The 72,089-nt window shown below is 38.2% G+C and overlaps 1 protein-coding gene across 1 annotated transcript; it reads right to left on the bottom strand.

Annotated features, from left to right (window-relative positions):
- Positions 1-50,296: 50,296 nt before the first annotated feature.
- Positions 50,297-59,433, bottom strand: LOC149185015 (leucine-rich repeat receptor protein kinase HPCA1-like). Its single transcript, XM_089415525.1, has 19 exons — positions 59,295-59,433; positions 59,060-59,180; positions 58,839-58,910; positions 58,395-58,469; positions 58,240-58,311; positions 58,013-58,156; positions 57,810-57,884; positions 57,632-57,703; positions 56,407-56,478; positions 56,249-56,317; positions 56,078-56,152; positions 55,914-55,985; positions 55,693-55,830; positions 54,966-55,459; positions 54,712-54,858; positions 54,466-54,608; positions 53,253-53,478; positions 52,905-53,143; positions 50,297-51,630 (listed from the first exon to the last, which is right to left on the bottom strand). The coding sequence occupies exons 1-19, from the start codon at positions 59,386-59,388 to the stop codon at positions 51,145-51,147; spliced, it is 2,886 nt and encodes a 961-aa protein (XP_089271651.1). The 5' UTR covers positions 59,389-59,433; the 3' UTR covers positions 50,297-51,144.
- Between the last annotated feature and the right edge of the window lie 12,656 nt (positions 59,434-72,089).

The following is a 72,089-nucleotide window of genomic DNA, read 5'->3' as shown; positions in this document are numbered from 1 at the left end:
TCATATATGCCTTCAGTGTTTAACTTAGAAGGAAATGGCAATTTCACAATGAAATTTTAATTTTGAGTGTGCCAAAATATGTTACAACACTATTTTACAATATCAAATATTTAATAAATAAAAGAAAGAAATAGGAGTAAATATTCATCAAATTACAGGCGTACACAAAGCTGAAAAGCTAAAATGTGAAAAATGAAATACTAAAAAGTATACACATAAGTGAAAAGCAAGATTCGATTATATTATGTGGTATTAGCTTTCAGTTCTTTATATTAACTCATGGACATGTTGCTTTAGTATTTTCAACTAAAGCTTTAGACCATATAAAAATGGTTGAGAACCGAAGTAGTTCTACGTTGTCACATTGTTGGAAAACAAGCTGCAACTTTGAAATCTTATACAGAGAGGTGGATATTTGAACTCTTATACAAAGGAGTGGGTATGGAAATGATTTACAGTTACAGGCTTAAGCAAACACCCAAAAAGATTCAATAAATACCTACAAGATTAACATCATCCCTTACATCATCCAAAATTCATATTGTATGGAAAGGATCAAATAAAAACTTTAAATAGGCCATGCCAGTAAAACACAATTTAACAAACACTCCTTTAGTAATGTTAAAAACCAACGAACTCAATGACCAACCCTCCAATCCCAGTTTGGGAGATTTTGAGAAAGTAGGCATCAATTCAGAGAGATAAGTGCATTTCTGCTGTCTCCCTCTCTGGATATGAAGACACGAAAGGAAAATGGTTAAAATAAGTTTCTCACTAGTTAGAACTTTTAATTTTTTTGTTAACTATGATTAGCTATTAACTGCCTATTAACCCTGAAACTATTATTAACTATTAACTGACTATTAATCTAATGGCTGACTATTGTTCGATCATCTAACATTAAATCTGAAGGTGCAGAGCGGTGCAAGATGGCACCTAGGGGAGGCTTTCTCAAAGGGAAGGCCTTACGACGTAATTATTAACTAGCAATTGCACTAGATGTTGTAAAGGAAATGTCGTAAGGCATAAATTCGAGAAGAATCGTGACATATAGAAAATCATTGAATATAAAAAATAGTAAAAAAAAATGTCATTCAAAGCTATAATATAAAGAGAAATCACTTAGATTATGCCAACTTTATAGATTTTATAACCTTTTCAACATAGATTGCCTCTCAATATTCAAAGATTCTCTTTCAAGTTCCAATAGAAAATATTTGATAAAAAAGATGCTCTTTTTCAATATTGAACTGTGTCACTTGATCAAAAGCTTACGATATTTTATCACTTTCTCTTAAGGTGATTGGATTTGTCTTTCCTTCATTGCTTAACTTCAACACACAAAATAATTGTCACTAAAAAACAACAATTTTAAACACTTTGACAAAAAATACACATTTTGCATACAAATATAATTTAAAAATACGTATTTCAAGAGAAATGACATGTTAAATAAATAAATGATTTTTATGAAATAATTGTAAAATAAGGTTTGAAAAATATTAAATTTTATGAATTTTATATCCAAAAATAATGAGATTTTATTTTATTTTTTTTGCCAAAAAAATGATTAAAATTTTAAGTAAAAAAATGTTAAAGAAAAAACATACAATTACTTTAAAAACATCAAAAATAAAATTAACCAAAAAAACATTAAAAATATATATAAATATAAATAAAAAGAGCATGAAAAAAATAAAAAATAAAAAGACATTAACATCTAAAAATATTAAAATAATTAAATTTAAATAAATTTAAAAAACAACATTGAAAAACTAAAAGTGAAACAACAAAACTTCAAAAAAAATGGTTGCCTTGGCCCTTAGTTGGCGGAGGCCGATTCTAGGAATTAGCCTCCACCAACAGGGGGCGGAGTGGCGACCTCAAGGGCCGACGAAGCGGGCATGCTCCGCTAGCCAGGGGCCCAAGGGCGGCCTCCAAGGTTAGCGGAGTAGGCATGCTCCGCTAGCCAGAGGCCCAGGGGCAGCCTCAAGGGCCGACGAAGTAGGACCCTGGCTGACGATGGCGATGGTCGATTCCCAGAATCAACCTCCACCAACCAAGGGCCAAGGGCGACCCCTTTTTTATTTTAACAGTTTTATTTTTACTTTTATAACCTTTCTTTTCTAATTTCTTATTTTGACAAAAAAAAAAAAAATCAATTTTAATTTAATATAATCCATTTTTTTTGCTTTTTTATTGTTTTTATTTTTATTTTTATTTTTCATTTTCAATTTTTTTTATTTTAATAATTTTGTTTAATTAATTTTTAATGTGTGTTTTTTTAAAATTCATTTTAATATATTTTTATTTGTTTTTAACTTGATATTTGTTATGATTTAAATATTTATTTATTTATTTTTAATTGCTTTTAATTTGTATTTCATTTATTTATTTATTTTTAATTATCCAATTTGTTTTATTTATTTGTTATTTATTTTATTTTGTGCCAAATTTTTAATTTTTTTTTCTTAAATTATGTTATTTTTAGAAATATTTTATTATTTTTTCATTTATTTTTTTATTTGATTTTATTTATTTATTTTAATTTTAATCTTTTATGAATTAATTTTATTCTTTATTATGCGTGATTTTTTTTTGTGTTTTTTATATATTTTTTATGTTTTATTTTTTCGAGTCATTTTTTTCATCAAGTGGTCCGAGTTCATCAAAGATTACATCAGGCTTCACCTATGGCCTGAGAAACTGCAACCCGTGGTCATCTAAGTCATCAAAATCCCTCGGGATCATAGCCGGCCTGGGCCACATCAGCGCTTAATATGACTGGATTTTTTCCCCAGAGTTTCGAATTGGTGACCTTCACATCACGAAGTCACTTAACAGTACACCCCATGGGATCGTAGCCAACTTGGGCCACACCAGTTCTTAACATGACTAGATTTCTACCCACGGATTTTCAAACCAGCTCTTAACATGACTAGATTTCTACCCACGGATTTTCAAACCAGTGACCTTCACATCACGAAGTCACTTAACAATACACCCCATCACAATATATTCTACTCCCCATTGGTTAAATCAAGTATCTTTTTTGGGTCATTTTTATTTTTTTTTATTTTAATATATTTTTTTATTTATTAGTTATTATTTTTTTTAACTTTTTCTTTTTGTTTTGTTTTAGATTTTGTTTTAATTTTTTTCAATCTTTTAATTTTTGTTTTGTATTGTATTTTTCATTTTTATTTCTTTATTATTTTGTTTTACTTTATTTTTTTTGTGCAAGATCCGTGTAACCCAACCCACTATCTGTCAATTTGATAGTTGATTTTAAAGTTTTTGTTATAATGGATCAATTATGCCCCACAGTGTGTCAATTTCATGGTTGATTTTTAAGTTTTCATTGCAATAGGTCGAGTTCACCTACATTGCATGTCAATTTGATGGTTGATTTTTAAATTTTCAATGCAATGTATCAAGTTGTCTTAGGCTAAGATTTTAAATTAGTTATACTTTTTGCATTTAAAAAACAAATTACTCTTGCTATAATGACTCTTTCATTCAGGTGTTCATTTTTAAAGTTATTTTTAGTCATATAATTTTTCCATAATGCCGTAGTTGAAATATATTGAGAACTTAAGGTTTTTTGTAGTCATGATATTTGGTTTTAATTCCATGGTTGAACAGTTGTCAAAATTTTAATGTTTTTCTGAGTCATGATATTTTATCTTCAATGTTATGGTTGAAAACAGTTATAAGTATTTTATATTTAAAGCCATGGCTAGAAATTTTTGGAATTTTAAGTCTTTTCAAAGATGTGATATTTTATCTTTAACATCATTCCTAAAAATTGTTGGAATTTTAAGGTTTTTTTGGAGTCATGATATTTTATCTTTTAGATCATTGCTAAAAAATGTTGAAAATGTACAAAAAAGAAAAGAAAAAAAAGACTTTATTCCAATTCAACACTTTTCATTTTTAAGTTGTTTTTTCATGTTTAAAAATTGGTTTTCATTGCCACTTTTAAAATATGATGAAGATTTACCTTGAAAAAAAAACATCATTCCAACATACACACTTTTCATTTTCGGGTTGTTTTTATGTTTTTAAGCTATAGTTCTCATTTTAAAGTTACAATTCTTGTGTCCATGTGGGATAGCTCAAGTGGCAGTGGCTGTGGAAATGAATTCTCACTGAACCAAAAGTCTTGGGTTCAAATCTTTGGCTACCCTCCCCCGTAGCGGGGTGAATAATAACCATATAAACATGAAAATTGGAAAGTCCTATCAAACTTACAAAAAAATCTACAATTCTCATAAATTAATTTGTTATAGTTCAATAATACTCAAATATATTCATTTTTTCAAAAATACATTCCATTTTTATTATATTCATTTTTTTAAGGAATGCATTCCATTTTTCATTCTATTCCCTTAACAATCTCTTTGCTTAGCTTTTAGTCCCTGCCTCCAGGCATGGACTATAGTAATTGGAAACTATTAGTTTAGCATTAGTTGAGCTGTTTTTAGAACTGGCTAATTAATTATAAACAAAGTTTTATAAACATATTGATTTATCATGTTATTTGGCCTCTTCCCTAGGACCAAACCTAATCCAAAGCTAAAATAACCTAATCCAAAGCTAAAAGATAGGTTATAATTGTTTTGTTTGTTTCATATTTCTAAACTTGTAAATACTATCTAAACTAATGTTGGCATTAGTCGAGGGCATTAAATGTTCACGAACATGCTGTATATACAAGAGTAGCAGGACATAGCAGATGAGGACATCACATGGCGGTTGCACAGCAGTATTTCTGCCATCTCGCCCTCTGTCAGTGGTCAGTGCATGTTTGTGGCGTGGTGTCAGGTTTACGGTGGGGTGGACATGCTTTCATTGCCTGTATTTCCATTACTACGGCAGATTCACAAGATTGCCCGTATTTCCATTACTACGGCAGATTCACAGGATTGCCCATATTTCCATTACTACGGCAGATTCACAGGATTGCCCGTATTTACTACGGCAGCTTCATAGGATCTGCATCACCTGATGAGCCTCCAGGATCTGCGTTACCTAATGAGCCTCCAGGATCTGTGTCACCTAATGAGCCTCCAATTCCTGGAAAACCATCTCAATATTCTGTAAAACAATCTCAGGTATTTTTATTTCCGTCCGGTATTTTGATTTAGCTTTGCAATTCTCCATAATCAATATTTGTATCTCTGTAATTCTCCATAATTAATTTGTATCCATGTAGCATTCACAACAATTTTAGGTTAATAAATTTCAGAGAATTACTACCATCATCACGGCCTCCATCAACAGTGTAATTGCCTGGAGATGAAAGAGGAGAATGCCAGTTGGAAGAATATGATCCCAAAACATCATATAAACCTTGTTCTCGGATAGCTGGCTCCTTGAGATTACCATTGTTGGAAACGTGCACACGTAGAGGCAGTGCCGAAGATGGCCTCCATTCTTGGTAAGACCTTATATGATAACTGCTGCTTCCCATTGAATCTCCACTCCCACCGTAGCCATCTTGTTCTCGCCTTCCAGTGATGTCCTTGTGCATATTCAAAGTTGTTGCAGCCTCATAACTGGAGGACCCTGTTCTCTTCAATATTTCAGACCTGCCCCAAATTTTGTCTCGATACTCCATGTCCATCTTGAATGGAGAGTCCCATTCGCTGCATCTTGAGTGCTCTCATGCTAAAACACCTTTTCCTGTAAAGCTATTATGAGATGACTGTGCCAAAGGAGAGATCCTCGATTGTGTAAACAATGGAGAACTAGGTTTAGAAAATCGATATCCATTGTGCCCTCGGCCTGCATATTCCATGAAATTCTAAGGAGCTGGTGGGTGACTGAAAGGGCTTTCAGGTCTTTCTTACAGCGTAGGCGATAATGGCAATGCCACAGACAACTCATTGGTCTTGCTGAAGGCAATACCTAGACATAACAATCATGAAGTTAAAGCGAATTTGACATGTTACACTATCCGTGCATGCAGCCAATGATTTATGTGCACATGTGTTATGCTCTAGAAAAACATGCAGCCAATAAATTATGTGCACAGGGTTATGCTTTGGAATTTTGAATCTATTTTACGTAAATGGAAAAAGGATTTAATATTTCCAATTTTATAAAATTTAATTTTCCAGGGCCTCTTTAGTATTTTCTTAACATTTAAGATAGTATAAATTTTTAACGAATCTAGCCCCGTAAGTGCATATTTCTCAATAAAGTGCAGTTCAATCATTCTCGAACTATGATTTGTGCAGTTGTTCTATTCTTCTCATTCCCATAAAGTCCAAAAGTATATGTTTATACAGTATTAGATATCTCACATCATGAAAAAAAACTAGTATTGTTATGCAAATCCATTCGCATTGCACTGTGCATGTATGCACGCCAAATTTTGTAACATGTATATAGAAATTATAGTCTATGAAAACAATTGCCCTTTTTAATGTCTTAAAATTAGATGCATTCCAACAGCTGCCAAATGTGAAGCTTGTTTTTCATATATAAATTCTGAGAACTTCATGACACCACCCTTACAAAGTAGATCTGGTGAGTCACCTATACCAGGGGATATGCATATCAGCTCAGTTGAAACACCACTTGTACCATTTCATGATCAGGTGCAAGGCATCAATTCTGAGAACATCATATCAGAATTTTTGTCTAATGTTCAGTTTGATGAAAATCATATTAAATTTTGGAATTTGAATTCAGGTTATAATTGTAGTTATTTTGATGACTGGTGTTCACCTCAAGGGGCTGATGATGTTAATACAGGATCTGCACTTAGCACTACTGATGTGGCCAATTTGGCTAATATAATTGGTATTTCTGAGGGCATCAACACTACTATTGTGGGAAATGTGGCAGGGCAAGCAACAATGGATATTCCTGAAGGCATTCTTCAGAATGATAGCTCATTGATTGAGAAGAATGTTTTGCAGCCCCAAACAAGCCAGGCGACCTTAAAATACGATAGCTCATTGATTGAGAAGAATTTTTTGCAGCCCCAAACAAGCCAGGCAACCTTAAAATCCAATTCAATTGAGGAACCAGGCATGGATTCTTTCCTTGCATCGCTTCAATTTCCAGAATCAACTGGACACGCTGATACCAGTGAAACCTATATTTCTTTGCCAGAAGAATGGAATTTTGATGATGAAATGTCCAAATTGGGTTTCTAAGTTAACCAATGCAAGCTGGAATTTTGATGATGAAATGTCCAAATTGGGTTTCTAAGTTAACCAATACAAGCTGGAATTTTGATGATGAAATGTCCAAATTGGGTTTCTAAGCTAACCAATGCGAGCTGGATGTAGCTCCATCAATGTAAAAGGCAACTTGATATGAAGTTTTGATAGTTAGGCAATGCTAATCTCATTATTCATTTTGTCTGTACCTTGATATATTCAAGTTGTTTTTTTTTTCCCTCATTCAGTGATTTATATGAAGATGTTATTTGTAACTTCTATTCTCTTCACATTCTGAAGTTATTTATGAGCCTTGAGGGATGAGCTTTTTATCATATTACCATTACATTCAAGCTTACTCCTTGTTACGTTATACCACTTGCTAAGACATGTGTCTAAATTTGGCAACCATGCAGTCCTCAACCACCAGGTCGCTGCACTTAAGGCAGGGACTAGCTGTCATGCAGCCCGTCTTGTTTTATTATACTTTCATATTAATCTTTTCATGATATAATCCTAATAATGTGACAATACCTTATTGCCTTGTGAGTCAATGTTCCTGCCTTGACATTTTTCATTTAATCATATCATTATAACACGATATACATGGTTTGATCAAATATTGTTCAAGGGTTATGACCAAGGACTTATGTGATTCATTTAATAGTTAAAGAAAATACATAAACTTTTATGTGAATCTCAACTGTAATATAAATTATTTTCTTTGAGAAAATTGCAATGCAATATTGTTTATTAATTTATTTTGTGGGAGAAATTGTGTGAATAACCCTACTATATGAACCTTTAGGGTCTATAATGCAATCATATTGCCCTAAGACACATCCCTAATGCAATCATAGGAGTGTTGATCCATCCCTTCATCATATCACAAATGGTGCCATGTGTTTGTGGATGTAGTGCAAGTATAAATATCAATTGTGCTCAAATTTCATATCATTATGTGGCAATGCTATTTTTCTATTTTTGTTATTAGGCATAAAGTGTTGTTAATTAAATGCTTATCATTTCTTGGTAAAATTTACTACAAGTTCTTACACGATTCCTCTTTTCACCGATTGATTGATTTTTTTCAAAAACACTCTCTATAGGTTTATAACATTAATATAATTTTCATTAAATTAAATTATTATAATGAAATAAAAAATTAATTTTGCCCGCAGGGGTTTGGTCTTGTGGCCAGCGGACAGTCTGCTAAGTCGTTCGTGCCGCTATGCAGGTCAAGAGTTCAAGTCTCGTCTTAACCTGAGGGTCGTTCTTGTGGGCTGGATGGTTCCTCCTAGTGGTTTATAGTGGCTTCCGGTGGGATTCAGCCCCATGTAACGTGAGTACAATACCACCACCGTCGCCGATTCCACTAGATATCCAAAAAAAAAAAAATCGAATTAGTATGAATTTAAAAAAAAACAAATTTATATATTATTTTAAATTAATTTTAAATTTAAATTTATTTAATATGGAAAAAAATTAAATTTATAAAAAAATAGAAATTGATATCTATTTAATGTTAGAGATAATTATTTCACTGTTTTTTAAGCATCATCGCAAAGTCGGAACCGCCTTAGCTTCTTCAGAGTTGAACAGTTGAACAGTGCCTCCCACCGAACACTGCCTTAACTTATTCAGAATTTAGAAGGCAATACCATCTGGAAAATTCAATAATCCAATGAGTGTAACCGACTCAAATTTTAATATCAATGTGGATGCTCAGCAAGAGTCAGATATCCCACTCTCTGTTTGAGGTTTCTTTGTTTAATTTAGCAGTGGTAGTTACGTTTTGATTTGTATTGTTTCTTTCAAGTGGTATCTGAGTTGGCCTTCAGCCAACTCCCTCACGGGAGGGCCTAGGGACCAGTAGAGTAGCTTGTAGTATGTTGGGTGGACTTATGGAGCGTGGGTTTGCTATATGAGTAAGGCTTGAAGTCTGGAGCATAGAGAACATTAGTGTCTTCACGAGGAGAGAAGCAATCACTGTATGCCAGGGAAAGATTCCACTCGTTCAAGGCTATTTGTCATTGTACACAACTTCCATATGTTGGGACAGCCACCCCTACTCAGTGATAGTAGAGGTAGTCCTGTTGTTCACTAATAAAGAGGACTGCGAGCCTATGTGGGTGTAGTCAAAAGAATTTGTTCGAGGTACTATCTGTAGAGAAACCATAATATAATATTGAGCTACCAGGAGAAAGAGTGTGATACTGCAAATTGCAAGGTGAAGTAGGTGTGTGGGACTGAGCAAACCAATGTTGAAAATTATGGCTAAAAATTGTGGAAATCGCGTGATTTTTTGGTAAGGCACTGAGCGCAGTATAGTAGCCATTGAAATTCATATTGAAGTGTTATATGTTAAGTGATCTGCATAATTAGTATTAAGAGAATCATGAATGAGAATCCACTTTTGTCCGGCTTTAATTTATTTAGGGGTTGCGTTGTGCTACCAAGTGTAGTACAAAGGAACTTTGAGTTGTAAGCTCATTGCAAAGTGAAGTTGGACCTAAAGGCATGTGGGTTGAAGAAAGTATGAAAATTATCCAGTGTCAATGCCTTTCCAAGAAGCTCGGAGGTGTATGTAACATTGCATGGAATAGATTCTCTATGGAGCGGTCACAACGAGAAAATTTCTTGTTGCATAAATTATAGAGGAGGTAAAGGTACACATTGTGATGAAGTTTAAATGGGCTTTATATGTTTTAGCAAGTAATTGTCACATAGGAATATTATTGACCTTTGTATTTGTTGTATCTCACTTGAGATTATTATAATGAAGCATTTGTATTGTAAAGGGGTGCATGATCGGTTGTACCCATCACCACAAAGGTGATTTCTTAGGTATGTTGTAAGCCTTGTTGAGTCAGATGGGCAGTGTTTATCCCTCTTAGGAAGAGAGAGGATGTGATATCAAGTTGTGGAATTGACCACTAGATAGATACAGATGGTATACTTGTACCTATGCTTGATTTGTAATTGTTCAGTTAGGAATGTAGTGTTTATTCCTCTTCGGTAGAGAGAGGATGTGACATAACGACTGTGGAATTAACCATGAGGTGGATATGAGGGTGGTAGGTGTACTCGTATATAAGCTTGATGTGTAATTGAGGAAGTTAAAATGTGAGATGAAATCAAAATTTAAGGGATCAAGTCAGGAATAGTTTAACATGATTGATGAACCATGTAGGTGAAAAGGATTCCTAGAGAACTGGTGAGTACAGTGGATGGTACCCATGTACCTCGGTAGATGGATTTCTTTTTATATGGACATCAGTAATCAATTGTATGTAGGTACAAGAGAGAGAAGAAGAATGCCGATTGTGAAGAAAGCCCAAAGAGAAGATAATAATAACTCAAGGCAATGCTTTTGGGAGTTATGCAAAGTTTTTTTTTTGGTGAAATAATTGAAGGGGAGAATGTTAGAGATAATTGCTTCACCATTCTTTATGTGCCATCACAGAGCCAGCACCGCCTTAACTTCTTCAGAGTTGAATAGTCAACAGTGTCTCCCACCGAACACCTCGCCTTAACTTATTCAAAATTGAAAAGGCAACACCATCTAGAAAATTCAATAATCTAATGAATATAACCGACTCAAATTTTAATATAAATATGGATGCTCAACAAGAATCGGACATCCCACTCTCTATTTAAGAGTTCTTTGTTTAATTTAGCAGTAGTAGTTATATTTTGGTCTGTATTGTGTATTTCATTTCATTCATTTAAGTTTTCATTTCATTCATTTAAGTTTTGGGATTTCAGTTGTTTACTGGTTATTTTTAACCAAAATTTGGGGTTTCATTTGTTTAGTTTTTATAATTCTACTGTTTCAGGGTTTTTTAGGCAGTTAAATCCATTTAGATACAAAAATTTATTTTAAACAACAAAAATTCACTTTCTTACTTGAAATTATATTGCTTTATGAAAACACTATTTCAACTATAAATTAGACTATACTTAATTTTAAATATTAAAATATTAACATATAAGTATATTTTTTTATTATTTTTTTACTGATACTATGGATGTTGAGGAGCTTGATTTTACCGAGGACCCTTACCCCGACCGTGTCATTTTCGGAAACCCTAATCTCACTTCACCGCATCTAGCTCATCCCTCCCGTCCGCTCTTGCTCCGTCAATAAGTGGTTTCCTTTCCCAGGCACTGTACAGCTCCTCTATTTATCGGGTCGCTTTCTATCGAATCTCCTACTCTGGACTACCCCCCGTTATCTCCTAGTACTCTCCATATTCTAACAGCTAACACTCCTCCCTCGCCCTCATTTGACCCTAATCCGCCGGCAGACCATCTCCATCCGTCCATCTCGACCTTTTTCTCTACGCCGTCTGAAGATATTCGAGCATCTGAGGCTCCAAACCCTCCCTTTTCTGCGCACTCTCCGTCGGGATGCTTTGAGACCCCTGTAGTAAAATTCAAGCTTGCAAACCATACCTCTCTGGAAGGTTCACCTGATCCGTTGGCGGATCATCCATCTGCCCCTCGTACTGGGAAGCGGAAGACAAAGTGTGTGAAGGCGACTACAAAGGACATCATCATCCAGTTTGGCAAGACCTCTACTATTGGGGAAGCTTCATATATGGAAAACATTGTACTAGTTGGACACGTTCAAGGTAGAGCATATTCAGCCGTTAGACTAACCTAATGGGTCCGTGAGATTTGGGGAGGTATGCTAAAGGAACTTCCCGAGGTGCAGGTCTTACCCAGAGGTTGGTTTTCCCTACATTTCGCAAAAGAAAACTACACAGACCTGGTCCTTGCAAGGTACTGGCACATTGAGATGGCTCTGGTTCTCCTCAAGAGATGGAGTCCCCTCTTCGACCCAGAGAGGGAGCAAATAGTGCCAGGGCCACTCTAGGTTCGCTTGCCAGGGCTTCCATTGTAGTACTGGTGCGAGGAGGTTTTCATCAGAATTGGAAATTCCCTAGGCACCTACTTGGATCATGATTGAACTTTTTTGCAATATAAGAACAAAACCCTAGCCCGCATTCTGGTTCATTTGGATACTCGCGAGGGATTGGAAGAGAAAATCACTCTACAATGGGGGAAATACACCAGGGTACAGATCCTAGACTATGAAGGAGTTCCCTTCCGTTGTAGGAGATGTCACAGAGTGGGACACATTTTTAAAGACTTCCCACTCATCAAGAAACCAAAGGACCCTCCGAAGGCACCTCCTACCTCTACAAGGATTGATTCACCGACTCTGAACTGCTCACCTATTCTGAGTCCTATCCCTCCGGTCAGCAATGTCTCTCCGAAGTCAGTGGATGCAGTACATAGATTGCCTTTGCCCCCCCTCACTAGAGCACGGGCCGCAGCTGAAGCCACAAAAGTATCGAGCATTCCTCTGACCTATCTAACTCCTTCAATTGCTTATTGCTCATCTTTTGTTTCATCCTCCATTATCACTTCTGTGGCTCACTACTCTTTGACTACACCACCTTCCATTGCCACCACCGCGCCATCTTTGCACTCTCTATCCACCTCTTCCACCTCTCCATCATCCAACTAGAATTCATCATCTCACCATTATAACCTTCGATCCCGTACTCTATCTGGTGGAACCCCATCACACTTTGCTGGTTTGGGACTCACCCAACCTAGTTCGGTCATTCTTTCATCTCGGGGGAGGAAATCTGACCTCTCCAAAGCCATCAAGCGGGCAGGGGCAGAGGTCGCCTCTGGCAGACAATCCACTTTAGATGGGGTTCTTAGAGCATTAAACACCTTGGGTAGGGTTCCCCCATGAAGTGTCTCTCATTCAATTGCAGAGGCATGGCTAGTGCCTCCAAGAAACTAGCCTTGCGCAGACTTTTGATGTAGAGCCTTCTGACATTATCTTGCTCCAAGAAACCCTAGGAGAGGCCGATCTCATCACCTGCTCACTAAATTCTATATCTCCTGGATGGAATTTTATGGCATTGGATGTTGTGGGTCGATCAAGGGGTCTTGCCATTGGATACAATCCCCGCAATATTAGGGTTTTAGCATCCTGGGGTGGCCATGGTTTCATTGGCTTAGACATTTTTTCTGCGGAGCTTAGTATTAACCTAAGGGTTATTAACATTTAAGGTCCCTGCCATCAGAGGGAAAATTTCGGCAACACCTGCTTGATCTTTCGATTTTTTCCTCTGATCACATCATCCTGAGAGGAGATTTCAATTTCTCTTTTGGTTTTGGTGAATCTTGGGGGTCAATGGCACAAGTGGACTCTATTACTGGATACATGACCAACCTTCTAGAGCAGCACAATTTGGTGGATGTTCCCATGAATAAGCCTCTTCCTACTTGGCGAAACAGAAGGGTGGGTGAAGCTGCACTTACTAGAAGATTAGATCAGTTTCTGATGAAGGTCCCACTTATGCAGCAATTGCATCACTACAAACTATGGGTTGGCTCAGGGGGCATCTCAGATCACTCCCCCATTTATCTGGAGGTGTTTGGTCCTCATCCAAAACCAAAAGCCCCATTTAAATTTAACCATGTCTAGCTACAGGACCCTGAGTACATTAACATGGTCTCAGAATACTGGGTTGCCAACCCGATTGATAGATTTGATTCCTTGACTAAGGGTTTCTGTCACAACCTGACTCAGCTAAAGCATCTATCCATAAAATGGGCAAAATAGAAACATAAGAGGGAGGAATCTCTATTAACACATATTGAATCTGAGCTGAGCACATTTCTTGATGATAGAAACTGGGGTTTTGTTTCAGTAGACGACAAAACTCACTTGATTGAGCTAGAAAACCAAAAGGCTAGGATCTTGAAGGAGAGAGAGGAATCTTGGCGTCTCAGAAGCAGAGTTATATGGTTAAAAGCAGGTGATGACAACACAAGATTCTTTCAAAATTATGCAAAAGGTAGAAAGGTATCAAACGCCATATGGAACTTACCTCTACCTAATGGGGGAGTAGCTGGTACTTTTAACAAAATCTCCCATCTTGGCACTTCACATTTCATGAATCTCTTCAAAAACCCCCCAGGGTCAAATCTGGCTGATATCATAAATGTGGCTAGACATTTTTCCAAATTTGTAAATGATGATGAGGCTAAGGACTTAACTGCTCCTGTTACTATAGGCAAACTGGAAGGAACATTGAAATGGTTCAAAAAGGACAAGAGTCCTGGACTGGACCGGTGGACCATAGAATTCTATCTCGCATTCTATGAACTTTTAGGGAATGATCTGTTGAAAATTGTGGAAGAATGTAGAATGTCTGGATCTCTATATAATGTTGTTAATTCGACCTTTATAGCCCTCATTCCTAAATCCGATACACCTTCCTCTTTCAATGACTACAGGCCTATTTCATTATGCAATTGTTTGTACAAAATCATCTCCAAGGTTATTGCTAATCGTCTTCACCCCATTTTATCCTGACATATTGCCCCTCAACAATTCGCCTTCCTTGAGCACCGCCAGATACATGAAGCCATTGGCTCGGACCATAAGGCCATCCACTCAATCTGGACAAAACACCTAAAGGGCATTATCCTAAAGATCAATTTGGAAAAAGCCTTTGACCATGTCAGCTGGCTCTACATTAAGATGCTTCTCATTCACCTGGGTTTCCCCCATGACTTCATCACTTGGATTATGGCCTGTATTACCTCCCCTACCTACAGTGTTCTCATCAATGGATCAACCTCCCATTTCTTTCATGCTGAGAGGGGGCTTAGACAAGGTTGCCCTCTCTCCCCCCTTCTCTTCCTGATTGTCATGGATGGGCTTAGTCATTTGCTAGCTTCTGCCAAAAGAGATGGTAGCCTTCGGGGCCTTAAGATAACTGACTCCTGTTTTCTTACTCACCTTCTATTTTTGGATGATGTTCTCATTTTCCTGGATGGGAGCATTCAGGACTCTCTCACTTTTTCCAAAATTTTGTCCCTCTTCTCCTCGGCTACTGGTATGCAGGCAAATCATGCAAAATCTTCCATTACCTTAGCTCACTTCCATCCAAGAGTCACAATTCGTTCAACAACATTTCCCTTATTGTATCATACCCCTGGACAGGGGTTTCAAATACTTGGGTTTCTGGATAAAGCCTTTTAGTCAGAAAATTGCAGATTGGGTTTGGTTTGTCACCAAACTAGAAAAAATGCTTTCAATCTGGAGCCATAGATACTTATCCAAGGTAGGTAGATTAGTACTTATCAAATCAGTCCTTGAGGCCACCCCTGTATTTTGGATGGCACTTGCATGGATTCCCAAGAACATTCTGGCACGATTACAACAACTTTGCAACAGATATCTTTGGAATGGCCACCAAGACAAAAAGATATTTGCCTGGGTCAACTGGAATAAGATAGCCCTGCCTAAAAAATGGGGAGGTTGGGGCCTAAAAGACCTTCCCCTATTTGCACAAGCCCTAGCTGCAAAAATGTGCTGGACTCTTCTGACTGGACAGAATCTATGGACTTCAATCTCATATCATAAGTACATTTGGCCATGGCAAATCATGAATTGGGTCCGTTTGCCGCGCTGGCCTAAAACTGGTATTTCATCCATATGGAAGGCTCTCCTACACTCCCTGCCTAGCATCAAAGACAACCTCGTTTGGAGAATAAATGATGGATCAAAGGCTCAAATTGGATTGGATCCCTCGGCTGGAGGTGGTGGTAGATTTCAGCTGTCGCGAGATCTCATTCATCATCTACATTCTCATGAGATCAAGGTTATAGCACATATAGTGGACCCGCAGAACACCAATATTTTCTCTCAATGATGGAAATCTACCTAGCAGCTTGATATTCCCCCTCCTTCGCAACAGGAATGGCAAGAATACATTAATTCATTATGTGAATCTCATATCAGGATTAAAGATGGACACGATGAACTTGTCTGGTGTCTAGCTGAGAATGGCATATATTCTCCAAAGACTGTATACCTCAACCTGATATCTCACAAACAACAAAAGCAGACTTTTTTTTGGTGGAAGAGTATATGGAAATTAACATCGCCACCAAGAACCAGGCTATTTTTTTGGTGCATTCTCAAAGATAAAGTCCCCACTAGAGAGTCTCTCACCCATTGATCCTTTCATGGCCGTCATTGGTGTGTTTTATGCATGAATTCTTCTGAATCGACTCTACATTTATTTCTTAAATGCACTTCCCTAATCAATCTTTGGCAAAATATATCCACATCCATTCATTTCTTCGAGCATTGGGAGGTTGAAGATATTGGTCGAGCATGGGAAAGCTGGTGCAGTCAACATCAGGGTACTAAATTACAATGTCTCCCCCTTATCATCCACTGGCATATATGTTTGGCTTGGAATCGTGCTATATTTGATAACAGACCTGTTTGCTGGCCACACATCACAGCCCGCATTATATCTGCATACAACGAGCTTCCTGAGCCTCATCATCCTCGACCCCAGAGGCCACATGATCCAGCACCTATAGACAAAAATTTCCCTTGGGCTTACTTTGATGGTGTTGTTCAACACCATGGATGTGGTGATGGTTTTATTCTTTATCTAAATGATCAGCATTATTACAAAGTAAAGATGGGACTCGGCGAAGGAACAAACAATTTTGCAGAGCTCATTACTCTCTGACATATTCTGCATTTTGCATTGGGTCATAATTGCATGAATCTAAACATATATGGTGACTCAAAGATCATAATAAATTGGTTCAATAATATTACTATTTGTCACTCTCACACACTCAGTAATATTTTGGAGGAAGTGATTTTGTTCAAGGCATAGTTTAACATTATCTCATGCAATCACATTTACAGGGAACATAACAACTGTGTTGACGGGCTTTCCAAGGAGGCCACGGCACTTCCCCGAGGAGAATGGATGATCCAGGAACAGCGAGGTCCAAATGAATATCGCTACTTCCATCGGCCTTATATTGATCAGATCTACTACAGGGCAGAGAGCCCTTGATTACTGTCTTTTTTGCAATTTTTTGATGTACATGCTTCAAACTCTGTATATATTTTTACAGGCTGTATATTTAAGTGTATTTAAGCAGATACTCTCAGCAAAGACATTGCCCTGTGTGGCATATGTGGAATCTACCATAGATGACACTTTTTTCTCCATAGCAAAAAATTATTGAACACCCTGTGTGGTGATGAAAGCACAAAATAGCACAAAGTTTTTCACAAACTGAAAATTTTTTACAGTGCCATTAGTGGCAAGAAGGATACAACATATGCTATAGCATCTACAACATGTAATTTTTCAAAATTAATGAAAGATTACAATTTTTCTAGTGGAAAAAAAAAGGTATATTTTTTTACTATTATTAAAGTTTTGATTATACTTTTAGTACAGTTTAAATTTTTGAGATTGCCTAATTTTAAATATTTAATAAAATTTAAATTATAAATTTAATTATATTAAGACTTTTTTATATCGAAAATTAGTTTATTTTAAAACAATTATTTACTAAAATAAATATCTATTTTTCTTATTTATAACCAAATAAAATATATTTAAAATCAAAACCAAAATGTGATGTCAATAAATGAAAAGTTCAAATAAATATCATACATAAATCCATTTAAATTCATCCTATTATAGTCGATTGATTAGGCATTGGTAATTTTACGCCTCTGATTTCTTCATAGATTAATATCATTACTTCATAAATCCATATCATCTGGAGTCCCAATCCCCTATTTCCCCAGTTAAACCAATCAAAAATGACTCCAATCCACTGTTACCCTAGTTAAACCAATCAAAAAATTTGCAGAGTATCCCCTGTTTCCCAGTAAACTAATCAAAATTTATGGAGTCAGAGGTTGCAATATTAAATTAGTATACATTCATCCTAATTAAAGTCGGTAGTAGAATTGGGGTTGGTGTTTTTTCACCCCTCTCATCACTTCACAAATCTAAACTCTTTTTGAGTCACAAATGACAATCCCCTATTTTCCATCAGTTTAACAAATTGAAATTATGCATGGTCCTAAATATAATTGATCTGCATTGAGTGGTTTCATTCAATTGATATGCATTGAGTGGTTTCATTCATGTCGGGAGAGGAGCTAGTTGATGGCGTGATTGTTACACAGTATTTTGTCACCGACCTCGCATTCCCTAATCCCAGACAATGCCATTCCATGTTATTGACATCTGCTTTGTGTCATGTTGCAAAACATGTGTCAGTGTCTTCCTTGTCATATCAGGAAGAATACCTCAGTTCATTACTCCTGGAGTAGACCCTTTTTAACCTCTGTTTTTCGGTCGTCGCGGGTCATCAGTTATTCCACCCGCGAAGATGGCCAATATTGAATTAAGCCTAGCGACGTCATCGCCCTGCCCCTGTGTTTCACTCACAACGAGCTACTTTTGGCGAGTTTGTTTTTAACAAATTGTCGAAGCTTCTAAGTGGTGGTCCTAGGGTTGGTTTTTGGATCAGAGGAGCTCAGATCTCTTCTTTGGGATGGTTGTTCCACCCTTTGTGCAACCTCCCAAAGGGATAAGCTCTTTCTCCCATATTTAATGGAGGCTCCTCCTCCTATAAATACCTCCTTCATAGCTAAGATTTTCCAGTGAGAGAGTTTGAGTAGAGTTTGGAAGTAGCTTCTAATGTAACTTAGCCTGGGATAGTTTTGTGTGGATTTGGCTTGATTATATGAGTGTTCTAGCATCATAATTTTTCCTTTTAGGTAGGAGAGAGAGTTATTCATCCTCTTGGGAGACAATTCATGAGTGAATGCTTGTGGAGACATGCTAACAGGACCCTTCAAGGAGACCTACAACATCAAGGCATGGTTGTAAGTTTTACTTCAGTTCATATTAATACAAATCAACGATTTATTTCCTATATCTTATGTCAAAATTGCATATTGATAGCTTGAAGTTCCTTGACCCTTTAAGTGGATCGGTTTTGTTGTATTCTATTATGTTTGTTGTTGTTCTCTATATGTTGTTTTAGGTACAAAAGTGATTAGAAGAGAGCTGGAGCAACACAACGAGAACTTCATCAAACGAGGATTTGAAGGTAGGCCTTCATGACATTAACTATCTAAGGGAATTTGCTTTGATATTGTTCTTGCTATGACTAGACCCACTCTAGGGCTAGAGGGGTTTCCTTTGTCTGGAGAGGGAACTTACCTGCATCACAAGTTGGCAACCATATTGGGGATCTGTGTCTTTTGTCTCTTGATTTGATTTTTCTTTGCTTGTTTATTGTCTCCTTTACTTTTTGGGTAGAATTCTCCATATTGTGGGTTGTTTGACTACTCCTGGTAGTCTTCCCTCTATCATAAGTGATAGGTCTGGCCTTTCCTCAGCTGAATTTTTAAATTTTTCCTTTGATTTGGGGTCGTTGCCTTTTATTTTATGACAATCGTGACGATAGTTGCGTCTACTCTATTTAATTAGTTGCACTTTCTATTGTTTGGCATGATTAAATTGCCTCACAATCGCGATGGGCTTTGAGTTACGCTCAGCATTGTTTCTTGGCGTACTTCTACGATGACATCGCAAGTTGCGAGTTAAGGGGGTGTGGCTTTTCATTGTCGGCACAGGTTGTAAGTTTCACGCTCACAAAGATTCCTATAGGTTTTCATTTTGAAGTTCTGTTTGTTGATTAGCCAGTGTGTCCTATCCTTCTGAGCTTGTCTTCTGCCTATTTATTGTGTGTCAAATTGTTGTTTGCTGGAATATTTGACTCTTGGTTTCATTCCCTTGAGATTTCTCCTTTTGAACTGTGTGACCTATTCACCTTAGGGTTTCTTGAAGCATTAGCTTTTTCTTGGGTTTCCTATTCGTTTGGACCTTTAAGCTATGTTTGAAGCGATCCCTTGCTTTATTTGAGGCTTTTCCTTATTGACTGTCTTTTCATCTTCCTGATTGGTATGTGACGATTGGTTATCAAAACTTTCAAGTCTTGTTTGTTTGGTTTCCTTCCATCACTTTGGCATAGATCACATTGCTTCCCGATTAGTTAGAAAGCTTTCAAGTTTTTGCAAAAAGAAACATATTCTTTGTTTTAAGTCTTTGATTAGTTTCTGAGTGGAATGTTTCTCTTTACTTATTGAATGATTTCATTTGAAAAGGACTTAAAACTAGCATTGTTTTGAGTTTTGCATTTGGTTGCTTGTCATCTATTCAAAAAATCAAAATATCGCATTCATTTTGCATTAGGAAATGAGAACAATCTTTTGCATTAGTAGATTCTTGACATTTAGAAGTTGAAAAGCAAAGGGTGTATTTTTCATTTTCTTAATTAGATTGCTTGCAAGTTAGTGAAAGATAGAAGCATTTCTCTTTCCTCTTTATTAGTTTTCTTGCAAAATAACGAAAAGTACCATCTTGCATTTGCTTGCTTATTGCTTTGATTGCTTTGAAGTGAACCTCTCACTTTTCTTTAGTTAGTTATTCATTGAAAAGAAATGGTTTCTTTACTCATTTAGTTGCATTCTAGGAGTTTTTGAAGATACAATCGGAAGGGCCTTGAAACTGAGATCTAATTCAAGAGAAACTGCTAAAATTTATCGAATTAATTTAAAAACGCATTGGAACTTAACGCTCATATATCTAGAGGTCTAGGCTAGAGACATGTTCCGACGTCTTTAAACCTAGTGGTTGTTGTTTTCACTAAGGTTGGGTGATTCCTCCTTTTGATTCGATAAGTGCTAGTACAAACTTGTGTTCCCTGTACCGTCACGTATATGATGGGAGACCCCACTAGGTTGCAATCCTGTTATCCATAGGAAACCGAGTCTGCCGCCTTACGACTCGTAACGCACTGAAAACAACATTCGGGAAGATTAGCTGCCATACGGGAAGTCCTTGGTCATTTCTCTTTGATTTTACAAACAAGGTGTATATGCAGTTTTACGATTTGTCTGGTAAACCTTTTGCCTAGAGTTCCAGAGCAGTCATTTTATCTTTTTAACTCATTAAACTTAAAAGAACGTTCAATCACTTGTCCTTTCGAGCTCGTTTCGAATCGAAAGTGATAGAGTCACCTTTCGTCCTTTTCTCGACTCTTAAAACATGAAAAGGAAAAGTTTTGTTTTGGTGTTCTAAAATTAACTTCCCACGAAATATTCCTGGTAAAAGTTATCTTCCTTAGTAATTCTTTAGAGTTGATTCCAATGGCAACATTTCCGAAGTCCACCCATCAAGGGTTCCCCTCAAAAGGGAATCCTGGTCCTTTTCCTTCTTTTGAAAACGCTGGTGCTCCTTATATGGCAATGTTCTCCCTCGCTGGGTTAACCATTAGTTTACCTGTCTGGTTATTTTCGACCTCAGTGATCCCGAGTGTCCCAACTCCTACCCCACCGTCTCCTTCATTTGAATCACGTCACAATGATTCTAAGGTTGACCCCTCGCCTTCTTCCCCTATTTCTTCACCTTCCTCTTCTACTTCGCCTGGTGAAAGTTTCAAATCTAGTAACCAGGAGGCTACGAAGAAGAAGAAGAAGACAAAGAAGATGAAGTCGGTTAAGAAAGAGGCCGACCGTGTGGCTGTTACTCCAAATGCACCTCCTATAGGCAAACCTTCTGTTCCTCCACGAAAGGTTAGATTCCCTTGCAAGATGTATAAGGGCGACCATCTCCTCCAAGACTGTCCTGGCATTCCCAGAGTCTTAGAGGTATGGTCTCAAAATCTGGATCGACAATCCCCATCGACCTATGGAGATCATGTCGATGCTACACTCTTGGCTAGTGATGGTATGAAGAAAGGGAAGATTAGATACCCTTGTAGACTATGTGAAGGAGAGCATCTTCTTCACCTTTTTCCTCTTATGGATAAACTTCCAAAGTTTTAGAAAACCTTACAGCTCCTCAACCCCAACTCCATGTTGGTTATCAAAGGCTTTCTTCTAAACCTCTCCCGGCTGGTAAAGAGACTGACTTGGGTTCATCTCTTGCCTATCCTGCTCTTCCTGAGCGAGACTCTTTTGTGTTTGTTCCCGACCAACCATTGGTCAAAAAGAGTGTCGACTTGGCTTTGCCACTAGTTTCTCACTCTGTTTCGGAAGAGCGTAGCGATCTTACTTCTCATGTTCTTCTTGTCTCCTCAGATTCTGATGAATCAAAGAGTTACCCTCCCGTCCCAGTTATTCAGGAGAGTCCTTATTCTATTCCTGCAGAGCATGTGGGAAATCATATGACACCCCCACCAAGTAGTTTTGTCATCTCTTTCGATTGGGGTCCATTGACTTCTTTCTGCCTCCCATCTTATGTGCATTTCCATATCACAGTACAAGCCTATAATATGGTAGTACCTGGCACTATATTAGATGAAGGTGTGTCTATTAGCATCATCTCTTCTACTACTTGGTAAGCTTTGGGCTCCCCACAGCTTGTGCCTACCACCTAGAATTTGTTGGCTTTCAATGGAGGAACCAGTCAACCCTTAGGGATCCTTCCGCAGTTCCCTATTACTTTGGGAGGAAAGACCATCTATATAGACGTGATTGTAGTCCAAGGTCCATTAGATTTCAATCTCCTCCTTGGATGTGACTATGTGTATGTCATGGGAGCTCTTGTTTCTTAACTTTTCTGTGTGGTTTGTTTTCCGCACGAAGGAAGAATTGTGACTATTAATCAACAGTCATTCATTGGTCACCAAGAATCTCCTTTGCAACCATCGTACGCTATCGGCTTTTGTTTTCAAGCAGTACCTTCCCTACCACAGGTCAATTATGTGGCTACCCGTTCTGTCTCCGCATCTGCTGATGATTACACAAATGGGATTGTACATTATCTACTGGGGGAATTGTAACTTGATCTGTCTATGGTATGAAATGACATGTATTCCTCCCAGAGTGTGGTTCTTCCATCTAGTGAGGAGCTCTTGGGAGCCATGTTCTCGTATGATCCATGAACAGATGTGATGAGGATAGTTATTGATCTTGTGTCAACCTCATTAAAAAACGAAACAAGAGATGAGGAGAGTTCCTTGTCTTGTGTCAACCTCATTAAAAAATGAAACAAGGGGTGATGAAGACAGTTCTTTTCTTGTGTCAACCTCATTAAGAAAATGAAACCAAGGATATGAGGATAATTCCTGGTCTTATGTCAACCTCATTAAAACTTAAAACAAAGGCTATGAAATCTGATTCGAGCCTTTCACTAGATCTCGTCAACGAACCTTCATTCCATCCACCTAATAGCCGCAAGTAATCTACTTAGGTGAATGTAATGAAGCTTGGGGGGCATGCACCTAGTGGTAAAGTTAAGTTTCTCTGTAGGTTATGTGAAGGGAATCACCCCATTCACCTTTGTCCCTATCTGGACGAAGCCAAAAAGGTGTTGGATAACCGTCCTACTTCACCACAACGACTTCCATCTGGTTACAGGAGACTCTCCCTTTCATCATGTTGGGGGCATGTAAACCAATCTCAAGCATAGTTCTTCATTTCAAGCTTGTGTAAAAATGAAACTGAATCCAAGCATAGTTTTTCGTTTCAAGCTTGTGTAAACATGAAACTGAATTCAAGCATAGTTTTTTATGGTTCAAGCTTGTGTAAAAATGAACCCATCTCCATTTTAACCCTCGTGATTGCCATTCTATCAGCCTCTTCCATCATATGAGCCTTGGTTTTTCTCCTTCCATCGTCACTATCTACTTGGCCGATCATATGCTTTCACTTGGTTGTTTTACCCTTTTTGAGGAACAGTTGCAATGAGTGGTCTTATTAGCCAACCTCTTCACATAAATCAACATGTTTTGAGAAGTTCCAACATTACTGGAATGAGTTGCTATCCTAGACACCACTCGTTCCTCAAAGTGGAGTCCTCTTTAAGCTCTTTTTCGACTCTCGAAATATGAAAAGATTGTCGAGTGCTTGTCCTTTTTAGCTCGTTAACGGATTGGAAATGACATCTACCCAGTATAAGTTGGTCAATAGGTTCCCTTAGGTATTGTTTTCTACCTTTTCGGATTCGAGGGACAAATTTATGAAAAGGGACCTTTGGAGTTTTCTTTCCGTGTCTTTCTCAAAATCTCTAAGTATGAAAAGACTCTGATTTTTTCCTATGTCAGACTCGTTAAACCCTGACGACATTGGACTTGTCATCATGCCGAGACCGAGCTTCTCCTTCCTAGGGCTCGTTAAATTTACTAGGTCGGATTTGTCTGAAGGACAAACTTATATTACAAGCATATGCTATCCCCTTCAAGCTTGTGTTTCAAAAATAATTGGGGTACTCACCAGAAATGGTGGGGGGAAATTTGGAAGTATTTTGTCGGTTGTATTAATTATTACGGCAGCTTGTTGCTCTTGAACATCAACACTCTTTCTGCTTCATTTCGGGTTGGGATATCCTCACTTTATCGTTGGCCTTCCGAGTTTTGGGTTATCCATTTTGCCTCATTCCATCTGATCCTTGCTGCATCATCATGACCTTTGATCCCTTGGTACTAAAATGATACCAAACTCCGGAGTCGTGTCACCGATATGTTCAAGAGCTCAATCCTTCTGCAGTTTGTATCCTTACACACCTTCCTCAGATTCTCTGTCTCATCCACATTCATATTGTTCCTTTGTATCACATCGATGATGTGGGAAACATTATGGCCCTCCTTCGACTGATGGCTTCCTATCAACTTCAGCTCATTATCCGGGAAGATGATCTAGAGACTCCTTTCTGGTACCTTGGAGCTTGCATGCTTTAATGGTAAGTTCTTCGCATTTGACGATGGGCCTTCATTATTGGCCTTCGATCGGGTGATTTCACGGGTGTTCGTCTTCAAATAATTCTTCACACTTCGTGGATTGTACTAGCAGTACTTTGAGAATCATTAACATTACTAGTGGTCTCTCCTGCGCTTCTTAATGGTTTACATCATTGATTGGTAATCAAACAATTTTCTAGTATGCTCGACTTCAGCACATCTATTTGCATATTAGAATTTGTACCTTGATCAGGAATGGGATTCAAGACCCTGGGCTTAGATTACACAAGTCCAGGTTGCACAGATTGGTTCATGATTGTATACATGACTCTTTTGATTATATGGCTGCAACCATACCTGAGTCTTTTATATGGTGCTTTTGATTGGATGGCTACGTCCATACCACAGATCATTTATGTTTATCTTCTGGATGGTTGCACCCATGCCTTATGCACACATATTTCCTTTCACTATGTACTTATGTATCAGAGATATCAGTTGTACTTGCGTTTGCAGGTTCTCCTCAATGGTGTTTTGTTTCAGTTATGGATTCGTAAAGAATTTCACCCCTCCCACTCTCTCTACCTTTATGCTTTAGGGGGCATCTATTACACAGTATTTTGTCACCAACCTCACATTCCCTAATCTCGGACACTGTCGGTCCGTGTTATTGACATTTTCTTTGTGTCATGTTCCAAAATATTTGTCAGTGTCTTCCTTGTCATATTAGGAAGAATACCTCAATTCATTACTCCTGTAGTAGACCCTTTTTAACCTTTCTTTTTGGGTTGTTGCAGGTCATCAGTTATTCCACCCGCGAAGATGGCCAAGACTAAACTAAGCCTGGCAACGTCATTGCCATGTCCCTATGTTTCACTCGCGACGAGCTACTTTTGGCGAGTTTGTTTTTAACAAATTGTGAAAGCTTCAAAGTGGTGGTCCTAGGGTTGGTTGTTGGATCAAATGAGCTCGGCTCTCTCCTTTGGGATGGTTATTCCACCCTTTGTGCAACCTCCCAAAGGGATGAGCTCTTTCTCCCATCTTTTATGGAGGCTTCTCCTCCTATAAATACCTCCTTCATAGTTGAGATCTGCTAGTGAGAGAGTTTGAGTAGAGTTTTTAAGTAGCTTCTAATGTAACTTAGCCTAGGATAGTTTTGTGTGGATTTGGCTTGATTGTATGAGTGTTCTAGCATCATAATTTTTCCTTTTGGGTAGGAGAGAGAGTTATTCATCCTCTTGGGAGACAATTCATGAGTGAATGCTTTCAGAGACATGCTGACAAGACACTTCAAGGAGACCTACGACGTCAAGGCATGGTTGTAATTTTTACTTCAGTTCATATTAATACAAATCAACGGTTTATTTCCTATATCTTCTGTCAAAATTGCATATTGATAACTTGAAGTTCCTTGACCCTTTAAGTGGATCGATTATGTTGTATTCTATTATGTTTGTTGATGTTCTTTGTATGTTGTTTCAAGTACAAAAGTGATTAGAAGAGAGCTGGAGCAACACAACAAGAGTTTCATTAAATGAGGATTTGAAGGTAGGCCTTCATGACATTAACTATCTAAGGGAATTTTCTTTGATATTGTTCTTGTTGTGACTAGACCCACTCTAGGTCTAGAGGGGTTGCCTCTGCCCGCAGGGGGAACTTACCTGCATCACAGTGACTGTTTATCGCTCTCATTTATCTGAGATTAAGTTTAGAGCTTGTTTTTTACTCTACAAATTAGCTTATATGACACTACTACACTTTTATACCTTGCCATAGCCTCCTGAGCCAATCTCGTTATCCCTGGAGAAATTGTTGGTGGCCATTTTCAGTGTTTGAAGCGAGAAAACTCTGATATTTTTGAGTTTGGGAGAATCTCCACTATGTTGACTGCTTGCTACATCCGAAGAAGCTGAAGAAAAGCTAACAGAAATTAGTTTTTGTTTCCAACACCAATTTACATATGTAAAAAGCAGAAGCAAATTCTCAGATTCTCCAAGAATAGGATCTCATATCGAATGGGTTTGATAATTCAATGGACTTTGCTGCTTTCTTCCTTTGCCATAACGTGTAAATTCCTACGATGATGATGGCATAGATCAACAATGCTATTCCAATTATTGCCCATGTATTTAGAGACCTCGACCCTTCTGAAATCAAACAACCAACAAAATTGTTCATACATACGTACACTACACTTTAAAAGATGCCATATTTGTCGAAAACCTAAACTAAGAGTAAAGTTATAGTTCCTCACCTCTTAAAAATATGTAAAATGATGGTATGAAATAATAAGTTCCAAATTCCTCAGGCAGTTTGTTTCTTTGATTGCTTAAAGAAAAACCAAAATTTATGATTTCTTATGGCTCAAAAGACTTCCTTCCAGATGGTGGAAAAAGTCGGACTACTATATTCATATACATGTTGGCATCAAACCGCATGCAACAGAGATATAATAACCCCTTTGTTAAGTTTAATTGCGTCCATAGAGATTTCTCTAGCTTTTGAAATCTGTTAATATTCGTCAAAGTTGAAAAGGAGGGAGCTCTTAAGACAGTGGTGCCGACATATGGTATTGCACACTAACAACTCTGAGGATCAACTTTCTCTGAAACTTCAAAACAATTGGTATCATTTCCACAATGCGCCATATCAGTGTGGTAGGAGGTATCTGGAGCATCGTCATGAGGGAGGCATATGGGGATTTTTGATATGAATGTTTGGGAATCACAAACTGGGTTAACTTCAAGTCTGCATTTTGAAAAGAAAACACAGATAGTTACATTAATGAAATTGATGGTGTACAACGAGTGTAGTTGTTCATTTTTTGAAGGTCCAAGAGGAGACTGAGAGGTGCTCTACAATCTGATCTAGGGTTTGAGTTAGGGTTTGGCGCTAGTAACCATGGCGAGTCATGGAGGAGGGAGTTCTGCTCCCTCCTACAGTCAAATAGCCATGAATAGAAACAAGGAAACTAATCTACATTGTTTCAAGAAACCAACAGTGGTGATAACTGAGGATACTAACACAGGAAATATCAAACCTCACGAACAAAGAGTAAATCATGAGGAAGATAGCAAGGAGAAGAGGAAAGAGGGCAGCAATTAGAAAGATGAACCTTTGAGGGTGATAGGGATCTGCAAACCTAAGTCAACCATCACTCCTCAGGTTGTTTTAAGTGACTCAATGCTACAGGTGCACAGAGATCACATGGCGGAACACGCGATCATATGCAAATTTATGGGGATTTGGCCGACGAAGAAGGCCTTACATGCATGGGTAAGGAATCACTGGAAATCGAAGGGGGAAATAAACCTTCACCTTGGATCCAAGGGTTTCTTTACGGTGGTGTTCATGAGCTTAGAAGATAAAGACAAAGTGTTCGAGGGAGGACCCTATTTTTACGCTGCTATAGGCCTTTACATGTGACCATGGGTGATGAACTTTGTCCCATAACGAGAAACATTCACTTCAGTACTAGTATGGATAAGACTATACTCCCTTCCTTTAGATTATTGGCTGTCGGAGTCTCTAAAGGTTATCGGCAATAAACTAGGGCATTTTATAAAGACATCAGATGTGAAATTAAGAGGCAAATACACTTGCTTAGATCGGATCTGTGTGGAAATGGACCTATCTTGGGCACTCCCAAACGAGATCATTTTAGAAGTTTAAGATAAAGAATGGGTGTAGGCGGTGGACTATGAGCATGTCCCATTTTGGTGCCATAAGTGCCATGAACACGGGCACCTATACAGAGACTGCCCATTAAACAAACTGGAAAGCAACATAAAAACCACCACAAGCAAAGATCCTGAGGGTTTCACTAAGGTGGGGGATAAGGGGAAAGGATGAAAGTGGCACCAAAATAAAATCAATGAGGACGGACAACTGAGCCACAATAGTTTCAAAATCTTAGAAGAAGAAATTGGAAACAATGGTGAAAACTAGAAATTGGAGACTAAAACCAATGAGAAGGATAGGGATACTAGCATGGAGGACATACCAGAGAAAAACCAGCAACAGGATGATCTACTGAGCATTGTGGAGCTCAGCAGGGACCATGAGATGACACCAAGTGAGGCGGGAACGGAGGATCGTGAACTACAGGAGATTCTTGAGAAGGAAAACTTGGATCTAGAAAAGTTTCTGGAGTAGGGTATTACCAAAGGAGTTGACTCCCTGCCAAAAGAGGAGTTTGAAAAGGTTCAACAACTCTTCCTATGGAGATACCAATCGAAGAGTTTTGGAGCCAAAAGAAACCATGACAGCCAGGAAAACAGAGGGATGAAGACAATGGAGGAAACACTCGGGCAGTTCCAAGAACCCGGGCAGGAAAAGAGGAAGGAAAAGATAGAATGAGCTATTGAAAGAATGTGGAAAACTCATTATCAACTCAGGTAAGATGAAAGATCTCACTAGTTACTCTTTTACAAACCTTTCTTAATGAAGTTTACAACCTGGAATATTAGGGGCCTAGGAAGTAAAAGGAAATAAAGAAATCTCGGTAGTAGAATAAAAGAAGAAAAACCAGACATGGTTTTCATTCAGGAAACAAAGTGCTTGATGGATAAAATCGGAGAAATACGTAGCAAATTCTTAAGCAGGTATGAATATCTAGAGGTTAAGGTAGACAACTCGGCAGGAGGGATTCTTACGCTTTGGGATCCTCAAAAACTTGCACGTCCAGGAACTATCTTTTGCTGGTAATACAACCTGTGGGTGATTAGGAGATTTACATGATTACAAATGTCTATGGTCCTCAAAAACTAGAAGACAAACTCAAGCTTCTCACTTCCCTTGAGGAGCTAAGAGAGAAATATCCTGATATGCCCTAGATTCTGGCAGGGGATTTCAATATGATCAAATCTCTTACAGATAAAAAAGGTGGCACCAGAACACTAGGCAGAGACTCCATTGCCTTCCATAGCTTCATAAATAACATGAGATTAGTGGATGCTGAGACAATAAATGGAACTTTCACCTAGAACAACAAGAGAGGAGGGGCTTCTCAAGTTGCCTCTAAACTAGATAGATTCATGATCTTAGAGGACCTATTTCTCACAGGCCCTGACATGTCAACTTTCATCCTTCCCTTTGGAGGCTCAGACCACTGGCCTATATAGCTTGAAGCCACTTTCATGGGTACACCAAGGAACAGACCTTTCAGGTTTGAAAATGTCTATCTCTATCACCCCGACTTCACCAGAAATATTGATAAATTGTGGATGGAAGAGTTGCCCTTTCAAGGCACTGAAATGTTCATGCTACAACAAAGACTTAAACACATCAAATTCAAACTCAAATATTGGAACAAAAATGGTTTGGTAACATTTTCAAAGCCAAAAAAGAAGTTGAACAGAAACTATAGGGGATTAATCAACTCATGATCATAGATGGCTTTACCGAGGAAAGGAAAACTCAAGCTGATTCTCTTCAGAAGGAATGGGATGATAGGTGCAGGCAAGAGGAGACTTTCTGGAGACAGAAATCGAGAGTATAGTGGATTAGAGAAGGGGAAAGAAACACAAAGTTTTTTCATAAGTCAACTTTGAGTCACAAGTCACATAACAGAATTTTAAAACTCAGAGATTCTCAAGGGAAAGAGCTCGTCACCCACAAAAAAATGGAATCTGTCCTAGTACAACACTTCCTTAGCATTGCAAAGGAGCCTCTCTTAGACAAGTCACAGTTCATTAACAAATTCACAAGGTACATTCCCAAGCTTGTAACAAGGGAAGACAATCATAATCTCAAAAGGCTAGTATCTGAAGATGAGGTCAGTGAAGTTATCAACGAGATGTAAAATGGGAAAGCTCCTGATCCAGATGATTTCAATGTGGACTTTTTCAAAGCATGCTGGAAAACAGTCAAACAAGACATCCTTGATGCAGTGGAAGACTCAAGAAGATCCAAATTGGTCTTGAAGGCTCTTAATGCCTCTTTCATAGCTTTGATTCCAAAGTAGGAAAAAGCCATCACACCAGACAAATTTAGACCCATAGCTTTATGTAATGTGGTGTACAAAATTATTTCCAAAGTGATCGCTAACAGACTCAAGCCCCTTCTTCTAGCTCTTATTTTAGAGGAGCAAACTAGTTATGTGGAAGGAAGACATATTCTCAACAATATCATATAAGCTCATGAGATGGTACACTCTCTGAAGAGAAACAAGCAAGCTGGTATGATCATACAGCTTAACCTAGCGAAAGCTTATGACAAGCTAAGTTGGTCTTACATCAGGGCAGTGCTGAAAGCTTATGGTTTTGACCACAATTGGATCAGATGGGTTATGGCCCTTGCATCCACGGCTAGTTTTTCAATCCTGCTTAATGGCTCACCCTCAAGAACCTTCATGCCTTCTAGGGGACTAAGACAAGGCGGTCCGCTCTCCCCCTTCCTCTTTGTGCTCATGATGGAAGGGCTAGGTAGAGTGATAAAAATGGCAAGTGTTGAGGGAAGAATATAGGGTTTGAAACTCACCACAGGTGGAGCGGCTTCAACTCACCAACAATTTGTGGATGACACTATGATGCAGGGCATTCCCACGGTCAAGGAAGCCAAATATTTTAAACAAATCTTGAATGACTTTGCTATGGCCACTGGTACAGAGGTAAGCCTTGACAAATCAAAAGTTTTCTTTTTTAACACTAACATTTCTATTCAGAGAAACCTTACCAGAATTCTAGGGTTCCAAAGGGGTCAGTTACCCTCTAAGTACCTTGGAATGCCCCTTATAGACAAACCTCTAAGCAGGGCAGTGTGGGAGCCGGTCATTAACAAACTTCAGGATAAGGTCAAGAAATGGACATGCAGATCTTTGAATTTAGCAGGGCGCCTTATGCTCACAAAAGTTGTCCTGCATGCCATACCCATTTTCATGATGTCAGCTCCTCCTGTTCCTAAAGGAATCTTACAACACATCAGGAACATTCAAAGAGATTTTCTTCGGGGCAAAGGGGAAGAGAAAAAGAAATGGGCTTTGGTAGCTTAGGATAAGCTATGCAAACCTAAGGCCCATGGAGGTTTGGGGCTTCATGACCCCGAAACCCTCAGTAGAGTTTTGGGTGCAAAGCTATGGTGGAGGTGGCTCAAGGAATCAGCAATCCCATGGGCCAAGCTTTGGAAACATATATATGCAAATAATTGGCAGGAGAGGGATCATATTCGAATGTCTAGGCTTATCAAGGGCTCCCACATTTGGAATATTGCTTGGGAAAATAGAGGCATTGTCCAACAGCACAGCTTCTGGGAGATCCGAGATGGGAACCCGGCAAGATTCTGGGAGGATAACTGGCAGCAAGAACCAAACCTGTTTAGGGAAGAACTAACCGATTTCAAGAATGACACTGACAACAAAGGTTTATGCATGGTAAGTGACTTCTAGGATTAGATAAGGAACAATGGCAAATGGAGAACATGGAAAGATCTAGGCTACAAGGAAGAGAGCCCTTTGAAAGCTCAGGGAAACTCTCTTGCTATGGACTTGGAACAAAGGAAGATTTTTGTTTCATCCTCGTCTGACCAACTAAGATGGGGAAGAAACACAGAAGGTAACTTGAACCTCAAAGAAGCCAAACAAATAGCCCTAGGGTTGTATTATCAAAACCTTGATAAGCCATGGAAGGACCTTTGGCAGCACCCGCATTGGATGAAAATAAAGTTGTTCATGTGGTTGGTTCAACAAAAGAAAATTCTTACTTGGGAAAATCTTCTGAAGAAAGGTTTTTTTGGCCCATATAAATGCTATCTGTGTGGTACACAAGAGGAGATGATGCAACACTTACTCAACCTTTTACCTTTCACCTCAACCTTGTGGAATTGGGTGGCCTCAGTCTTCAGGAAAACTTACAGGGATGGCCTCAGTATTACCAACACTTCGAGGAATTGGAGAAGAAACTTCTCAGGCAATGAGATCATCAACAACGCTTGGACTCTAGTTCCAGGCTTCTTAATCTGGGACGTCTGGAAAGAACGCAATGGCAGGATTTTCAAGAGCAAAATTAGCCCAACCCAGAACACTATTGCACAGATATTAAGACAACTCAAAGACACTATTGGTGCCATGTTAAGGAGACCTCCTTAGAACCTGACTCTACCCCAGGACACTCGTATACTGCTGCAATTGGGTCTCCATTCACTAGTTCCCCAAAGCATACACAAGGATGTGAGCCAGATAAATGTTGGTAAAGACTTTGGCAACCTCCTCCTCATGGTTTCTTGAAAATTAACATAGATGGAGCCTCTAAAGGTAACCCGGGATGGATGGTTTTTGTGGGGTCATCAGAGATGAGCAGGAGTGCATAAAGGACATATTTCATAGTCATTTGGGAACTACCACAAATAACATGGCGAAGCTCATGGCCTCAAAGCAGTGCCTAGAAATACTAATCGAGTCAAATTCTCATAATCCCATCATTGAAGCAGACTCAGAATTGGTTATTAATGCAGCCAAGAAGATCTATAATGGAAAAGCACTTGGAAAAGTATCAAAACGTTGGCGACTTTTGCAGGTCTTTTAGCACATTTATTCCCACCTACAAACCCTGAAAATGGCCAGCTTTGTTCATGTGCGAAGAAAAGCCAATATGCTAGTTGATCGTCTGGTGAATGAAGGAGTGTTTTGCAAAGAAAGTTACAACAGGTATGCATGGGATTCGACACCCTTAGGGAAATTGCGTGAGGATTGTCAAAGACAGGTAGACAAAGACATGGAAAACTTCTGAACTATTAGGACTGAACAAGAAGGAAGACTAGTGGAAGCAAGAGAAAGCGGAAGTGTAAGTCATTCTTAACCATTGATTTCCAAAAAAAAAGAGGAAAAAAAGGGAGAAGAAAATTGCTTAAAACAAAGCTTTCCACAGGGGAGAGGCACTTGGTAAACAGCAGGCCTCTTAGGAGGTCGTTGGCCACGGATCTTGACAGCCTTTGTAATCGAATGGCCATCGGGTGGAAAAGTAATCGAAGGTTAACCACCAAAGCGGACCCGATGTTTTTTAGATTAGTGGTTTACAATCCACATCGGGTCCGAAAAGGAAAGTAAAGACCATGGAGGTTTCTGTTCCGATATCTCGAAGGACCGTCAGATCAACAAGGGCTTATTCGTGTGGTTTTCGCGTTCTACAAGTGATCGGAGCTTAAGTTCCAAATAGGACCCGAACATTCATAAACTAATGGCTCACAATCCTTATCGGGTCCGTGAACCGGGTAAAAGGGGTGCATGTTGCCGAGACGATGGTGTTCGTGAACTTCAAATCTCACAGGATCATGGATGGTGACTTTTTTTGTAAGCCTCAGGTTGAGGGTCTCAGGTTTATTTCGGGTTGTGTAGTTGGTTGCCCTTCATAATATTAGGGGCTAATATTGGCAAGTGGGCTAATTTATAATATAAAATGATTTTACCTTTGATATCTAAAAAATTTATAGAGACTATATACAAAATCATTAGAAATTTGAATATGTTTACAAGGATACCATCAAACATTTTACATATTGCTACTGAAATTCACTAAAGTTTCTAAACTTTAAGATAAATTTATGTCCTTAAAATTTTCCTTGTTAATAACTAAATTAAAATAAACTTAAATATTTTTAATGTTTAAAATAAAATAAACTAGCACAACCACATTAATATTTTTAATGTGATTAATAAAAAAATCTAGAAACCTGAAATTGATAATAATTATTAAAATATTATTAAAATTATAATTTGAAGAGTTGTACAAGGTTCATGGACTAACTCGATTGTTAAAATAATTAAAATTGAAGTAAGATGTGTACCATTTAAAAAACCCTTTCTTACAATCCTTCATATTCTTACAAGTTAAGGTATCGATCCTTCATTTTCTTGATTCAAATTACTAAAGGGTTTGCTTTGACTCAACCCTTCGCGCAAATCCGGTGCCCACCACTGATATCACGGAACGAATATCGACCGCTCAATTTATGCCACATGTAAAGATCGCAAAGCAAGAGACGAAATGGCCACAAGGTCCCATCGAAGCTCACACGGAAACTCTTATTTCCACTTCTATAGCATTATTAATGCGCCTTGACATGCGTCGATATAACACGTCGTTATTTTTTTTCTAGTCATCACCGCAGGCGTGTTATATCTGGCTATCGAGAGCACATGTCAGGGCGCATTAATAATGCTATAGAGGTGGAAATAAGAGTTTCCAAGTGCACACCATCTAGAGCCAAGTGGGACAAGTTTTGGAAATTTTCACATAATGGTGTTTTTACTACACTGTCGGGTATGGTCTGCGGTTTGGTCAGTTCTGAATATGGCGTTTTTACCACACGACCCCATCGTATGGTCGGTGCTCGCGGTTTATTAAAATCTGATTCGCTGACATTAAAAATAAATTTATTAAAATTCAATTTAATTTAACAAATTCTCTAACACATTATATATAATTTAATTTAATTTAACCGATTCTTTAACACATTATACTGATTGATAAATATTTAGACGAAACATAAATTAGGAATCTTTATATGAAACATAAGCTAAGAATCAATTTAAGTCATCACTTAAAAAAATAAAAATAAATAAATAAATCTTTATCTACTAGAATTAAAATAAAAAACTTTACACTCATAAATTTAATTATTATAAAATAAAAACACATATATTAATTTCTTTATTTCAATTATTCCAAAATTAATAAAAATATTTAAAAATAAATTTTCAAAACTTCATAATCTTAATTTCCATCTATCCACTACGTCGAATGACCCTCGAAATTTCCGTCATCATTCAAAACTTCTATCCTCACGCTATAAAACTCCATATACTTTGTCCAAGAATGGAAAATAAAAACGAAAATACTTAAGATGGAATAAGTTTTCAGAATGAAAAAGCATGATTGTTTAAGAATGAATAAGTTAATTTTATGATGACGTTTCTATTCTATTTTATTTTATTCCGATTGAATGATTTAATAAGTTAAAATTTTCAATTAAATTAGAATGTGTAATAATAAGTTATAATTTTCAATTAAATTAGAATGTGTGATAATAGTTTAGGTCCAATTAGACTTTGTAATCATAGTTTCACATTTTTAGGTCTAATTAATTTGGAGCAAAATTCTACAAACAAAATTGATGGATGTCAAAAATGATGAAAAATATGTATATATTGATCCATGATAGCTATTTAGGTTTATACATGATGATGATTAAAGAATGGAGAAATGAAAATGAAAAAAATGTATGTCTTTGTTGATATGATAGTATTTTTTTTATTTTTTTGGGATACTTTTTCATTATTATAGTTGAAATTAGAATATATAAGTATCGATAAATTAAATTTTTCGTTCCTAGTTTTGAAATTAAATTATATAATTATTAATAATTTTTACAGGATTATATAATTATTAATAATTTTTTATTAGGTAAATGATAATTTTTAATAAAAAAAGTGAAAAGGATGGAGCGCGTCGGATTAGGGTAATTGCCTAGGGTTTATTGCATAATCTTGCAGGTTGTAGCCTGTACCATAGCCGTTTCACTGCCTCTCGCCGGTGCCGTTTAACCGTTTCCACACCCGTCGCCATCCGCTACTGACCGCTGGCTGTAATGGAGGAGAATATGGAGACAGATCTTGTGGATTACTCCGCGGACCCTTTTCCGGATCGGGTTATTTTCGATAACCCTAATTTCTCTTTGTCGGCTTCTGATCCTTTCCCGATATCAGACTATACCTCGCATGCTGTCTCGCCTATTGTTACTTTGCCCGATTATAATGCTGCTCCCTCTATGTAAGGCCTCCGGGAGATGAGTGCGACGGGCACCGGCGAGTCGTGCACGAGATCGGGCGCACGGGCGCGCGGAGGAAATGTGCGACGAGGTGCAACAATACATACGACGGAATGCGACGTTATGTGCGACATTATGCAAAACACTTATGTGACTAAGTGTTGAGCGTGCTACTTATATGCGATGTTAAACATGTATGCAAGCCGACTTGTAAGCTTGGGGCGCATGGATAGTGGTTTTGGGGGTCGGCCAAGGGGCTGCACACCCCTTGTAAACCCACGTAGTATGTGTATATATGTGAGAGCTTTGAGAGCTCATTCCAACAATCAACTTCACATATCTTCTACGCATAAGATCAAGAGACAAGTGAATAGTGCGCAGAAATAAGAGGAGCTGCGCATATCTCATGCGCTCCTCTTGAGGGTGCACTTGAAGGTGTTCTTGAGGTGATCTTGAGTCGGTCGAAGAGTGGGCAAGGTGTGCCCGAGGTGCGGTGGATGTGCAGATTTGTGCAGGACTTGGTGAAGAGGATTTAAGTGGCTCGGGTGAGCACTTCTCTTTGTGCAAGGGTGCACATGTATTGTAAAAGGCAGGGTTGCCTCTCGATTGTAATATTTGGCTAAGTGTGAGATTTGGTTTGGCCAAGACACACTTGTATTGTAAAACTGATATTCTTAATATATTGTCGGGCAGACTCACATTACGGGGAGTTGCCCCTCCCCTTTATACTTGTTGCAATTGTTGTTGTTCTTGGTATAATTGCATGATGATAATGAATGAGTATGGGCTTCATTAAGTATAAAGGATAATTGCATTTTACTTGGTTGCGAAACACAAGCTAAGTATGTTAATGTGAAAGTAGGCGTAGTCCACGAATGTTAGTATTGGTGAAAAGAAAGCGTTCGGTGATGCTTCACCTTGCTACAAGCGGTTGGAAGACTACCGCAGGTGTAGGGGCGTGACAGTTGGTATCAGAACTCGGTTGGAGCCGGTGAGCAGGGTTGCTCGTGACAGTGGAAGCAGGTTTAGCAGAAGTGAAGCTTAGCGCTTGGACCAAGCTGAACGACAAGGCATGGCAAGTTTGGAAGAAGGTGAAGGGAAGCTCTTGCTTACCTTGTACAGGTTGAAGCGGTTGAAAGAAGAGAATCCCCGAATTCGAGATAAGCTTGAAGTCTTGGAAAAGAATGTTGAAGACGAGCTTCTTCAACTTGGTTGGACAATGGAGCAAGATGAAGTTGCAGATTGTGCTATCAAGGAAGAGGAAGCCGTGATGATTGAAGATGTTGCAGACATGACCATGATGGAGGATGAACTTGAGATTGATCAAGTTGGACCAGGATCGTGCAGTTTGCAGAGATGGATAGATGAGGAGGAGCCTCATGAAGATGTAAGTACTATTGATACTTGTGTTTCATTTGAGCATTTGGTAGATGGACCGTATGCAGGGAAGGGCAAAGCCAGTTTGCCGATGCTAGGGAGGATCTTACCATGGATGTCTATGATGAGACCTTGTATGGAGAAGCAAGGATTGTTGATTGTTGCAGGACTTGTTGGGGTTGTTTGTGACCTTATGGTAGAAGGTGCAAAGGCCCTTGACAAGGGAGGAACATGATGATCGTTGTGGATGAATGGATCATGCTTTAGCCACATGAAGAATTGGCTAAGTGCCCGGCATGACTCATGGACAGGTTGAGGAGGGCACACACTTGTGATGATGCTTGGGTGGACTTCTCATGGCCGAGACCAAGAGATAGTCTTGGTGGACACTTTGGTGGAGGAGCTATGATGGAGGGACTCATGAAATGATGATGGTTGGGTGACCGAGTTCACTAGACTGAAGATTGCAGACTTGGATGAGGATGACCGATTGTTGTGATGAGTCTACTTGGTTGGGCTACATGGACAACTTAGTCATGGACATCAGGTTGAGACATGGAGCATGGCAGTCTTATGCAGGGACATTATGTGGGAGCACTTGTAGAGATGTCACTTATGGGCATCCAGTGAGGAGTGCCAAGGCAGGGATGTTGTGCAGATGGATTTGCTAGTGTGACATGGAGATGTTTCACTTATGAGCCGATGGAGAGGTTGTGCACTTATGTACAACAAGGCCATGGACTTGGATGGATTTGTGAGCTGATTATGGAGCTCATGATGGCATGAGATTGTTGTGACTTTTAGGGACATCATATATGGTGGACTTAGAGGATTTGATGCATTGAGGAGCTGAGGTCAGAGACTTTGACGCAGTATGGGATGCATACTTTCAAAGTCCATGTATGGGCATGGCTTGGAAGAGTGACTTGATGTGGAGGATTGATATGAGACACTTTGGAGTGATAGAGTTACGATGATGATGATGCCTTGACTTGGGCATGGGTTGAGCCGAGACTCAACTACTTTCTACACATGGGAGCTGATTGATCTATGATCATGGGCAGCACATGGATAGATGAGACAAGTGCATACTTGTTTCGATGGCAGACTTGAGGGATGGCACATTGTAGATGTGATGAAGGGTTGCTTCATGGACCTAAATGTGGCACATCGAGAGTCAATGAGATAGTCTCTTCATATGGAGGAGACACACTTATGGATGATGATGTTGGGATAGATGTGGCTGATTTCATGTAGCACATTGACACCAAACATCATGGACAGCATGTTGCAGATGAGGTGGATGGAGTTCCATGGACCTGAGCATGGATTATGGAGATAGATTCTTGATGAGTCAAGAATGTGGCCGGATGTTTTGAGGAACAACCGATGATGACATGAGGATGTGCATTCTTGTGGTTTGGATGTATGGTTGGATTAGCTACCCAACTAGTTCGAGTCACGAGGGGTACCAATGTGCAGAGATATGTTGGCATCGTGTTGGAGTATCATGGCAGAGGTTCACATGGGAACACATGATGAGGTCGACACGAGATGTTGCAGTGGAGATTGTGGCAGAGGGGTCGATGATCATGGATCGAGATGATATCTGATGGAGAACATACCGTGGAGGTGCATGCCTTGGTATGGTGAGCTTGGTGGCAGTTGGTCACTAAGCCGGGACATAGTGGAGATGAGTCTCTACATATGTTGCAAGGATGTTTGCCTTGCGAAGAGGAGTTAACATCACGGATGATGATGATCTTGGTGGATGGCTACCGGGATGGTATGTTGTCGAGGACAACAACGATTTCAGGTGGAGGAGGATGTAAGGCCTTCGGGAGATGAGTGCGACGGGCACCGGAGAGTCGTGCACGAGATCGGGCGTGCGGGCGGGCGCACGGGCGCGCGGAGGAAATGTGCAACGGGGTGCGACAATACATACGACGGAATGCGACGTTATGTGCGATGTTATGCAAAACACTTATGCGACTAAGTGTTGAGCGTGCTACTTATATGCGATGTTAAACATGTATGCAAGCCGACTTGTAAATGAAGCTTGGGGCGCATGGATAGTGGTTTTGGGGGTCGGCCAAGGGGCTGCACACCCCTTGTAAACCCACGTAGTATGTGTATATATGTGAGAGCTTTGAGAGCTCATTCCAACAATCAACTTCACATCTCTTCAACGCATAAGATCAAGAGACAAGTGAATAGTGCGCAGAAATAAGAGGAGCTGCGCATATCTCATGCGCTCTTCTTGAGGGTGCACTTGAAGGTGTTCTTGAGGTGATCTTGAGTCGGTCGAAGAGCGGGCAAGGTGTGCCCGAGGTGCGGTGGATGTGCAGATTTGTGCAGGACTTGGTGAAGAGGATTTAAGTGGCTCGGGTGAGCACTTCTCTTTGTGCAAGGGTGCACATCTATTTGTAAAAGGCAGGGTTGCCTCTCGGTTGTAATATTTGGCTAAGTGTGAGACTTGGTTTGGCCAAGACACACTTGTATTGTAAAACTGATATTCTTAATATATTGTCGGGAAGACTCACATTACGAGGAGTATAAAGGATAATGAATGAGTATGGGCTTCATTAAGTATAAAGGATAATTGCATTTTACTTGGTTGCGAAACAGAAGCTAAGTATGTTAATGTGAAAGTAGGCGTAGTCCATGAATGTTAGTATTGGTGAAAAGAAAGCGTTCGGTGGTGCCGCACCTTGCTACAAGCAGTTGGAAGACTACCGCAGGTGTAGGGGCGTGACACTCTACCTCTGAGCTGCCCCCTGTGGACTCTCCATGCCTTGAAGCTCCTCCCCTATCTCTGGGCACTCTGCACATTCTATCCACCTACACGCCTCATTTCTTTCTCGTTTGATCCTCATCCGCCCATCTCCACTGTTCTCCCGACGCCCCCAGTAAATGCTCCCATGGTTGGCCCTAATATCCCCCCTGTGCTTGGGCTGCGGCCTTCTGGTTGTTTCGAAACCCCGGCGGTAAACATCAAACCTATCAAGAACATCTCTCCTGAGGGTGTCCAAAATCCATTTGTTGACCACCCTTTGACCCCCCGTACCAAGAAGAGGAAAACAAAGTGCATAAAGGCGACTATTAAGGATATTACTATTAGGTTTGGCGAGACCTCGACCATCGGGGAAGTTGCGGTCATGGCACGCACGGTCTTGGTCGGACATGTGCGAGGGCGTGCTTACTCTGCAAACAGGTTGACGCAATGGGTCAAGGAAATTTGGGGTGCCCTACTGAAAGAATTACCGGATGTTCATGTTTTGCCCCGAGGATGGTTCTCTCTCCATTTTGCAAAGGAAGTCTACACAGATCTGGTACTGGCATATTGAGATGGCTCTGGTTCTTCTCAAGAGGTGGAGCCCCCTCTTCGACCCGGAGCGCGAACAGATTGGGGCAGGACCCTTATGGGTTAGACTGCCAGGGCTACCACTGCAGTACTGGAGTGAGGATGTTCTCATCAGAATTGGAAATGCTCTGGGCACCTACTTAGATCATGATCGAACCTTCGTGGAATCGAACCCTTGCTCGTGTGCTGGTACACTTGGACACACATGAAGGACTATAGGAGAAGATTACTCTTCAGTGGGGGAAATACTGCAGGATTCAGATTTTGGATTATGAAGGCGTCCCGTTTCATTGCAGACGGTGTCATCAGGTGGGACACCTCTACAAAGAGTGCCCGCTCAACAAAAAACCAGAGGACTCCCCCAAGACTACTCCAATTCCATCCAGAGGAGCTTCTCCGGTTATATCTCGTCCACCTCCGGGGTCTTCGCCTGCCGCCCATGCTACTCCACAAAAGTCTGGGACGGAGGGACACGGCACTCTCTCTCCGCCGATGACTAGAGCTCGTGCTACTGCTGAAGCCGCACACGCCTCGGGTATCTCTCTAAACCCTTCCTCCATAGGTCTTGTTAACACTTCATCTATGGTTGTATCATCTGCTCAGATCTCTATGGCTCATTGTAAATTGTCGACCCCCCCCCCCCATCGTCGCTACTGCTCCTGTTCCCCTTCCCCCCTCTTCATCCTCCACCTCGCCGACTTCCTCTAGGACCTCTATCTCCCACCCATATTTTCTTCGCCCTCGTTCCCATCCCATGGATACGCCTAGCCATCAGGCCGGGTTAGGGCTAGCTACTCCGAGCCCTGGACCTCTGACTTCTAGAGGTAGAAACACTGATCTATCTAACGCTATTCTGCGTACGGGGGCAGAGGTCGCCTCCGGTCGTCAATCCACTCTTGATGGGGTCCTTAGAGCAAATTATACCCCGAGAAGCGTTCCCCCATGAAATGCTTATCTTTCAATTGCAGGGGCATAGCTAGTGCCCCCAAGAAACTAGCCTTACAGAGACTTTTTGAGGTTGAGCCGTCAGATATCATTTTGCTTCAAGAGACCCTAGGATAGGCCGAGAATATCACCCACTCTCTGCAAGCTCTGGCCCCGAGTTGGAAGTTCATGGCTCTTGATGCAGTTGGAAGATCCGGGGGGCTGGCTATCGGATACAACCCTAGAACCATCAGGGTTGATGCATCCTGGGGGGGAACTGGCTTCATGGGTATAGATGTCTTCTCTGCAGAGCTCGGCAAAACCCTCCGTGTTGTGAATGTTTATGGCCCATGCCACCAGAGAGAAACTTTCTGGGCTCACCTCCTAAACCTCTCTTTACTGACCCCTGACCACATTATTTTGGGCGGGGATTTAAATTTTTCTTTGGGCTTCAGTGAATCCTGGGGATCTTCGGCTCAAGTAGATACCATTACTGGATATATGACAAACATCTTGGAACAGACCAATTTTATGGATGTCCCCATGCAAAAGCCTCTGCCCACCTGGAGGAACAGGAGAGTGGGTGCAGCGGCATTGGCCCGCAGACTTGACAGATTCTTGATGAAGGGTCCGCTCTTCCAACAACTTCATCATTATAAGCAATGGGTCGGTTCGGGGGGTATATCTGATCACTCCCCTATTTATCTGGAAATTCTTGGCCCTCATTAGAAGCGAAAGCTCCCTTCAAATTCAATCACACATGGTTGCAAGACCCGGACTTCATAAAATTGGTTACTGAATTCTGGGTTGCAAACCCCATCGACAGAGAGGCATCCCTGGCAAAAGGCTTCTGCAAAAACCTCTCCATGCTGAAGCATCAGACTATCAATTGGGCAAAGGATAAGCTTAGCAGGGAAAACGCTAAGCTCAACCTCATTGAAGCTGAACTATGCACTTTATTGGATGATCGGAATTTGGGGTTCATCACAGGAGAAGAAAAGGCACGCTTGATCGAGTTGGAGAACCAAAAGGATCATATACTCAAATTAAGGGAAGAATCACAAATATTGAGAAGCAGAGCCATTTGGCTTAAAGCTGGCGATGAAAACTCTAAATTTTTTCAAAATTATGCAAAAGGAAGAAAAGTCACAAATACCATCTGGAATCTCCCTCTCCCGGAGGGAGGTAATGCGGACACCTTCAACAAGCTCTCTCAGTGCGGAACTTCTCATTTCAGGAGCATTTACAGGAACCCACCTGGCACAAATCTAGTTGAGATCATAAATGTGGCAAATCATTTCCCCAGATATGTAAATGAGGAAGATTCAGATGACCTCATTGCACCTGTCACCTCAGGGGAATTGGAAAGCACCTTAAAATGGTTCAAGAAAGATAAAAGCCCAGGCCCAGATGGTTGGACAATCGAATTCTATCTAGCTTTCTATGAACTATTGGGACAAGACCTGCTGAGGGTGGTGGAGGAGAGCAGATCATCTAGTTGTCTATATCATGCTATAAACTCTACTTTTATCGACCTCATTCCTAAGTCTGACACCCCATCCTCCTTTAATGACTATCGTCCCATATCACTGTGCAACTGCCTTTACAAGATCATCTCCAAGATTATTGCAAATCGCCTCAGACCCATCCTATCTAAAAATATTGCTCCCCAGCAATTTGCTTTTCATGAAGATCGACAGATCCATGAAGCTATAGGTTCCGCTCAAGAATCCATCCACTCTATTTGGTCCAAACATCTCAAAAGCATCATCCTCAAGATCGACCTGTCAAAAGCATTTGACCGGGTCAGCTAGCTTTATATCAAAATGCTCCTCATTCACCTGGGTTTCCCTCTTATTCTCATCAACTGGATCATGGCATGCATCACCACCCCTACTTTCAGTGTCCTCATCAATGGATCGGCTTCCCATTTCTTTCAATATGAAAGGGGTCTCAGACAGGGCTGCCCCCTATCCCCTCTATTATTTCTTATTGTCATGGAAGGCCTTAGTAGACTGATTATGACAGCGAAGAGAGACAGATCCCTCTGTGGCCTCAAGATCACTGATGACTGTTACCTCACTCATCTGTTATTTGTGGACGATGTTCTTATCATGCTGGATGGCAGCATCAGAGACTCCCAGGCTTTCTCCCGGATCCTTCATCTTTTCTCAACTGCTACTGGCATGCTTGTAAACCAGCAAAGATCCACTGTCACTTTCGCCCGCACAACTGTTCATGAATCTCAGTATGCTCATCAAGTATTCCCTTACAGCATCCATCTAATGGACAGAGGTCTAAAATATCTGGGTTACTAGTTAAAGCCCACGTGTCAAAGGATAGCAGATTGGGTCTGGCTTGTCACAAAATTGGAGAAAAGGCTAATCTGTTGGAGTCACAGATATCTATCCAGAGCAGATCGCTTAGTGCTCATCAAAACAGTCCTGGAAGCCACCCCAGTCTTCTGGATGGCTCTTGCGTGGATTCCCAGACATATTCTAGCTCGACTACAGAAAATGTGCAACAGATACCTCTGGGCCGGGAATCAAGACAAACGCATTTTCGCCTGGATCGGCTGGCAAAAGATTGCATTACCAAAGCGGTGGGGGGGATGGGGCCTAAAAGATCTTCCTCTATTTGCACAAGCCCTTGCGGCCAAAATGGGCTGGTCCTTGCTGACTAGTCAGAACCTATGGTCCCGCCTATCATATCATAAATATATCTGGCCCCAAGACTTGATGGACTGGGTCAGGCTTCCTAGCTGGCAAAAAACAGGCATCTCAACTGTATGGAAGGCGTTGCTTCATTCTTTGCCACTAGTCAGAGACAACCTGGTGTGGAGGATCAATGATGGATCCCTGGCTAGAATAGGATTGGATCCTTGGATCGGCAGTGGAGGTAGGCATATCCTCTCTCAGGACCTCATCAGATATCTTCACTCACAAGAGATCAAAGTTTTTGCACATATTGCTGACCAGCAGAACTCAGGGATTTTTAATCAGGCATGGAGGTTGGCGCATCAGATGGACCTTCCTCAAAGATGGCATCAGGAGTGGCAGGAATTCAGATCAGCTTTAATTGAATCCCATATCAGAATCAAAGAGGGTCCGGACGAACTTATATGGAGCCAGGCAGAGAATGGAAATACTCCCCAAAGGTTGGGTACATCGTTCTAAATTTACATAAAAAACCGGATATCATCCCTTCTTGGTGGAGAAGCATTTGGAAGCTCACGGCACCACCAAGAACCAAGCTATTTTTCTGGTGCATGCTGAGGAACAAGGTACCTACAGGGGAGCAGCTCTCACATAGAGCTTTTCAAGGGCCCACCTGGTGCATACTGTGTAAAGGTGCATCAGAATCCACAGAGCACCTCTTTCTGCGCTGCAGGGTTATTCAAGACCTGTGGATCTCACTATCAAATTCGATTTCATACAACGGGCATTGGGAGGGAGATGACCTGAACACCGCATGGGAAGAATGGGCTCATAGACACAAAGGAACGAAGATCATAAACCTCCCGATACTCGTCAATTGGCACATATGGAAAGCTCGTAATCGCCATATCTTTGAAAACAGGCCTACTCATTGGCCACAGGTTGAGGCAGGGATTATATCAGCATTTAGGGAGCTTCCAGATCCCCCGCCACCCAAAGAACGCCGACCACATCCACCTCCATGTATTGACACAAACACACCATGGGCCTTCTTTGACGGGGCTGCAAATCTACATGGATGCGGTGGAGGTTTCATTTTATACATCAACGCACAGCATTACTATAAAGTCAAAATGGGCTTGGGTGCCGGAACCAATAACTATGCTGAACTCATAACATTGCGCCACCTACTACACTTCACACTGGGTCACCATTGTACCAACATAAACATCTTCGGGGATTCAAAAATTATTATCAATTGGTTCAATGGCATATCTGATTGTCACATTCACACACTCAGCATCATTCTAAATGAAGTATTTATATTCAAAGCAGCATTTAACAATATCTCTTGCTCTCATATCTACAGGGAGCATAACAGCCATGCTGACAAATTATCCAAGGAGGCCGCGCTGATGCACAGGGGTGTGTGGGAGATTACCGAGCAGCAAGGGACGAATGAATACCAGTATTATCACCGGCCATACATAGATCAAGCATATCAGCGAGACCCTGATCACTGAATAGAGCACTTATTTTGTTTTTTGTTATATATTTTGAACAATACAAATGATATTTTTGAAATGTACAGAACAAAGCATGAGAGCCTTGTGAGGCTTAATGTATAGTCATAGTTGATAGTTTTTACACAGCAAATTATAGCAGATTGCCCTATGAAGTATATCTGGCTATAGATACACATAGTTTCTTTATATTTCTCTTATGATCATAGTCCATAGTGGCAAATAGCATATGCATAAAGCATCTACAATATGTAATTTTTCCAAATCTAATGAAAAATTACAGATTTTTCCAGTGACAAAAAAATAATTATTAATAAAAAAATTCAAGATATCTTTCCGCTAAACTTGAATCGTAATAAAGAAAACAAACAACGGGTGAACCAAAGTCAAGATCTCCATGAAATTTTAGTCAAAAAGTTACGTCCATTAACCTTTGGTTTACGTAAATATAAATCAGACCGTCCACACCCTTTTTTTGTTCTAGAGTGTGGACTTTCAAACGAAATTTCTTGGAATAATCGATGATTGATGTTCGAAAATAATTAAATGTGTGCCCACGCATTGAGAAGAATAATATTTTCTTATTCTTCATTTATTGATTGGAGTAATAATTGCTTACTGCGTGTGGCCTCCATGAGGTCGTTCAAACTGAAGTGAGCTTTTACCTAACAAAAGCGATGCAATATAACTTTAATAATAATAAAAGTGCTGTACGTGGAATACTCACATCGCGCCATCTTAATGGTAATTCTCTTTTATTACTTTACTAAATTAATTAGTTAAAAGTTCAATTAAATAAGTTTAATATAATGTGTATAATTTATATCAAAAAATAATATTAATCTAATTATATATAAAAAAGTAGTTAGTAAATATTGAGATGATAAATATCAGAATACTTATTATGTATATTTCACATCATTTAGAATTAAAAAAATTATATTTTTATTGCAAATTATTATTATTAATTATAAAAAGAATTAATATATGAGTTAAACATATATACATTTTAACTATAAAAATTCTTAACTTGTAAATCACTCTTATTACAATATCATGGGTAAATACCACGGGTTTAATATGACATTTGTTGATATGACATTTTCTTTAATTAATTAATTTGAGATAAATTAATTAAAATAGTTTAATAAGATAAATCTTAACCTTTGATCTATGACACTACTATGAATATTTTGGCATATTTCATGGAGATTAAATCTATACCATCCACCTAATAATCACCAATAATTAAATTAAAATTGTGGAAAGCCTATTTTAGACACGTTGTAATTAATTTTTTTACTTTTATTTTTTAATTTTAAAATTTTCAATAATAAGATAGGTAGATTTTAAATTTTTTGTTTATTAATTTTTTATTCAAAAAATTGTAATTACATAATGTTCTAGCCAACACTAGCATGTATCCTATTTCTTAATCACTAATATGGAAAATATGTTTTTTTGTCAAAATATGTGTTTCCTTAAAAAAAGTGTTTTATTCATTGGCTAAGATTTCTCACTGGGCTTTAAAAGTACCATTTTTTATTGTTAAGAATGTGCCTAGGTCAACTCACCAAACATGGTTTAGCAAGAAAAATACAACCAGATAGAATTTATGTGCAAATCTTGCACACAAACTGATGTGTTTTCCCTCCCCAACCAATAGGTTGAACATGAGTTATCCAAAGGAAATTCTTAACCCATATTGAGTTAAGCCAAAGAAAATTCAAAATTGCAATTACTCTTCCAAGAGAAAGAAAAACCAACAAAAAAATATATATATATATTTAATTGATATAATAGTTAAGACCACGGTGACAGTATTCACATAATATGCATTGGCTTTAACAAATTTTCACTCGAAATTCTTCCTCTGATTTTTGTGGTGACTTTCCTCATTATCGATAGATATCCCTTTGCCTTGATGCTTATCTATTAACACCTTTTAAACTCACCATACTATATGTGTTATTCATCTACTCATGAAAAGCAACAATCGTAGTAATTGAAAAGAATGGTTAAAATCTTATGTTTGTTATGAAAACAAAAAGGAGTAAAATTATAAAAATGGGCTTAGAAAAATGTTCGCCATGAGTTTTATAGAGATATTTAATAAAAAAAATAAGAGTATATATTTGGAGTTATATAGATTTTACAAAAACCTTTTTCAAAATTTCTACGCTTATTCTAAATTGTTTGCAACAATGTTCTCAAAATTGGTATTTCCTGAGTTTTTAAGTGAATTTGACTAGTTTACTAGAAGGCATGCTCAACCCTCACTCTTGAGTATTTTTGAGTGATTTCAGTAGGAAATGATTTTTCATTTAATTTGACACATTCATTTACTTTTAGTTTTCTAATTCTGGATTTAAAAAAATCTTGTTGTATAAATACACTACAATGTTACCTTCTAAATGTGAAATAATAGTTTAGTTGCTCAAAATGCAAGCCTGAGTTCTATCTTTGGGTATTATATGTTTTTTCCTCCCATGATCTTATACGAGTCCAAATTTGTCTCATAACATTTGCATGAAGTCCATATATGTGTCTTAACAATTGCATGAGGATCATGATGGATTCATACTTATGTATAAACTATAAGAAACATTGTCATAATTGAAAAGAATGACTAAAATCCAAGAAAACATTTAGGGTTAATATTCATAGGTGGGATAATTTTCTATGCTTTTTCCAACAAATAGATTCACTAATTTACATTTTTTCTAAATATAATTTTCCCAAATTTTACTTTGAAAATACCCAAAACTTTATAAAGATACTATATAAAAGTATTATCATTTTGAATATTTTTACAAAAATATTTCCAAACATTTTACAAATTGCATAATATTGACTAGTGAGATTCGCCAAGGCTTCTAAACCATAATATAAATTTACATCCTTAAAATTTTCCCTAGTAAAATCTTATGTTTATTATGGAAAAACAGAGAGTAAAACTATAAAAATGGGCTTAGAACCACTAGCAACCACCATGCTCCACATAGGTACAACAATAAAATCATCTAATAGTAGAAACATGGCAATATGTCATAGGGCAACAACAAATACATATCCTCATCATCATGAGGTTAATCAACTAATGCATCATCAACTCAAATCATGAACAACGATAGCAAAAACAACAACATTAGGAGCATATGAACCAATATAGATAATCTCTCCTATATGGTCAAGCAAACATATATCCAAGAAATACTAGGAAACAACAACAATAGCATAAGATCTAGAAATGTAGCACCATCAGCAACACATGAAACTCATCATCTCCTCAACATAGGTGAACAACATATCATGAATGAGGCACAAGCATCAAATTAGTGAGAAACAAATCATCACCAGAAACAAGATGTATACTCCATATATGAGCAGAAATATAAATCATCATGGCTCATCCACATGAGTGCACAATATCATGAGCAACAACATGATACATCTATAATAGAAACTATGAAAAATAAAGTGCATACTCTATATGAACTATCTCCAACACATCATTTGATCTTCCATAGAAGCTACACAACACATGACATAAATATCATCTAGTAGTATAATCATCATCAATATACCAACTATGTCATGAAAAACATATGATTTTGCTATTATATGTCAGCAGCAGTAAAGACTTGATTCCTGCAACACACTAATGATAAATAAGAACAATAAAACTCCTCCAAAGTGAGCATGATGCCGACAAATGCAAGTCCATTTGGAAGCACAAATGCTCCCCCTGAATGTGTGATCCCCCATCACACCTAGGCAATGCACATAATAATAACTACATTGCTTCCATATTATCATGAATATTAATAGAATCCAAAACATAAAGTTGTTCCAAAACCATCAACAAATGTACATGGTTGATGAACTAAAATCAAACTATAATAGAAATAGATCTGAAAATGAAAGTGCACTTCAAACCTCAAGGACTCCCCCTAAACACATGCATCTTCTACAATATGCAAAATTTTCTTCTTGGGCACTTTCTGATATGATTTCACAATTAAAGATTTTCATGCAACTCATTATGCAACCATGTTCTCCCCCTAAGACCATGCAGGCCTTAATTTTTGGTGGAAGTTCCTTGCTACTCTTTTCTCCTCCAAATTTTCATCTGCTGATCCTTTTTCTCCTTATGTGGTTGACCTTGCATATTCTTTTGTCTTTGGTTGGATCTCCTAAAACACATGGGAAGCTTGCAATCCTTTGCCTTATGGCCAATATTATCACACAAAAAACATATGTGACCAAGGAAGAGAGAAATAGGTTGATGTCTTCTATTGGTATAATTTACATTCCTTGCATGTGCCCTGCAATCAATAGCCCTATGGCCAAAATCATTGCATGAGAAACAATAACCACAAAAAGGATTATTATACGTGAGAGATGGATATTTCCTTTGCATGCATGTTTAATGTTGCTTCTCCTTTGGTTGCTCCTAGTGAGTATAAATAGGGCACAAAACTATATTTTATCTCCCCTCTAACTTACATTACATTATGAGTTTCAACACTCATTACATTATGATATCGTCGGCTAAATCTACACAGACTTCTGTCTCAAATTTATCCCGCCAAACTTCAAAGATGGTTGCATGATTTTTCAATAATGAAAACAAAAGAAATAAATAGGGTGTTTCGCAAAGTACTTGCCCAATAGGCTGTTTAACAGACTTGCTATATCTAGCGTATTAATATCAGTTGGGATCAAATATTGGAGTGGGTCACACAGAATCCGCCGCTGTGATCAAAGGAAATAGATGAAGTTACAGACGCATTTGGATGGTGACCTCTCAGTAGAGAAGCTGTTGGAGACTCTTGCTCTGTCTTTGTCGTGGCCTCGTATGGCCCTACTACAGATTCTACGATCGACTCCAGCTCCTTCACCACATCGCCCATTTTAGGACGATTCACAGCCGAATCCCCAACGCAACGCAGCGATAACCCTACTAAGCTTTGAAGAAGTGTTTGAGAAATTGGAGAATCTTTGAGAAAGGGGTCCAGTATGTGGCGTCGGACGGCATTCACTCCATCGGTATCCATTGCTGTCTTCACCTCTCGGACCAGATATTTTCCACCTTCAATGAAGGGATGCTGAGACGTTAGAATTTCCAGTAATACCACACCAAAACTGTATACGTCGCTCTTGTGACTCAGTTGCTGCGTCATGTAATACTCCGGATCCAGGTACCCCTGCCCAACTCATTATTGTTCAGCATTTCACCGTTGAAAGCTAGACGCATTTTATAGTATCGAATGAAGAGAGATTTTATTTTAAAAAGATTAGTGGTAACAAAATATGAATTAACATTTCCCTAATTCAACCCACTCATTCAAATTACAATGTTTAAAACAATCCATCCATACCAATTAAAGTTATTCACTCAACTAATTTAACTTGTATTCGGATTCACGCAAATACATCCCTAAGTTTTCATAGAGTCAAAGTTTCCGTGGAGAGTGTATGGCAGTTGTAACACTTTAGATCTGGAAAAGTTGGAAAGGTAATTTGGAAGTGTGCTGATGATACTTACAAGGGTTCCTTTGACTTGAGTCGATACATAATTTTTATTCCCGGTGTCACCAAAAAGTTTGGAAAGTCCGAAGTCGGCTACCTTGGCAACCATATTGTCGTCGAGCAAGATGTTGGACGACTTCATAAATTCTGCAACACCTTGGTTAGACTCTTTCTTCGCCCTTTTCACAGCCACCATCTGTCCGTCATCGGCAGTATTCCTTTGTACACCTGCATATCCGTACGAAAGTAACATGAATTCAGTGAGTCATCAGATACTCAATAGAACATTTGGCACATATCTTTGTTTGTTTTGTTTTTTTATAAATCTAAGAAAATAGTTCAATGATTCGATGCAGAGATATTTGGCCATAACTAAAATCTGCATTTTTAGGAATGGTTAGCAAATTATTCCAGTGATTTTTACAAGTTTTCAGCATTTGTCAATAGTATCAGTGACTTTTTCAAAATAACAGGGATGAATCTGATAGTGTACGTTTTGACAGTTTGAAGTCATATTATTGAAGAGTTGTTTTGTTTTGGAAATAATAGTGTACGTTTTGACAGTTTAAAATCATATTATTGAAGAGTTGTTTTGTCTTGGAAATAACTGTGTACAGTGGGAAACATCCGATGTTTCCAGTCAATTTAAAACAATTTTTCTGTCCTGACATAGGTGGAGCATCCACTACACAGGTGTCTCTCTCTAGTTTCCAACGTTATATACAGTTATTTTCAAAAACAATTAATTCGAGATAAATAGCATTTGTACATAAAAGCTGGTAATAACGCTCTACTTCACTCAACTAATTTAACTTGTAATCGGATTCACGCAAATACATCCCTAAGTTTTCATAGAGTCAAAGTTTCCGTGGAGAGTGTATGGCAGTTGTAACACTTTAGATCTGGAAAAGTTGGAAAGGTAATTTGGAAGTGTGCTGATGATACTTACAAGGGTTCCTTTGACTTGAGTCGATACATAATTTTTATTCCCGGTGTCAGCGAAAACTTTGGAAAGTCCGAAGTCGGCTACCTTGGCAACCATATTGTCGTCGAGCAAGATGTTGGACGACTTCACGTCTCTGTGTATTATGGGGGGATCTGCATGCTCGTGAAGATATGCCAATCCCCTCGCTGCCCCTAATGCGATATTCATCCTCTTGCTCCAATCAAGACGACTTCCGGTTTTGCCTGTTAATTGAATGGACAAAATACTTTTGTTGAATCGCGGCCAATTTCTCTGGTGAGCTAAGCAAATAGACAAGAACCAAAAGAGGATGAGATGTGAGAAGAAAATTACCTGAGAGATTATCTCTCAGCGTTCCATTTGGGATGTAGTCATATACAAGCATTTGCTCCGACCCTTCCTCGAAACAAAATCCAACGAGTCCCACCACATTCTTATGATGAACGCGAGACAACAGTTCTAGTTCCGTCCTAAATTCTGCAACACCTTGGTTAGACTCTTTCTTCGCCCTTTTCACAGCCACCATCTGTCCGTCATCGGGCAGTATTCCTTTGTACACCTGCATATCCGTACGAAAGTCACATGAATTCAGTGAGTCATCAAATACTCAATAGAACATTTGGCACATATCTTTGTTTGTTTTGGTTTTTTATAAATCTAAGAAAATAGTTTAATGATTCGATGCAGAGATACTTGGCCATAACTAAAATCTGCATTTTTAGGAATGGTTAGCAAATTATTCCAGTGATTTTTACAAGTTTTCAGCATTTGTCAATAGTATCAGTGACTTTTTCAAAATAACAGGGATGAATCTGATAGTGTACGTTTTGACAGTTTGAAGTCATATTATTGAAGAGTTGTTTTGTTTTGGAAATAATAGTGTACGTTTTGACAGTTTAAAATCATATTATTGAAGAGTTGTTTTGTCTTGGAAATAACTGTGTACGGTGGGAAACATCCGATGTTTCCAGTCAATTTAAAACAATTTTTCTGTCCTGACATAGGTGGAGTATCCACTACACAGGTGTCTCTAGTTTCCAACGTTATATACAGTTATTTTCAAAAACAATTAATTCGAGATAAATAGCATTTGTACATAAAAGCTGGTAATAACGCTCTACTTCACCACTAAATTATAAGAAGTCTATTAAACTAATCAGAAATTTTGCAGAGTATCCCCTGTTTCCCAGTTAAACTGATCAAAATTTATGGAGTCAGAGGCTGCAATATTAAATTAGTATACATTCATCCTAATCAAAGTCGGTAGTAGATTTGGGGTTGGTATTTTTTCACCCCTCTCATCACTTCACAAATCTAAACTCTTTTTGAGTCACAAATGACAATCCCCTGTTTTCCATCAGTTTAACAAATTGAAATTATGCATGGTCCTAAATATAATTGATCTGCATTGAGTGGTTTCATTCATGTCGGGAGAGGAGCTAGTTGATGGCGTGACTGTTTATCGCTCTCAGTTATCCGAGATTAAGGTTAGAGCTTGTTTTTTACTCTACAAATTAGCTTATATGACACTATTACACTTTTATACCTTGCCATACCCTCCTGAGCCAATCTCGTTATCCCTGGAGAAATTGTTGGTGGCCATTTTCAGTGTTTGAAACGAGAAAACTCTGATAGTTTTGTGTTTGGAAGAATCTCCACTATGGTGACTGCTTGCTGCATTCCAAGAAGCTGAAGAAAAGCTAACAGAAATTAGTTTCTGTTTCCAACACCAATTTACATATGTAAAAAGCAGAAGCAGATTCTCAGATTCTCCAAGAATAGGATCTCATACCGAATGGGCTTGATAATTCAATGGCCTTTGCTGCTTTCTTCCTTTGCCATAACGCGTAAATGCCTACGACGATGATGGCACAGATCGACACTGCTGCACCAACTGCTATTCCAATTATTGCCCGTCTATTTAAAGACCTCGACCCTTCTGAAATCAAACAGCCAGCAAAATAGTTCATACATACGTACACTACACTTTAAAAGATGCCATATTTGTCCAAAACCTGAACTAAGAGTAAAGTTACAGTTCCTCACCTCTTAAAAATATGTAAGACGATGGTATGAAATAATAAGTTACAAATTCCTCAGGCGGTCTGTATCTTTGATTGCTTAAAGAAAAACCAAGATTTATGATTTCCGATGGCTCAAAAGACTTCCTTCCGGACGGTGGAAAAAGCCAGACTACTATATTCAGATACATGTTGGCATCAAACCGCATGCAACAGAGATATACTGACCCCTTTGTCAAGTTTAATTGCGTCCATAGAGATTTCTCTAGCTTTTGAAATCTGTTAATATTCGTCAAAGTTGAAAAGGAGGGAGCTCTTAAGACAATGGTGCCGACATATGGTATTGCACACTGACAACTCTGAGGATTAACTTTCTCTGAATCTTCAGTACAGTTGGTATCGTTTCCGCAATGCGCCATATCAGTGTGGTAGGACGTGTCTTCAGCATCGTCATCAGGGCGGCATATGGGGCTATTTGATAGGAATGTTTGGGAATCACAAACTGGGTTACCTTCAAGTCTGCATGGCCGAAAAAAAACAGATATTTACATTAATGAAATTGAAGGTGTACAACTTTGGAATAGAAGTTGATTAATATCGCATCATTTAATTGTCAGAAAGTTTCACATATCCAAAGATTCTTTTCCCTCTTCCCCTTCCTAGTCCTATAGATACTACAAGGTTTCCCATACATATAGATGAATCAGAAATCCACATGAATCAGTTTAGAGGGTTATCATGGAAATCCGTACGCCCAAGTCTTGGTAAGGTTTTTCCCCCGTGGAACGTCAGTGATGTTGTTGTATCGAAGGTCTATCAATTGGAGCTGCTGACTGACACTTCCTTCCAAAATTGAGAGAGGCCCATCTATAGAATTATTGGAGAGAATCCTACGCCATTGGAAAACGAAGATCACTGAACGTCCAAGTCTCATCTTTCAACAATGTAACGAGAAAATATGAAATACACTTACACTCTCTCAAGTTGCGGTGAGCTAAAAACTTCAGAAGGAAGCTGCCCATTCAAATTACTGTTTTCTATCACACTACAGAACAAGGCAAAGGGAAAGGAAAAAGCAGTTAGTTCGAAAGATAGTAAAGCTTAATTTATGTTGTATTTCAAACCCCTTGAACTTACATGGTGGTCAAAGATGCGAGAGCAGGTAACCAGATGGGCACATCCGAGATCTCGAATGAATTGTTACTCAAGTCCCTATAAAAGCAAATACCGTACACATGAATATTGGAAGTCTTAACTTGATAAAATCAATTCGAGATCTTTTGAGCAGAGTTTGAGCCTTCTACTTACAAGTACTGAAGATCTTTCATCAAAGATAAGTCAGGTATATAACCGTTGAGCTGATTATTTGATAGATGCCTGAAAAAATGCAGAGAGTCAGTGAATTCTTTTGGTCAATAACTATGATCTAACATCTCTGAACAGGCGCAATACATCGTTGATCTTACAATTCATTAATATTTTCCAAGCGTGCGATGTCGGACGGAATTGGGCCTTCCAAAGAGTTTCGATCGAGCCTCCTGTTAATCATAAAGCATGATTTAATAGATGGCCTGTCAAGATATTGAGAACTAAGCAGCAAAAATATTGCTGTAGTATTTTAGATTATCAGAGTAAGAGAACATCGTTACATTGGACAGCCCTGCGTATGAATACGTTTCACATCTTACATTCCCTGCTTGTGAACACTCTTGATATTCGATATTCGACAGAAAAGCGATAGATACTCATAGATATTTCAGATTCGACAGAAAAGCTATGGACACTTGTCCTATTCTTAGAAAATATTAATTAAAACAGTAATGATTAGATTTCCTAAACCTCACACATCTCTAATCATTCAGGCCCCTCTACGCACATCACATGAAAGTATATTTCACTTGCAATTGCAAACTCCCAGTTATGACATCATGAGAAAGTATATTTCACTTGCAGTCGTAAACTCCTAGCTACGATACCATATCAAGAAATAAGCAACAGAATTGCCACCGGGTTGCGTACTCTTAACAAAGTTTGTCTTATTTTTCACATGATACCCATAACCACATTTTTCTTTTTCTCTTTTAATGTTGAATCAGTGATTTGTTGGGTAATTTGAGCCAGGGTTAAGATCAAATTTAACTGTTGTTGCTATAAAGTCAAGAGTATATCCAGCTACTAATACCAAGAAACTCGAAGCCAAAAATATCAGAAATTTATGACTTAGTAAGAGTCGAGATCCCAGGAGGGTGGGAGAGCCTACTCCTTGAGCCTTATCACATGGGGCCAAAGATGCCCCATGGAAATTGAAACAAGGTAAAAGTCACCACTTTTCCCCTTTTTTTTTTTCTTTTTCTACCATGGTGAATGGGTAACTACTGTCATTATAATACCAGGAGAATATCCAATGACTAGGAAGACCAAATATACCAAGAATTTATAATTCTATAAGAGCTGAGACTCCAGGTGGATGGGGGAGTCTTCTCCAGCAAAAAAATGTTCCCATCAAATTTGAAACCAAATAGAAAAATGACATCCCAAACCACTCAGTCATCCTACAAAAATACATAAAAAAAAAAGAAAAAAAACGAATATAATTGTAAATATTAAACTTTATTTCCAACATGATCACCAAAGAGTGGTTGGGGACTTGTGTATTTTGAAACGCAATGGAAATAGATATGGGAGACTCACAGGACAGTCAAGGATGATACATTCACAATAGTTGAGGGGAACTTTCCTGTGAACGAATTGTCATCAAATAACCTGCAAACACACAGTGGAGTGGCTTTAGGTTGAGAATATAATTTGATCAAAATAGTTTATCATGAATTGAATCAAATCCTTAGAATATAATGAATACGGCACTTACACATGTTCTAAGGTCATATCCTCGTGAAAAACCTCCGGTGGAATCGATCCACTCAAATTGTTTTTATTGAAATGGCTTGAAGCATCAACAACATAACCACAAGTTGAAGGTAACAAGGTATAAAGTGCATATTCCTTTACGTAGGTAAAAGTTATCCCAAATAAAAATGTAATACTTATCCCAAATAAAAATGTAATACTTACAAGTGACGGCAATTCACAAGCTCTTTCAGCTCGACAGGCAATTCTCCACCGATGGTATTGTTGGACAAATCGAATAAGTAGAGATTCGTAAGATTACACAAAGATGGAGGAATACCTCCTGATAAATCATTTGAATTCATGTCCCTACCAAAATCAACGATGATTCACAACGTCACAAAGTGTACTTGTTCATAGAAAAAAAGGGTTTTTTGGGAGTATTTTCTTACAGAGTAACCAGTCTGTGCAGTTTACCCAGCTCCTTTGGAATGCGCCCAGAAAACCTACACCCCGTCAATATTCTAAAACGAGCTAAAAATTAGTCGATTGTAAAGAATTCGAACAAGAATACCAACGATTGAATTACAAGGTTCAAAATGCTTACAACGTGTGAAGGTATTGTAAATCACCCAAAGTACTTGGAATCAGTCCTGTCAGGCCTGGATTGTATGACAGATCCCTGCAATGATGACTTTGTTCAGTCAATCTACTTATTATACCCTCTTATTTACCATGCAAACCTAAGAGGTAATTTTTGTTAATATTATTCGAATTGCATTTAAAGAAGGAAGATGCTCTGTTTAGAGGGTAACCCTGGAAGATCCATCCCCACTACACTGTGTATTCAAATGTTGGATAAAGTTTACGCCGTGCATTGACGGCATTAAATAGAAAGATTATTGCACCCAAGTAAACAAATCTCCGATATACACATGGGGGAGTTCAGCCAAATGAACTTTACTGAGTAACCTCAATATTCATTGGAGAAATGGGTTTAGACAGTATCTACTCTGTGGTACCCTTGCAATTACTTCATCGATCAACTTACAGAACTTGTAGTGCTGAAAGCCGCCCAATATCAATCGGCAATTGTCCATTGAGATTCATTGAAGAGAGCGTCCTGTAAAATTTTATCCATGGAAATATTCAGTTAGAAGGAACTCCCAACGTTTTCTGTAGAGCTCAAGAAAATTCCATAAACGGCATGGATATTCATTTAGTAGACAACATGTTGTCATGATTTGAAGACAAGATGCACAAAATACTTACAGTGAAGTAATTCGGTTACCGTTGCAAGAAACGCCATCCCATTTTAAACCACACGGATCTCCGCCTTTCCATTTCGACAGTGGGTTTCCCAATTGCATTTTTATCGACAACAGTGTGTCCACTGAACACATTGAAATGCATAATTACCCACTTATTTCAACATTAACACTATTAAAATTTCTAACGAGTAAATCTACTTATTGGGTGCCCATTGACCAATATCGATAGAGCTCACCATCTCCTGTATCTGTGAATCCTGCAGTAATCACAAAAGAAAAAAGCAAAGGCATGTTGAGGAGGAGCAAAACAGAAGCAGAGCGGCGAGACATGGCTGACGCAGATACAGTGAAACAATTAAAACAGAAACACGAAACATATCAGAGATACACGAAACATATCAGAGATCATATATATATAGATATTTTTGAGCTTTATGTCATGTTGGGCTAATTTCGGCATCGTTCGTTCATGTCGTTGACAGAGGTTTAAGAGTTAATGATATCGTGTCATCTATGGTATGATTATGTAATAAAAATTGTTTATAAATTTGAAGCATTCCATTGCAAAGTGTTAAATTTGCTAGATTGGTTAAGGTGAATGAAGATATATTTTAAGGGTGATTTTAAACGTAAAGGTTAGCATATTTTTGGATCAAGATTTTAAAATTAAAGTTGTATTATTTAATTTTGGTTCGAATGGGAAGCTTGTTGCAAGGAAAAAAGAAACATATTTAAGCTATAAATTAAATTTGAGGAAACATATTTAAGTTATAAATTAACAAGTTTAATGGCATTGATTTTGAGTTGTGGAAGGGATTTTTTTTTATAGATTAAGATCTATGGGTGCACTATCTCAACCAAAATTGGTATGAAAGACAAGAATTATGTGTTGATGAAAAGAAAGGCTAGAAACTTTGTTAGGTTGTGCTTGTCCAATTCATAATTATTGAACATTTGTGCCCTCGTTAATAAATTTATTATAAAAAGTTGTTTTTCTTAAAAATAAGTAATGGTGATTACATAGTTGCTCACTTGAATGTATTTAGTATTATTGTGGCCTAGTTGATTTTAGTTGGAGGGAAGATGGTTGAGAAGGACCATTGAATGACACTATTTTGTTCTTTTACAAATTCATGGAACAACTTGATAATGGTCATTGGAAGCACTATAAAGCTATTGATACTTGATGAGGTCATAGATGTCTTATTCTTAAAGGAGGTGAAGTGAAAAGCTCCTAAATCCACCAATGCAGTCTTAGTTGTTCATGGAAGATTGAAGGACAAAGGAAAAGGAGAGAAAAGGGAGAATCTAATTCAAGTAGGAAATGAAAGTCTCAAATCTTGCAATTGTGTTAAGGTCAAACATTTTAGAAGAGATTGTAAGGGAAAAAAAAAGAGAAGGAAAAAGAATGATGATTATGAAAAAAATTCTCAAGAGAATGGTGGAGATGCCTTTGTTGTAGAGTCTGCAATTTGTGCAGGCTAGAGTGCATGGTTAATAGAATTTGGAGCTTCATTCCATATTATTTCCCATCAACACTAGTTTTCATTGCATGAGAAATATGATGGTGGGATGGTATGTCTTGATGATGACTCCCTCTCAACATGGTTGATTGTTGTAAAGTCTTGATTAGACTCCTTGATGGCAGCACTTGAGTTTTGCACATTACAGGTTTTAGCACAAAACCTACTATTAGTAAGAACAATTAATGATGTAGGCATGTAGGCTGTTTTCTTTGACAAAGGGTGTAAGATGGTTTGATGAGCTTTGGTGCTCACTAAGAGTGTTCATGAGAGAACTTTATTCCAACTTGATGCATGCACTATTCAATGTAATAGATTTTAATTTCGATAGCATAGATGTCTATAGGATGTAAACCTTCACGATCAAAACCTTCTAAACAAGTTCTTGTTTCTAAAAACAAGTTGGCCATATGGAACATAATTCTATGGTAGAAAAGTTGGGTCATAATAATGAGAAGGAACTACAAGCCTTTGAAAAAACAAAAATTTCATCGACGAATTGAATAGTCATTCCCTTGAATTTGATTTTCACAAGCATTGCATATACAAAAAAACAAAATTGGGTTCAACTCTATTTAGCTCTAACAAATATTTTGGGTTGCTAGACTTAATTCATTCTAATGTTACTATTTGGTCTAGTCAAAATTCGTTCAATTTCTAAGGCTTTGTGTTACGTGTCATTCATTACTAATTATTCTTGAAAGGCATGAATATATTCCTTAGAACTAAATATGAAGTTTTTATTCAATTTAAGGATTTTTAAAAATATTTTGGAAAATCATATTGTTAGGACAATCAAGATTTTGAACACTAACTAGGATAGACACTAACTAGGATAGACCCAGGGATCAAATAATATCTATTTTTAAGGTCATAGCCAAGCCAGACACCAAATTGGTGTATGAAACCCCCTTGTTTGTGGGACAAGGGACCCACCTTCGCGCAGCGATTTGACTGCTAAGTCTACGAAGGCATACATACTCTACCCCCCTCTGGTTTTGAACCTGTGACCTCTTAGGGGGAAACACATGCTCTTAACCATTAGGCCCACTCAACATCTGCATTGAGTCATCTTATCAATGCAAATTAAATTGGTTTTTTTGTTATTAATATATTTTTAAGTATATGTCAATATTAATTCATATTAAAATATTTTCTTCATAACCCACATTGGATATTTTATTCTATTCAAAACCTTTTAAACAAGCTCTTGTTTCTAAAAGCAAGCTAGCACTATAGAAGATAATGACATAGTAGCAAAGTTGGGTCATATTAATGAGAAGGAACTACAAGGCTTGATAAACAAAAACTTCGTTGAAGGATTGATTAATCATTCCCTTGAATTTGATTTTTACAGGCATTGCATATATAGAAAACAAAATTAGGTTCAACTATATTTAGTTCTAACAAATATTTTGGGTTGCTAAACCTAATTCATTTCAGTGTTACTATTTGGTCTAGTAAAAATTTCTTCAATTTCTAAGGCTCTTTGTTAAGTGTCATTCATTGATGATTATTCTTGAAAGGCATGGATATATTTTTTAGAACTAAATATGATGTTTTTACTTAATTTAAGGAGTTTAAAAATACTTTGGAAAATCATATTGTTAGGAAAATCAATATTTTCAACACTAATAATGCTTGTGAGTTTTGTTTCGTAGAGTACGATAAGTGTTGTAATGAAAATGGCATTAGAAGACACATGACAACTCCATATACCCTTTAGTAGAATGGAGTTCTAGAACTAATGAACAGTATGTTAGATGGAAATAACTACGACTACACTTTGTGGAGCTAGCTTAGAGAAGAAGTTATGGAAGAAAGTAGTTGCTATTGCATGTTACTTAATCAGTAAGTATCCCACATCAAATCTTAGCGTTTGCTTTAGACCGTCCACACATTAAACTAATATTGCCGTCTTCCGAATAAAATTGAAGGATAATGTCGGACTTTGAACAAACTTTCCTGAAATAATTAATGATTCAGGTTGGAAAATAATTAAATGTAAGAATAATGTCGGACTTTGAACAAACTTTGCTGAAATAAAATTGAAGGATAATGTCGGACTTTGAACAAACTTTCCTGAAATAATTAATGATTGAGGTTGGAAAATAACGAAATGTGTACAGACACGTAGATAAGAATAATATAATTATTAATAATATTAATTGTAAATGGTACTTTTTAATAAAAAAATCAAAAAATAATTATTAATAATATTAAATTTTTATTATGTAAATGGCAAAACTGTGTTAGTTGAAAACTAAAATCTAATAGGGAAAAACAATAATTATCGCCCATGAGTGAATAGACAAAGATTCTTCTTTCACGCTCAAAAGAACGGAGGGAAGATGGGATCGTGATATTTCTCCGGGAAAACTCCAATACCATGAGGTGGAGTTACTTTTCTCATTGAGAATCGGATCATCCTGTAGGTGCGTGTCCTGATCTGTTGATATCTCTGGTGGATTTCGCTCTCCACCTGTTCGTTTTACTCCATTGGCTTCTTCCATTAAGTCAGCCTAGAAGGTACATCGTTGCGCTAACGAGTCTTTAGACGGTGCAGTGAGTATGACTTCCTGTATCCTTTCGAACCCGGGATCCTTCCGTCGCATCAGTTGAAGGAGGGTGGAGATAGATATGTACTCATTTACGAAACCTACTATAGCCACCGAGAAACCTACTAACCGAAGTTATATAGTGTTTGTTTCCCACATACATTGATTGGCTGACTTTTTAATAAAAAACTCAAAAAATATCTCTCCGCTAAACTCGAGTCGTAATAAAGAAAACAAAGACTCCACAACGTTTAAGTCAGGTCTATTACGAAATTCTATGTCAAAAAGTTATATGTCTATTATGAAATTTTAGACCCTCCACACATAGCCTAATACTTGACTATCCCCACATTAAACTAATATTGCCGTCTTCCCAATAAAATTGAAGGATAATGTCGGACTTTGAACAAACTTTCCTGACACGTGTACAGACACGGAAAATAACGAAATGTGTACAGACACGTAGATAAGAATAATATTTTCTTTGTGTTAGTCATAGTGCATGTCATAGGGAACTTTCCTTTCTTAAAAGGGGGGTTAATCTTGACTAAATCATTGATGGATTTACAATTGGTGGATTATGGGCCATCATATTGGATAACCCATAGTATTTGGCCATTGTATTAACATGTAATGAAGATTATTTAAAGGCTTAAAAAATTATTTCTAAAATCCCTCAACCGACCTAATTTGTAGCTAGGTTGGACAAATTTGCCAAGGTGATTGAATACATCTTTAAAAGTTGGTTTTCTCAATAAAAATTTTATTTGGTAAAAATAACTTATTCATTTTGTGATTTCATTGTGATTGTCAATGTTATTCCTCCCACTATGGTCTTATATTTACTAAAGGTAAAGCTAGACTCTCTCACAAGATTTTTTTATGATGGGAGCGATGGTGATAGTAGATGGCATGCAAGTAATGAAGTAGGTAGAATATTTGAGTATCATATGCTCATCCATGCAATTGTAAACATTTATTTTGGAGTTATAAGTTAGTTATATCAAATTAGACATATTTCCTTAAGACTTTTTTTTTTTTTTATGTGCATACTCCTAGTTTGTTGAATCATTGATGTAAAGTCTAGATGTAGACCCAAGTGATGGGAATTTTGTATTTCTTGAAGTATAATTTAAAATCTTTGGTTGGAGGTGGGGTGGAGGGGGGAAGGTGGAGTGGGTAGAATACGAATGTTCGGTTGATCTTGATATGATCATTGGTAGATTTACCATTAGTGGCTTATAGACTCATTTTATTAGCATGTGAGGAAGCCTATTGAAAGGCTTGGATAACTCCATTGTAGATTTTCTTCCGCAACTTGTTATTTGATTGGCTTAGTTGGCCATGGTGAAGGAAGTTATATTTTTGAAAGCTAGTTTTCTTAGTAAAAGATTTTTGAGGAATAAGGCATGAGAATTGACTTGGTTTAGATATTTAAATAAATAAATAAAAATAACAATAATTGGGAGAGCCTAAATCTAATTCTAGCCAATGAAATTTGGCTTAGTGAACATGTAACTAGGTTTTGTACTATGACAAGATGTTGAAGGACTTGTACTCACATAAACTTATATGATAGTGATTTATGATTATTATTAAAGAAGGGAGAAATGAAAAAAAAATTAAAAAAATGCATGGCTTTGTTGATATGATAGTAAATTTTACTTTATTGGGATTACATTTTCATAATTATAGCCGACATTGGAATATATAAATATTGATAAATTAAAATTTCCATGTCGTAGTGTTGAAATTAGATTATATAATTATTAATAATATTAATTTTTTATTATGTAAATGGTACTTTTTAATAAAAAAACTCAAAAAATATCTCTCCGCTAAACTCGAGTCGTAATAAAGAAAACAAAGACTCCACAACGTTTAAGTCAAAGTCAAGATCTCCATGAAATTTTAGTCAAAAAGTCATGTCTATTACGAAATTTTATGTACACTGAAAATTATGTAGACCCTCCACACGTAGCCTAATACTTGACTAAGTACACTGAAGGATAATGTCGGACTTTGAACAAACTTTCCCGAAATAATTAATGATTGGGGTTGGAAAATAAGTAAATGTGTACACACACGTAGATAAGAATAATATTTTCTTGTGTTAGTCATAGTGCATGTCATAGGGAACTTTCCTTTCTGAGTATAAAAGTAAATAGATTGGAGTAATAATTGCTTATGCCGTGTGCACTCCATTAGGTCGTTGAAACTGAAGTTATTGGGCTATACCTTTTTTTTTTTCTAATATGAAAAGTGAGCTTTTGCTATTACAATATTATGGGTAAATACCACTTTGCTCAATGCTCAATATAGCATATGTTGATATGACATTTTCTTTAATTAAGTAATTGAGATAAATTAATTAAAATAGCATAACTAACTTGGAGATAAATCTTAACTTTTGATCTATGAATATTCATATTCCATGGAGATTAAATATCTACCATCACCTAACTAAATTAAAATCATGGAAGACCTTTTTTTTTTTTTTTTTTTCCGAAGGTGGTAAAACCTATCAACTCAGGTGTCAAACCAACAGTGAGGACAGCCATCTCTGGCTGCTATCCGCGAATGCTGGGTTTGACTCATCACTGTTAAATAGGAAAACCACGCCACCTGGCATAACCCTGCTGGTGGTCCGTAATCGGGAGCAGGCTCTCACTCCTGCCAGATGCCTCTGGGTCTTGGGCCGTTAACCTGTTTCCTTACGTCCGAAGAAGACCTATTATGAAATAAACAAGCATATGGATAAAATGAATTATTATTATTATTATTTTTAAATTGATATTTTAAAATTTTCAATAATGAGTTACATAGATTTCAAAATTTTTATTCAAAAAGTTGTAATTATTTGTAAAAAAATTTAAAAACCATATTGATAATATCTTTATTTACATTTAGAAGGCACAACTACATAAGGTGGGGGGAGTGTTTCACCTTGGAGGAATATTTAAAGGACATTATGCCTGACAAGTACGAGTTCTCTTTAACAATTTAATAGAGGCATATGCTCTTTTGCAAGGCATTACCTTAGCACATTCATTCTATTCAAGGCATCTCCTTATCCTAGAAGATTCATTGATCATCTTGAGGCAAATGCCATTTGGATCAAAGGCCATAAATCTCAAGCTTGAAGTCATCCTTAGAAGATTTAGAGCTCTGCTTGAAAAATTGGGTTGTAAGGTTGAATAGTTCCATATGCGAAGGGATACCAATAAATTGACTTATTCTAAAGCCAATTTAACTACTTAATTAGGCAAAAAATTTGTTTTAATTAATAGGTAACTTGTCAACCAACTAATGCCTTAAGTCCAATTATCCATTAAGTGTCATATCACCATGGATCAGTAAGGGTACACCAACAATTATTGCTATGTGATTTTTATTAGAAGTGAGGCTGAAAATACACTATATGTACAAGTTGTTGATCCCTGTTGGGTTGTGTTATATTCTTTCCATGACTAGCTCCCCTAGTTGAACTAGGGGGTTTTAGACAGCGTTCGGGGTAGCGGCCTGGGGAATTTTTTTTGGACCCTATATTAGGTGGGCGGACCTACCTATGGTTTTGTGCATGGTTTTCGCACATGGTTTTGGGCGCGATGGTTTTTGGTCCATGGTATTGGATGCTTCGGCATGTATATATATGCATTGTAACATTGAAAGGAACATAATGAAAAATCAATCTAGTAATCCCGGTTTTGGGATCCAAGGGAAAATCTCTATGTATATTTGTTTTATGTGTTATGCTCCTGCCATTGTTTTATTTTTTGTTTTTAGAATTTGTATGTAGGTCATTTCTGTACGGGGTTAAAACCTACATTTGGTATCAGAGTTGTTTTGGCTTCAAGGGGACGCCTTTGTTGCTGAGGGGTTTCGCTCGGGCTTGTGGTAGACCCTGTTCAGTGGGAGATCTACGAGATCGATTCTGGTGGTGAAAGAAGATGGCGAACAGTAGAAAGATAGAGATCAATAAATTTAATGGTCAGAGTTTTGAGTTGTGGAAACTCAGGATGGAGGATCTGTTGGTGGATAAAGACCAGTGGATTGTGATGGATCTGGGTACTAAACCAATGGGAGTGTCCGATGAAGAATGGAAGAAGTTGGATCGGAAGGCAAAGAGCACAATACCATTTTGTGTCTTAGATTCGGTATTGCTGAATGTATCAGGGGAAGCTAAAACAAAGGCTTTGTGGGACAAGTTAGGGACTTTGTACCAATCTAAGTCTCTCATGAATAAACTGTTCCTATAGAAAAAGCTCTATAACCTAAGGATGAAAGATGGAGACTCGGTGACAGAGCATCTGAACGCATTTAATACTGTGGTAAGTTAGTTATTATCTATTGATATTAAAATTTCAGATGAAGATAAGTGCATTAGTTTGTTGTGTTCTCTACCAGATTCATGGGATAGTCTAGTTATTGCAATAGGTAGCAATGCAACTACCTTGCATTTTGATGAGATAGTCTCATCCTTGCTGACAGAGGAGATAGAGATGGAAAAATATGGAGAGCCAAAATGGTGATGCCTTGTCTGTATGAGGAAGATCTTAGAACAAGAACAAAAATAAGTCATCAAGTGGGAGATCTAAATCTAAAGGGAGATCTAAATCTCCAGGAAAACCTATAAAGGTGTGCTGGAAATGTGGAAAGGAAGGGCACTGCAAAAGGGACTGTAAATCTACAACTCTTGACAAAGGAAAAGGATCTGATGATGCTCCTTCTGCAGAGGCGAAAACCACCTCAGATGAAGGTGGGGATGTGTACTTGGCTTCTTCAAGTACACATGTAGATCATGAGGTATGGTTGATTGACTTAGGTGCATCCTTTCACTTCACTCTCCATAGAGAGTGGTTTTGTGAGTATGAGAAATATGATGGTGGTGATGTCTTCTTGGGGGATGACAAGAAGGCTAAAATCATCGTTCGTGGAAAAGTTAAGTTGAACTTGAAAGGTGGAAGGATTATAACACATCCGAGTGTTTTTCATATTCTTGCATTGACTAGAAATCTTATTTTTGTAAGCTAGCTGGATGATGCAAGTGTAAAAAAAGTTTTCGAGAAGGAAACCTACAAGATGGTTCAGGGAGAAATGGTATTGATACGGGGTTTTCATATTGGAACTCTGTACAAGCTGCAAGGTAGCACTGTTGTTGATGGTTGCAATAGTTCTATGGTTCCTGAAAGTGGAGCAGAAAATCTAGTGGTCTCTGGAGAAAAGACCATGCTATGGCATCAAAGGCCTGGACATATTGGAGAGAAGGGCCTTCGAATACTTCATGGTAAATGTATGGTAGAAGGTATGACTAATAGCTCTCTGGATTTTGATTTCTGTGAAAATTGTGTATATGGGAAGCAAAATCGGGTGAGTTTCCTCTCTGGTGGTAAGAGGGCGAAACAGATATTAGAGCTTGTGCACAGTGATGTGTTTGGGCATGTGAAGGTTCCATCACTGGGTAAGTCTGTGTACTATGTATCATTTATAGATGACTTCTCAAGGAATACATGGATATATTTCTTTAAGAATAAATTTGAAGTCTTTGACAGGTTTAAAGAATTTAAGGCTCTAGTGGAAAACCCGACAAAGAAGAAGATAAAGGTGCTAAGGACAAATAACGATGGAGAGTTTTGCAAGAAGGAATTTGAATAATTCTATAGGAAGTGTGGTATAGCACGGCATAAGACTACTCCATACACACCTAAGCAAAATGGAGTTGCAGAAAGAATGAACAAGACGTTGATGGAAAGGGAAAGAAGCATACTTAGTGGTGCCAGGTTAGGATAGGAATTCTGGGCAGAGGCGGTGGAGATTGCACGTTACCTGGTCAATAGATCACCTTCATTAGTGTTGAAGGATAAGACTCCACAAGAGGTATGGAATGGTAAGAAACCCTCTCTTTCACATCTAAGGGTATTTGGATGTGATGCATATGTACATGTTCCAAAGGAGAAAAGAACAAAGTTGGATAGTAAATCTGAAAAGTGCATCTTTATTGGGTATAAGGATGGTTTAAAGGGTTATAAGCTTTGGAAGCTAGTAACAAGGAAGGTTGTGTACAGCCAAGATGTGGTGTTCAGAGAGGTGAAATATGTTACTAAACATGAAGTCCCATCAAAGGAACCTAATAAGATAGAGTTCGAGCTTAAGGAGGAAGAATCAGACTCTACAACAGAAGATGAATTAGAAGATGAAGAGCCACAAACTCTGGTTGTGAGAAGATTAGTTCAAGAAAGAAGGCAGCTAGAAAGGTATAGTCCATCTGCTTTCTGTTCAAAATTTGTTGTATCTGTTACTAATGATGATCCCGGAACTATGAAGGAAGCAATAGATTCAGAGGATGGAAAACTCTGGAAAGAGGCCATGGTTGATGAAATGAAATCTTTGCACAAAAGTGAGGCTTGGGATCTAGTGGAGTTTTCGGATGGAAGGAAACCCATTGGCAGAAAATGGGTATTCAAGAAGAAGACAAATGCAGAAGGAAAGGTGGATAAATACAAAGCTCGTTGGTAGTAAAAGGTTATTCCCAAGTGTCGAGAATTGATTTTGGTGATATTTTTTCTCCTGTTGCCAAGGTAGATTTTATTAGATTACTTTTATCTGTTGATCCTGCCTTTGATTTTGATGTAGAATAGATGGATGTGAAGACAACATTTCTTCACATGGATCTGGAAGAGGAGATCTACATGAAGAAATCTAAAGGCTTTGTAGTGAAGGGTAAGAAAGAACTGGTATGCAAGTTAAAAAAGTCTCTGTATGGGTTAAAACAATCACCAAGGACGTGGTATCAGAAATTTGATACATTTATACGGGGACTTGGCTTCAGCAATATCATTGTGTGTATTTTAAATTAACTGGTGACCATGTTATTTATCTGGTCTTGTATGTGGATGATATGTTGTTGGTTGGAAATGACAAAGAAATTATACAGGATTTGAAGACCCAATTATCCTCCACATTCGACATGAAATATATTGGTGCTGCAAACTATATTTTGGGCATGGAAATTAAAAGAGATCGACCAAAGAGGAAGCTCTGGTTGAACCAGAGGAAGTATGCCGAGACAATACTGTAGAGGTTTAATATGCAGGATAGTAAACTGGTGAAGGTTCCTATTCCTATAGGTGTGAAGTTATCTATTGAACGGTGTCCCAAGACACAAGAAGAGGAAGAGGACATGTCCCATGTTCCATATGCAAGTGCAGTTAGTAGCCTGATGTATCTGATGGTCTGTACTAAACCAGGCATTGCACATGCAGTGGGAGTATTCAGTAGGTTTATGTCAAAACCAGGGAAGGAGCACTGGACAACAGTGAAGCGGGTTTTTAGGTATTTGTGTGGCACTGGTGATTATGGTTTTTACTACCAAGGAAGACCATGATTGGACAGAGTGTTGGATATTCGTGGTTTTTTTGATGTAGACTGGGCTGGAGATTTTGATCAGAGAAGATCTACAAGTGGGTATGTGTTTAACCTATTTGGAGGTGCAGTCAGTTGGATGAGTGAGAAACAATCTGTAGTGGCACTATCAACTACAGAGGAAAAATACATGGCAACCACTCATGCAAACAAGGAAGCAATTTGGTTTCAGAGATTATGTTAAAGTATGGGGTTAGTACAGGGAGCTATACGGATATACAGTGAAAGCCAAAGTGAAATTTTCTTGGCAAAGAACCCTGCTAATCATTCAAATACAAATCACATTGATGTTCAATATCACTTTGTGAGGGATATGATAGAAGAAAAAATGGTGTTGTTAGTAAAGGTGGACACTTTGAAGAATACTACAGATGCATTGACAAAATCTGTGAGTTCTGAGAAGTTCTCTTGGTGTAGATAAAAAATGGGCATTGTAGGGCTGGATAAATGACTAAGCTCTCCTGTGGCACCTCGTGGAAAGAAAACAACAAGCGAGAGAATGTTGGGTTGTGTTATATTCTTTCCACGACTAGCTACCCTAGTTGAACTAGGGGGTTAGAGGGGGGGCGGAGCTGCCCCTTCGTTGCGCCAACTGTGCAGCGGGGGGTTTGAGGGGGGCAGTTAGCCCCCTCTACGAGGTCCGGGGTAGCACCTTGGGGAAATTTTTTTTTTGGACCCTATATTAGGTGGGCAGACCTACCTATGGTTTTTTGCATGGTTTTCACACATGGTTTTGGGTGCGATGGTTTTCGGTCCATGGTATTAGATGCTTCGGCATGTGTATATATGTATTGTAATATTGAAAGGAACATAATGAAAAATCAATCTAGTAGTCCCGGTTTTGGGATCCGGGGGGAATATCTGTGTATATTTGTTTTATGTGTTATGCCCTCGCCATTGTTTTATTTTCAGTTTTCAGAATTCGTATGCAAGTAATTTCTGTATGGGGTTAAAATCAACACTACCTACACATGCCATTAGTAGTTGTTAGAAAGTAAAACAAGAAAACATACAACAATGAAGTAACATCCAAACATGAATTAATGAGAAATTGAACTAAAAAGGGAACAAAATAGGAGTAAACTGGGCATAGTTGAAGATTATCATGACACAAATGTAGTTAGTTGGCACATATGTCATGAGAATGTCCAAATAACCATCTCATGAGTCAAACAAGTACACATGTAGTAAGGGAAAAAGAAGAGAGTGTGAATTAAACAATAATATAAGAGACTATTGATTGGGAGAATCATTGTTAATGAAGAGAGTTTTGGTCAAATCAGAGAAAGAAGCTAAGGAGACCATATAGAGGAAGAACTTATTTAGAATTGTATGCCAGTAAAAGGGTAATCATTGTAAATTTGTGATTAATAGTGATAGTACAAATATTTTTGTTTCTATTGAGATGGTAGAAAAAATAAAATTGAAAAGTATAGCACACCCTATGCTTTATAAATTATGATGGCTGCAAAAAGAACATCAAATTTTTGTTAATGAATAATGCAGGGTGGAATTTTAGTTTGGTAGC

Source organism: Pinus tabuliformis, chromosome 3_2 (genome assembly GCF_031772625.1).
Source record: "Pinus tabuliformis cultivar Carrire ecotype Pingquan chromosome 3_2, CPIR1, whole genome shotgun sequence".
Classification (NCBI taxonomy): Eukaryota; Viridiplantae; Streptophyta; class Pinopsida; order Pinales; family Pinaceae; genus Pinus; species Pinus tabuliformis.
The sequence above is the reverse complement of the archived record's forward strand: the minus strand, read 5'-3'. Positions and strand labels throughout refer to the sequence as shown.

Coding starts and splice junctions, on each gene's coding strand:
- LOC149185015 (XM_089415525.1), bottom strand. CDS start 59,388: ATGTCTCGCCGCTCTGCTTCTGTTTTGCTCCTCCTCAACATGCCTTTG. Junction 58,470..58,838: donor CTTTCAGCACTACAAGTTCT/GTAAGTTGATCG, acceptor TCATCATTGCAG/GGATCTGTCATACAATCCAG. Junction 54,859..54,965: donor GTCTTACATATTTTTAAGAG/GTGAGGAACTGT, acceptor GTTTGATTTCAG/AAGGGTCGAGGTCTTTAAAT.